Source organism: Benincasa hispida, unplaced genomic scaffold (genome assembly GCF_027475165.1).
Source record: "Benincasa hispida cultivar pf3 unplaced genomic scaffold, pf3_genome.v1.1 HicScf941, whole genome shotgun sequence".
Taxonomy (NCBI): Eukaryota; Viridiplantae; Streptophyta; class Magnoliopsida; order Cucurbitales; family Cucurbitaceae; genus Benincasa; species Benincasa hispida.
In genome coordinates this window covers 1-59,470 of record NW_028327088.1, presented here as the reverse complement: position 1 = coordinate 59,470, position 59,470 = coordinate 1, and the positions used below count along the sequence as shown (strand labels likewise).

General features: G+C 33.7%; 4 protein-coding genes and 1 pseudogene across 4 annotated transcripts; 2 read left to right on the top strand and 3 right to left on the bottom strand.

Moving 5' to 3' along the window:
- The first annotated feature begins 1,755 nt into the window (after window positions 1-1,755).
- Window positions 1,756-8,384, top strand: LOC150029763 (uncharacterized). The gene is made up of 10 exons (XM_090310386.1): window positions 1,756-1,911; window positions 2,343-2,414; window positions 2,597-2,946; window positions 3,189-3,257; window positions 3,763-3,851; window positions 4,587-6,701; window positions 6,790-6,867; window positions 7,045-7,156; window positions 7,728-7,778; window positions 7,878-8,384. Exons 1-10 carry the CDS (start codon window positions 1,782-1,784, stop codon window positions 7,926-7,928), a joined length of 3,117 nt encoding a protein of 1,038 aa, XP_090166512.1. The 5' UTR covers window positions 1,756-1,781; the 3' UTR covers window positions 7,929-8,384.
- A 6,852-nt stretch (window positions 8,385-15,236) lies between these two features.
- LOC150029762 (large ribosomal subunit protein eL28y-like) lies at window positions 15,237-17,239 on the bottom strand. The gene is made up of 4 exons (XM_090310385.1): window positions 16,944-17,239; window positions 16,638-16,800; window positions 15,656-15,819; window positions 15,237-15,571 (listed from the first exon to the last, which is right to left on the bottom strand). The coding sequence occupies exons 2-4, from the start codon at window positions 16,783-16,785 to the stop codon at window positions 15,431-15,433; spliced, it is 453 nt and encodes a 150-aa protein (XP_090166511.1). The 5' UTR covers window positions 16,786-16,800; window positions 16,944-17,239; the 3' UTR covers window positions 15,237-15,430.
- Window positions 17,240-19,678: 2,439 nt separating this feature from the next.
- On the bottom strand, window positions 19,679-24,480 carry LOC150029761 (uncharacterized protein At1g51745-like). The gene is made up of 4 exons (XM_090310388.1): window positions 24,128-24,480; window positions 23,717-23,981; window positions 21,412-22,445; window positions 19,679-21,037 (listed from the first exon to the last, which is right to left on the bottom strand). Exons 2-4 carry the CDS (start codon window positions 23,908-23,910, stop codon window positions 19,920-19,922), a joined length of 2,346 nt encoding a protein of 781 aa, XP_090166514.1. The 5' UTR covers window positions 23,911-23,981; window positions 24,128-24,480; the 3' UTR covers window positions 19,679-19,919.
- Window positions 24,481-29,952: 5,472 nt separating this feature from the next.
- On the bottom strand, window positions 29,953-31,232 carry LOC120079853 (F-box/LRR-repeat protein At3g26922-like). The gene is made up of 2 exons (XM_090310387.1): window positions 30,273-31,232; window positions 29,953-30,171 (listed from the first exon to the last, which is right to left on the bottom strand). Exons 1-2 carry the CDS (start codon window positions 31,230-31,232, stop codon window positions 29,953-29,955), a joined length of 1,179 nt encoding a protein of 392 aa, XP_090166513.1.
- A 3,743-nt stretch (window positions 31,233-34,975) lies between these two features.
- Window positions 34,976-36,533, top strand: LOC150029760 (uncharacterized; annotated as a pseudogene).
- The last annotated feature ends 22,937 nt before the right edge of the window (window positions 36,534-59,470 follow it).

Here is a 59,470-nt window from a genome sequence, read left to right as displayed (position 1 = left end):
TCTTAATTGGAACGCTATTGTCTCTTCTATGTAATCATGTACTCTTTATCTTTATCATGTACTGTTCAGTTTTTTATAGGTGAATTCCTTTGTATAAGGATATGGTGAAGGTGCTAAAGTTGTGTCAACGTAGTTGAGATAGTTGGGTGCACCTGCTGATCCTAGATCTGTTTGGTTTGTTGTATTTCTATTCTTCTGTTTGTTGAGCATTAGACTTTTTTTATTATATCAATGAAAGTTTTGTTTCCGTTTAAAAAAAAGGGGATTAAACGCCCGCATACTAAAAGAAATGGAGTGATCGTGATTTCTCCCAAGACCAGCAAGTCACGTTGAAATCCCCACCAATAATCCAGTTATCACCTCCCAAACCTGCCAAATCCTGTAATTCTTGCCAAAAATCAATTTGATATACATTGTCAGAGGGCCCATAAACCGAAGAGCACCAGAAGGCGAACCCATCAGCTAATTCTCTATGGATAGAGACAGTATATATTCTTTCTATAACCTCCTGTACCGTGAAAACAGGTGAATGTCATAAAATAAGAATGCCTCCCGAGGAGTCAATCGCATTGAGCGCCGCCCAACCAGTAAAGAACTCCAAATTGATTTGATTGTAAAAGTGTCAATTTCTGGTAATTGAGTTTCCTGTAAAAGAACAATGTCCGGGTTATGTTGTTGGATCAACCTCTTTACCGAGGCACACTTTTTCTAGGAATTCAACCCACGAATATTCCATGATATGAACTTCGTTGGTCACTGTCATCTCCCTCCATAATGGCTAGAGTTGCCGATTTGTCATAACGAACTGAGGAATGAAGGCTCTGTAGTTCTCTCTGTAATTTATTTCGTTTGCTGGTGGTGGAGAAGGATTTTTTTGGCCTTTGGTGGGGGTAGAGAGGGAATGGCCATGATGCACAGCCCATGTTGAGAGAGAACATAACCCAAATATCCCAACAAAGGGAACCATCATTCATCACAGAAACGGAGTTGTTCCACTAGGGATCTGCCAAACCTCACATAGGGGCTACATCAAGTAACTTAAAGGTGATATATTGCTTGAAAATAGGAGCTAACTTTGCAATATGGCTCCAATGATTTTTTCTTGGGGAGTAGGGGCAAGTGTTAGTGCTTATCTAAATAATACCTACTGTACTTGCCAACAATGAAATTCTGCCCAAGGGAATGCAGTTCGCTAGAAACTTACACTGCATCTCAAGGAAAGCTTTATTTTTCTGTTTTACATTTGCCGTGTTAAGCCTTCTCAAGAGAAACAACATAAAATCAATGGAGTAGTTGTCACACAGACTCATACATGAGTACTGACATTTTAATATAAATTAATTTATAAACATACACATGATATTATTAAAAAAAATTGTTCAGAATATAATTGCTTAATGTTCCTGTTTATAATATAACATAACTACAGATGACTTTCAAGCTATTTTTCTTTTTTATTAAATTTCGACATGAAACTATAGCGTATTCCTTTGTTTGTCAGTACTGGATGATCTTAAATTAAACTTTTATTTGGGTTGTGGATGTTTCACCGTTCTTCTAAGCCATGATTTAGTTTTATTTGTAAGTTTAATGATCATATTACAATCAACTTCTTTTCTAGTATTTGTCCTCCCTCTCAAACCTAATATAGAGAAAAAAAAAAAAAGGGCTTTCGATGATTGAGATGTCGCACTGAGTCTGTGAAACCTTTTACTTTCATGAGTATATGACTTCTGAACTATTGAGAAATTTTGGTTTTTGTTATAGAGCTATCCGTAATTATGTTTAGTACTGTCTTAAGCTCTTACACATGCATGCACATATTTTCTGTTTCTTGCTGCAGAGCTATTGTCTTAGAACCTGGTAATCCATCTATGAAGAATCAAATAAAGCAATTGGCTGCTGCCGAAGGTATGCATTTTTTAAGGATTTGTTTAGTGGATAATTTATATTAATTTATCATTGCCATGAATAGGAGATTGATTCTTGAGCAATGATAGGCTGCACCTATTCCCATGCTCCCCTTTCTTGTACACACAAAAAAGAAAAAAAATTAAAAAAAGGTTTTTTTTTTTTAATTGCCACAGCAATTTTTTATTGGACAATTGCCTAGGCTGCACAAAGATAGTTGCAGCCTAGGGAGCACCTAAGTAATTTTCTTGATTCATTCTTCTTATATCTGGTAAAGTTGTCTTATCAGCCTGCCTTAATCAGTATTCCTTTTTTTTTTCCCATCTTTTTTGTTGTTGTTGCTGCTGTTACTGTTATCTGATTGTAATACTGCAAAAACTGAGCCTTCTAAGTTGAGATCAAGCCTTTACTAATACCTTGCTTGCTTGCAGCTAATCCATGGAGGCATTTTAAGAATAAGAAAGAGCCTCCCTTTAAAAAGCAGAAGAACGAATTGTCTCAAGGTGATTACGTTTACACATATTGAGTTCTGCATTTTCTTTCTGCAAGTCTTTATTCTTCCTCTTTTGGCATACAAATTTTTCTCCCTCTTTGAGTGTTTCTTTCTGACATATACTGTTCTCCTGATGGACATTAATGTCAATTAACGCTAGTCGTGGGGTACTGATACAAGATGTCATTGCAGTTGGGCCTCCAAAATCTACATATAAACCTGGCATATCATCCTTACCTGCTTCTAAGGATAGACTATCATCTTCACCTATTCCATCGCCACCTGAGCAATCCGGTGCTCCAGTATCTCATTTTGGATCTGCAAACACCACTAAGACTCATGTGATTACAGAAGATATTAGACCTCGACTACCTGCTAAGGTTAATGCTGCTGCTAGCAGTGAGAAGGAAATCTCGACCAAAGCTGCAAAAGGAGTACTTGAAACACCAGGACAGGAAGGGAATAGTGGAGCTAAAACAACAGACTTGCAAGGAATGTTGTATAATTTACTTTTGGAGAACCCCAAGGGGATGAGTTTGAAGGTACCCAAGTAAATAGGTGACTTCTACAGCTAGGAATTTAGGATGATATTTTTCATCTATCTTAATTGAAATATCGATTCCTAATATAAAAATAGTGTTCGACATTTTCTGTTCATTGTATTTTTGTTTCCAAATTTATCTGTTCTGTTAAAAAATATGGGTTTTACTATTTTCTACTTCTTTCTAAATGTTAACTCTTCTGTTACTCCTTTTCCCTTCCTTCCCATCCCTCTCTCTTGTAGGCCTTGGAGAAAGCCGTTGGTGATAAAATCCCAAATGCTGTGAAAAAGATCGAGCCAATCATTAAAAAAGTAAGTGATATAAATGTTAAATTATTAGAAACAATGCGTAATCTGCTGAGTTAGTGTTTATTCAGTATTTTTTTGTTTATAGATAGATAGATAAGAAACAATGTATTCTTTCATTTATTCTCAATGAAAGTGAATAAAAAGAAAAAGAAAAAGATAAGAAATAATGTAGAATTAAACAAAAAGAGAAAGAACAGCCTAGGGGTCTGCTTTCTCGTTATTCACAATTGTGGAAAGGTTGTAGTTACAAAAGAATTTCCATTTCAGTGAATCTCTTAATACACCCTACATTTGTTGTCTTGAATATCACTTCAATTAAAAAGATTCAGCAAATGAACTATGAATTGAAACACGGAGAAAATGACAGGTGTGAATTGAACTCTGTTCTTTGACATAATAAATTGACTGCTCCTGAAATCTTCCTATATTGTTGGAATTCTGAATTCTGATATCTTCCATGCATGCTTTAGTTATTGTTCTTATGTTCTTGTTTGATCTTGACTATTAGATTGCAACCTACCAAGCTCCGGGGAGATATTGTTTGAAATCAGGAGTTGAGTTGGAAGGCTCTAAAAAACCTTCATCCGAAGGTGAAAGGTATTGTCAACATTTAAAGGGCTGAATCCATCTGGTGGACTTGAACAGTTATTTGCAAAATCTTAAGTCGGGTTGTTTGTTCCTGTTACAATTTCCGGTGTTGTTGGTCAGACAGCCTCAAGTGTCTCATTTTTTGAGAATATTACATTACATGTTGGATTCAAACTTATAATCTCTTAGAGGAAGTAGAAATGCTTAACACAACCTCAATTCTCATTTTTTTTTTTTAGAATACTACATTACATACTGGATTCAAACTTATTATCACTTAATGGAAGTAGAAATGCTTCAACAAAACCCCAAATGTCTTATTTTTTTTAGAATGTTGCATTACATGCTGGATTCAAATTTATAACCTCTTAGTGGAGGTAGAAATATCTCAACTGTCTTGTCTTAATAGTTTGGTTTTATCGATTACCAATAAACTAAGCTTTATGAGGAAAGAAAGCATTAACTAATTGATATGCAGAAAGCTTCACTGCAAGGGTTTATAATAGACAAAACTTCATGCGACTGTCATGTTCAATGGTTATGACATTCCTATCTCCTCCAAGAGATTGTAGGTTCAAGTCTCCACGTGTTGTATTTGATATATAAAGAAAAAATAGTCTATAGAAAAAATAAAGAAAAACAAAATAACTTCATGAGAACTCTAATTTACCAGCCAGTATATTTGATATATATGGATGGCTCAATTTTCATCTGGATTCTAATTCATGTCTTGTACTTTTACAGCTCTCCTTTGATCAGCCATCATCAAAACCCCCCTGTACATGAAGACCTCCCAGATCAAATAACTGCCCCAGAATTGCAGTTAGAAGCAAGATCTGGCATTGAATTGGAGGAAAAGGTAGAAACCTCTCAAGCTAACAAAAAATCCAATTTCTTGGAGAAAAATGGCATCCAACAGCATTCACCCGATCTTTTTGCTGAGAAAAAAGGTTCTGAAAATAGTGAACGCCAGGCAGCTAGCTCTTCTGACAACGAAAGTGACAGTGATTCTGAAAGCGATAGCAGTGATAGTGGAAGTGATAGTGGGAATCATAGTAGGAGTAGAAGCCGAAGCCCTGTGGGTAGTGGGAGTGGGAGTAGCAGTGATAGTGAAAGTGAAGTACCTTCCAACAGCAAGGAGGGTTCTGATGAGGATGTGGATATCATGACCAGTGATGATGACAAAGAATCCAAGCATAAATTGCAAGCTTCCGCACAGGGTTTCTCTACATCTCCTGCTGCTTGGAAAAGTCCAGATGGTGGCGCTGTGCAGATTATAGATGATGAGAAGGAAGATGGTCAAGAATCTGATGCAATTGATATTGAGAATGATTCTTCTGATGATGAGCCAGATGCTAAAATTGATGACCGCAGTTTCCTTCCTATTGAAGGTGGAAGGCTTGTGGAAGAACCAAGATCCTTTTCACCATACCCTGATGAATTCCAAGAGCGCCAAAATTTTATTGGGAGTTTGTTTGAGGATAGGGATAATACTGTTGTGGACAGTGGCAGGCACGAACAATCTGACAGCACAGGTCAGATATCTAAAGGCAAGTCTAAAAGGAGTTCTGATTTGGAGTGCTTAGAAGAGAAATCTGATCATACCAAGAGATTAAAATCAGAAAGCTTAGCTCAACAACCAGTTTCTAGTAAACACGGTAGAGATTCTGTTAGAAATCCTACCAGTCAAGTTACTAATAAAGGTGAAGTTAAAGGCAATTCTGATTTTAGACCAAAAAAGGGACACAAAGAAACAGTTTCAGAAAAAAATAGTTCAGATGTTTCTCAAGCAGGTTGGAGGCCCCATGACCAAAGTGGAGGAGTGAGAGCTGTAGATACTGCAGCCAGAACCGACAAGCATGGTGATATTGGACGTGGCACTAAACACACTGAAAAGAGTGGTCATGCTAATGAAAATTTTCATATGTTTAAAGATACATTTCATGGAAATGCTGAAAATGAAGGGACAAAGGAGAAAAAGGTGTCAAAAAATTCTAGATCAGGTGGTCCAGGGGACAAACAGATACAACCTTTTGACTCCCATCACAGTAAACCTGGTGAAATAGTTGGAAAATTCAAAGATGGCCAAACATTTTCAAGCTCGCAGATGGGGTATTCGCCAAGAGATAATAATAATAGAATTAGTGCCAACAGGTCCCCTGTTAATGGAAAAGGCCGAATTCTCCAAAGAGAGCTTTCAGACCTGGAGTTAGGTGAACTTCGTGACCCTTTCCCTGAGGAATCACGGGGTAAAAAGAAATTTGAAAGGAACAATTCATTGAAACAGTTGGAGAATAAAGAAAGCACTACAGATATCTGGGGTTCAGATTTAAGTAGAGGAAAATCTAATTTGAAGACTAGTTTAGAATATGGAAAGCGGTCCCCACCCCATGTAAGTACCAAGTTTCCCAGCAATCCGGAAGGCTCAAATAAAAAGAAAACTTCAGAACATATAGTTGAAGATTCGACCAGACTTAACCAGCGGTCTCTGCAGTCTCATCCACAATATAATTCAAGAGTAGATCACGTTGAAGTTGATAAGTCAATTGCTGCCAATGTAAAACCTAATCAAGGGATTGGTCCAGAAGGCTGTGGGGAAAGCAACAGAAAAGCATCTGTTGGCATTTCCCAGCTGAATGATATGAAAAGAGAACAGCTTCCCTCAAAAAAAGGAAGTAAAAGACTAGCACCTAATCCAATAACTGAAGTTACCGAAGCACTAAAGAATCCAGTATCAGCTGAGCGTGAAAATAGTGATCCAAAGAGGAGAGATTCTTCTTCAGACGAAAACAGTTGTTCATATTCCAAATATGAAAAGGATGAGCCAGAGTTGAAGGGAGCGATCAAGGATTTTTCTCAGTAAGTTTCATCTATAACTCATTCAAGTTCTTTTGCTTATGTTATTAATTTCTGTGATAACTGATGAAAAGCTATACTTAATTCTTAGGTACGAGGAATACGTACAGGAGTATCATGATAAATATGAATCATACCTCTCCTTGAACAAAATCCTAGAAAGCTACAGGTAATACAAATTTTTATTAATGTCCGATTCTTATCCATTTCTACTCATGTTGCAGTCTGCCTGCCTTAATGTCTGGTTATTATGTTTAAACAAGTTTGTTGATTTAATTGTGTTCTGGTACATTGTTCCTTCCTGTAAAGAAAACACAAGTTTTTTAGCATCGATTGATATATGCAGGGCTGAGTTCTGCAAACTCGGAAAGGAGCTTGATTCTGCTAGAGGACAAGATTCGGAAAAATACTTTAACGTCTTAGGACAGCTGAAAGAATCCTATCGGCTGTGTTCAGCGGTATGGTCTCTATCCTAGTATCTTTGCTATAAGTTTGCACTTGATGGTATTAGTAGTTTCTCACGTTCCAGTGATGTTGATCCATCTTTGGGACTTTGTGGCTTAATTCGACATTTGTAATTTCCCTTGCACAAAACCCCATTCTTTACTCTGTGGCAGAGCTCTGAATTCTGATATTTCATTCAGCTAGTGCTTGTAGTTTAGGTTTGTGAAATCTTTTGGTTTATATTAAAAAATTGGTATTCCAGAGGTGGGGCAGAGGGAGAGAGGGAACTTGTAATTGGAAGTAAAAGGTTTAGGATTGTATAGGATTAAGGTTGACAGTAAATTCAGAGGCAGCAAGGCATGGTTGGCGGAGTCGGTAGAGGCAATACTTTCTCTATCTCTGTTGATTGGATAACCTCATATGTTCGGGTTATTTGAATGTGGATTAGAGGGCTCACATGGCTTGAACCTGATGTAGGCATTAATATTGTATGCCTTGATCTTTATGCACTTCAAATCTTTTTCCCTTGGTATACACAAATTTTCTCATATAATGAAGTTGACTCAAACTAAGATTAATTTGCAGAGGCACAAGAGGTTGAAAAAAATATTCATTGTTCTCCACGAAGAGCTGAAGGTGATTAACATTAACTTACTAATCTACATTACCTTGCTTTTTTGTATTTCTAATTTTTATCTCTAGTTTGATTTTCTTAATTTGTGTTATATGTTGCAGCATATAAAGGACAGGATAAGAGATTTTGCACGAACTTCTGCAAAAGATTAAAACTAGACGTGCCTCATTTCGAGCAATCAAACGTCCTTTACACAACCATTTTCAACTCGAGGTAGGTTACTAAAAGATCAAGGTGGATGCAAGAACTTCATCAATGAATTCCCGTGTACAGAAAATTAGTCAAATTTCTTGCTACCTTCTTCCCAGCCCGAGTATAGGAACATGTAAATTTTTTTTGCTCTCTCCCACTCTTAAAATGCATTTTATTTTGTTTAGTTAAGTAGAGAGGTTGGACTTTTGTTTTAGTTTAGCCTGACCTCTTTCTGTATAGACTTGCGAGGCTTATTTTAAGTTGGGATATAATCTATTTTTATAGGTTGTACAAATTTTGAACATGTAAAAATGTTCCCTATAACTGTGAATATGCTAATGTTATTGGCAATCATGGGGAGTTTTCTTGGAGGGGATTCTATAGTGAAGCAATGAGAAGTTTCTTCTCTCGGACAATGCATGCCTCTGGTGAATTGGTTAAATTATTGTCCATATAAAAGTATGTATTATATCTCATTTAAAATGATAATAAAATGCGTAAATTGATTGGAAAGAAAAGTAAATGTTGATGAACTACAAACAAGTGACATAACTTGTTTTAGTGAAATATGTATGTGTACGTAGGTTTGCATCTGAACCCTCTTTGAAATGATAAATGGGTAACACAACTTGTAAGATAAAGAATAGATGACGTATTTATTAACTTGTACAATAAATACTTGTAGTTAAATATTACTATTTATTAGTATATGAAATTGATAGGGATTGATAGACATAAATGTCTATCACTATCGTGACAATTTTACAAAAAGGAATCTGACAAATCGAATATATGACACTCATACATTACCCTCTTTCTCTAGGGTACAATCGATTACAATTTTTTAAATGAAAAGTGCTCATGGAAAATAGGAGTGTACTGTCAAAATCATGTCCAAATCGAGAAATAGTTTTTTTTTTTTTTTTCCAACTTTTTGATAATTTTTTTTTAAAAAAAATAAATTTCGAAAGTGTTAAAAAAAAATTGTTGAGTGGTTGCCACAATTTTTTTTTTTCCTAAAGTGACTTATTCCAAAAGGTTAAAAAATATTTTGTCTCTAAACTTTTAAAGTACGAATTTAGTCCTTGAACTTTGATCTGTAAAAATTTAATCTTTGTACTTTTTAAATTTGTAATAATTTAGTTCTTGAATTTTAGTATCTAATAATTTAGTCTTTATATTTTCAAATATGTAACAATTTAGCCCCTAAAATAATCAAAATTAGATGTCAATTTTTATTATTTTATTATGTGGTCTTTGTATTTTGTAAAAATATTGAGTCTCTAATTAGTTTATCGATTTATTTATGCAATAATTTTCATTAAATCTTAACATAATTTTTACAATAGGGACTAAACTATAATAAATTTTAAAATACAAGAATTAAATTGTTACATAATAAAGTGCATGGATTAAATTGTTGCAAAATTGAAAATTCAAGGACTAAATCGTTATAAACCAAAGTCCAGGGACTAAATTGTTACTTCTATCAAAATTTAGAGAATAAAAATGATTTTAAATCTTCTCAAAATTAAATACTTGAAAAGACAAATCAAATCCATCAAATTGTTCGATTTTTTTTAAATAATGTTAGTTTAATATATATTGACAAAATAGGGTAGGATTGAAAATATTTTTAAAAATAGGTGTTTGCTGAAACTATTGACAAAACTAGGGTAGTGAAATCGTGTACGGGATACACGATTACCGTTTAATCTAGTTAGCACCACGTCGGCTAACTGGTTGATCGGTCGCATGGAAACTCGTGGACCGGATCCACGATTGTCATAATTGTGGACCCGGTCCACGATTTGTTTTGTTTTCTTTTTTTTTTTAAATAGATTGACCTTTTTTTTTTTAATTGGAGATGTACAACAATATTAAGACTTTAGGAACATGTCCATAAATTCCTTTATGGTTAAACTTAGTTTTATATTTAATGTACAATGAAATCATAATTATCTTGTACTCATATTAAAATAAATGTTATAATATTAAAGAAGATTTACAATTAGTTCTTTAATTTACAATTTGAAAATGAAAGTTTATATGAAATTTAAAAACGACCCCCTGGCCCTCGCCCTTACCCCTCATGGGAGTTGTCTTCGTGTCCATCTAAATTAGGTTCATCCTGTTGTCGTTGTCGTCTATGATGAATATGTCTTCAATCGGTGTCAACAACATTGAGTCGTCTTGTTTGTTGAATAATACCTTCTATGTTGACCAATGTATGCTGACACATTGAACCCAAGCCTGGTAAGTTGTTCTGCACTGAATATTGTTGTACATCTCCGATAAAATTATTCTGTACAATAAAAAAATTAAATATTAAACAATATTCATATCATATATATGGAAAATGTATGATTTTAAATCTCTTACCATGCAGTAATAGTAAGCGTCGTATAAATCACCTCGTGATTGAATTGTACCAGGAAAAGTAGTCATCTGATACAACTGGCTCATTTGTTAATTCTCTCTGTGCACAACGATCATTTCGTCCATGCCAATAGGATATATATTCCACATGGATTCAACGCCAGTCTTGGTTGTGCTTACCTCTTAAATCGATCTGGTGTAGTGCTGGGAGTGTATAGGACAACGAAAGTATTGTTTGTCGAAGACCGAACTGTCTCAACACACGATCTGGATGATGCCACTCTACTATATGGAAGCATATAAGAGGGCTAACAGTCAACCAGATGTCTTCACCATCACGACAATAATCAGGTAAAGATGACCAAATCTGTTGTGTGTCTAGCGTCCAAATAATTTGAAAAAAAAAAAATAATAAGTATACATCTAAAATGTTTTAAATATTCATTTATATATACATTTGTTACCTGATTGTGCATCAGTCTGTCAAATATTTTTCTGTACACGAGTAACATATTTGCTGACTGTTCAGAGGCAGCTAATACACCACTCCATCTAAAATTATAAAAAATACATTTAATTTATATTCTTACATAAAATGGTAACGAAATAAATATATAAATGAAATAATACTTGGCACTAAGTGGACGATGATCTGGGGCCTGTAACTAGATTTGTGGTGCTATAATTGGAAATCTGTCATAAGTCCATACTTGTAGTAGTATCAGTGTCATAAACCCATACAAACTGCAATTACATGAGAACATGGAATCTTGAATGACTACCACTTATTGCAAGAACATGTTCCTTCTTTCAAGCTCAAAACTTGAGTGTGTTGTTCTTTATAGGGAGAAATCATACTTATGTCAGATTGTACTTCAAAAGTTTGACTTTCCCTATCAATAGATGTCACCGTACGCGCAGATGCTCGTTTTTCCCACCTCTTAAGTTTCTTTAAGGCATATTTTGTATACATGTCTCCACGATCGAGTGCTTCATTGATTTCTTTTCTCCAACGTTCAAAATACAGTATCACACATAGAATGTTAGCCTAACCAAAGAAATAATTGGTAATATTCTAGCACCTTTGAAAACACCATTCATGCATTCAACTGCATTACTTGTCATCCACCCATAGCGGTACCCATCATCGTGTGATTGAGTCCATTTTTCCAAGTCAATATCTAAAAAATATTCAAGGCATTCAAGATGCAATTGTTTCAATTCTTTCATGCACCGAATGAGCTTACGCCTTTGGTGTTGATTTCCTGCTTTAAAAACCAAATTTTTTAGTTGCTTTGATTTATATTTTGTATTGAAATTACTGGCAACATGGCAAAGACAATATCGATGGTACACTCTAGGTTCACTCCAACCAATTTTCTTATTATTAATTGCAACAAGAATGCCATTATATCTATCAGAAATCAAGCAAATATCATCTCTTTAGGTAATATATTCACACATTGTCCACAAAAACCATGACCAACTAGAATTTTCACCTTCAACAATAGCAAAAGCAAGGGGAAATATATGTCCGTTTGCATCAATAGATAAGGCGGTCAATAATTTTCCTTTATACTTTCCGTAGAGATGAGTTACATCGATTTGGATTAATGGCCAACAATGTTTGAATCCTTCTCGACCAAAGGACCAAAAAACTCGACAAAAAATAGTCGTACCTAGCACTAGCACATCAGAGGAAAGGAAAAACCTATGGGCCTAGGGCTTCCTGTCTGTCTATTTATTTGAGCAGTCTTTCTGTATTTCAGTGTAACTTAATAATAAGATTTGATCGTGGTTTTTTCTCCCTGGCCTAGGATTTTCCACGTAAATTAATCTTTTCGTGTTCCTAGATTGTGATGAATAAGAGTTCTCCCAATCACCAAACACAGTAATCAATGCTTTTCTCTTGGCTTGTCACACCCGTCTATAATTAACATTATATCCATATTGTTTTTTAATTACTTCTTGAAATAGAGTCACAGTTACCCTAGGATCAGCTCTAACCAAATTTTGGATTTTGATACTCATAAAATTTGAATCAAGCTGTGAATGATCATGTGTCAATTCTGAAAATAAACATGAGTGTTCCCCTTGAAGTTTGGTGATTTCGAACATCACTCCATGATTTACATCTGACATACCAAAAATCTTGATTTGATTTCATTATAACAATTTCGTAGTATTCTGTTCCCCACTACTGTCGTTTCCAAATAATTCATCAACTTCAACATCAATGTCACTATCTCCATCATTTCCAGGTTCAAGAATAACTAAATATTCAGAACGCAATGACATATTTATTATGATTTTTTTTCAACGGTTATAGTTGACAAAAAAAAATATATATATGTTAATATGTCAAACCAACAAAATCCAATTTCTAAGTTGATCTAAATATTATACATTTAAATTAGCCTAAATCTAAGATTCATAAACTATACATTTAAATCAGCCCAAATAAAAATAAAATAATATATCCATGAATCATACATTTAATTCAGCCTAAATGCAAACAAAATAATATATATATGAACCAATTTTCATTTTTAAGTTCATAAACATAATCTAATTTCTAAGTTCATAAACTACATTAGACAAAATCAACCCAACAAATAGACAAACATATACATATATTTCTAGATGTAACCCAACAAATAAATCATGGATCCATAAACTGTAGATTAAGTTTAGCTCAAATGCAAGAAATATATATATATGTGAAGATTATGTATTCCAAAACAACGTAAGGAAATTTTTTTACCACAATCAAAGAGAGGAGAAGCTTTCGGATGAACGGTTGAACGGATGGTTCAAGGAGGCACACGACTTAAGGTAGGAAATTTTTGGATAATTTGTTCGGATAGACGAATAGAGAAGATTTTCGGACGGGGAAGACGGAAGAAAAGAGGAGGTAGAAGACTTTTGGATGGAGGAAGAAGAAGGGTCGCGGCAGTTTAATGGAGAAGGGAGTCGTATACCCAAGGTAATCATGTACCGGGTACACGATTGAGGGCTAATCGTGTATTGGATACATGATTTAAAAACTTATTTTTGACAATACTTTCAATCCTACCCTCTTTTTGTCAATATTATTTAAAAAAAAAAATCAAACTGTTCCCAATGATTTTACGGACGGTATATTTGAATTTTCGTATACTTTCTGTTTCCATATTTGATTTGAGAGTCATCTTTTCTGTAATTAAATTATAATTATTTGAATTTTTTTTTTTTTAGATTTGCCTCATTATGCTATTTTAGCCACACAAAAAAAAAAAAAAAAAAAAACGTATTTAAAATATTGATATTATTCTTTTAACTTCGAACATAATCGTTTTCATCGATTTGTCCAGTTCTAAAATTAATGTGATCAATTCCATCGTTCTTGGCTATCATTTCTCTCTTATTTTTGGGAGCTTGAGAACCTAGGCTGAGTCGTCGTTTTCCTACTGAATCTCATATATGTAAAAACTAGTATGCTACATTTTTCCATCTTTAAAATTTCAATTTCTAAATCAATTCTTTTGTTAACATTTAACTCATTTTCTTTGATAATTATTAGAAAATTAAGTCTATAGACTACTTTCACCCCAAAAAAATAACTTTCAAAAAGTCATTTTTGTTTTTGGAATTTGACTAAGAATTCATCGATTGTACTTAAAAAAAAAAAAGAAGCAAATCATAATTAAAAATGTGAATGATCTAAACTTAATTTTCAAAAATAAAAATAAAAAACTAAACAGGATCTTAGTGATATTTGTGTAAAAGAAAACCTAGTTTCATGAATCTCCCAAGTTGCCCAATCACTTAGGATGGAGTTTTATGATACATAAGGAAGTAACATTAAAGCACAAAGTCACTGTTTCAAGCCTAAACCTGCCAATATCTCCATTGACAAATAAAAATGGACAAGGGGTAAGTGCCTAAACCTGCCAATATCTCCATTGACAAATAAAAATGGACAAGGGGTAAGTAAGAGATGAGGATAACATAAGGGTAGCTCAGCTTTGAATATTTTATTGAGAAAATAGAACAAGTTGATTAATTTTAGCTGTACACACCAATAAGTTTAGAAAGGTTTAAGTATTAATGTATTATCACCAAAGACTTCTTAACAAAACAACAAAAGTAAGGTTTGAAATCGTTATGTGCCTGTGCAGTGTAAAGAGATCGTTTTGTTCAAAAAGTGTTCTCAACAAAACAAAACAAAAGGCAAATATCTAAGGAAGCAAATAAACCACGAAGGCATAAATAGGTAACAATCCAAATCTGTTATCCAAAGTAAGACTAAATCTAAACTAGAAAGTAGTAAAATAAAAGCGAAAGAAATATATATGAGATATATATATCTATATGCTAATGTAGTTTATCAATAAAATCTAACCTACAAATATATATACTTTCATAGTTTATCAGTGTCAATTGAGATCTACTTTTCGAATTACAACTGTGGCTTAATTTCAATTTAATCCTTAAATTTCAAATATTACAATTTTACCTTTGAAAATTCTATTTCAAAATTCATTTGAATCTTGGGGTCAATTTAAAGCCAACCGAGAAAAAGAATTTCAACAAGTTCAAGATGAAAACATTTTGGAGTTATTTTTGGCAATTTACCTTTTTCCTAGGACTGAAATATCCCCGCCCAAGTAGAAAATTAGACTCCTTGTCATAGTTTGCTACATTCTACTTCAAAGGTACCAACCAATCCAAATATCACAGAACAATAAAAAATCAAGTAAACCTGCCTAGCGGAAATCACCTCAAGATACATGGGGAGATCTAACATGAACGGCCAAAAGGTTGCTATTACTCATTTTCTAGGTTAAGTGGCCTAGTGAAAGGTTGGTGAATATCAAGTATTTTTCAACTACAATTAAAATAACACATAACCAAAACAAAGTCTTAAGATTACCTGCCAAAAGTTCACCACAGCAAGAAAATAATAATCATATAATAATGCAAAACACAGCAAAACATCTATCGCCAGACTACTCTTCAGATTCCAAACTGAACTAAAAAGTTGGCATTCCAACATAAAACACAATGGCAAACGACATCTCATTTCTCATTCCCTTAAATCTCACTTCCTGACATTTGATTTTAAGGCTTGCCTGTTCCTCTTCTTAACCCCAGACTTAGCAACCTTGAGGCTCCTGTTTACAGCACTCAATCTTGCTAGGGCAGCCTTCTTCAGATCTGGCCTGTAGTAGTTATCTGCCACCTGATATCATTCGAGTCGGGAGTTAATGCCACTGTTCCAGCTTAAGAAGGCAAGTACTCAAGATAATTAAGGTTTGCTGATTACCTGGTTTGTCACAGCTTTTGCCATCCTACGGAACTCCTTCTTCATCAAAGATTTATGAAGCAATGAAGAAGGTTTGTTCTGTTTCTTGCTCTTAGTTGTTGCAAGCAAAATGGATTGATCTTTGCCTCCAGGTTGAATTGTAACAGTTTTCTTGTTGGCCAAACCTATAAGTTAAAATACAAGAATCATATTAAATCTATAAATAAACTGAACACGGTATAGGCAAATAATAAAAATAATGAAAAGAAGAAAGGATCCCCTGAAACTCCTCTCACCAGTCACCACTATTAATAAAGTTCTGAAACAAAGTCATATGTTTCTCTAATTCAAATATATAAGACAGTAAACCAAACTATTCAACGAGGACAAAAACCAAGCATTCAAATACTCGAAACATATTATCTCATGCAAACAGATTAGCAATGGAAGGATTTAGTTTAGGAAACTGCAGAACTAATTGTCAAGCATGTAATCCCAAGCACTAAATAATGCCTTGATCACATCTAACAATAAAAGAACCAATGACATAACCATTAGTTGAACGAGCACAATGATCATTCAGTCTCCCCTGGCGGTTGCTGCAGAAACAAAACTTCACATGATTTACAACTTCGTATACATAACTTTGTTGGCTCCCACCAAATCCAGAATGCATGAAGCATCTACACATATATATCTAGATAAGCACCACTTGATCATAATATCAAGAATTCAGAAAATGGGCATAGCAGCGTTGAGGTCATTCGAAAATCTTCAGGGAATCAAAGAAGACAACACTCTAATATTTCAATTTCCTGTACTTAATCCCGTTGTTCCAGTACCCAAAAATCATACACAACCCTCCAAATAATGCATAATGTACTTATGATCCCGTCTCTAGGTTGTTTCGACATTCAAACAAAACCCTTCAAATTTGGTCCGCTAGGATTTCCCTTAAATTGAAGATAACACATCATTAATCAGAGGATTTAAAATGACTGACCAGAATGCTTGTAGGAGTTCAGATTGTATAAATTGTTGGACTCTTTGCTGAACTGAACGCCAGCTGTTCCCCTTCCAAACTCCTTCACCAAAAAAGAGTTGTTCCTCTTAACAATCTCCCAAATCAGTTGTCCTGGAACCGCCGCCATCTTCCTCTTGTGGACCTGCAACAACGATGAAAACAGATCAAAAAAGATATCTTCAAAGTGAATCTAGATTGAGAAAACACATACATACGCAAGGTATTACTTCGAAAACACAAAAAATGCAAAGAAACGAACGAAATCGTTGAGAGAGATCCAAATACCTGATTTGCGTTAGGGTTTTGTCTGACCGATGCTCCGATAGGCAAAATGGGGCGTGCAAAGGATCAAGGGAGTTTCTACTCTTTATACTAAACCCTAATTCTATGGGCCTTGGGGTTTTTTTTTTCAATAAAAACTTTTTTTTTTTAAGAAGATTAAAATACGAATATTGTGTCCACTTTAAAACAAGAAATATTAAACTTGGGGCATTGCACCAAAAAAATAAAATCATACCATTGTAAATATTAGCAATGGTTTATGTAAAGTTACAAATATACCAAAAAATATAATTAAATCTGATTTCTGTTTTTTTATTATTCCAATTTTATCCTCTTTCACATATGCACGCACATGCACGCGTGGGCATGCAAATATCCACATCCACGCGCACGCACAATATTTTGTTTTCATTTTTATGTTTGTAAGAACATACCCGCACACTCGAATTTTGGTAAATATTTAGTTTCAGTTTTATGTTTTCAAAATTTATGTTTGTTTTCTCCAAAATATATTATGATTTTCTGGCTTCTAGAAGATATGCTTAAATTTTTAGCTAAATGTTCAAAATAAAAGCAAATTTTTTAAAGCTGTTTTTTTAAGTTTCTTAAATTGACTTGATTTTTCAAAATATTGGTGAAAAGTGGGAAAAAACATATAAATGAGAACAGTGTTTATAATTTTAATTTCAAAATAAAAACCAAAAATCAAATAGTTTCTAAATAAGAAAAGTATTAAAAAACATATATATATATATATTTTTATATATATAGATTTCAACTAAAAAAGTCAAATACTTCTTTAGAAAAAGTTTAAAATGTGGCAAGAAAATTGAGGAAAAAACAAACCGAAAATTAAGATCTTGTTTGATAACCATTTCGTTTTTTGTCTTTTATTTTTTAAGATTAATACAACTTCCTCCTATTTTCTACCATAGTTTGCACATTTCTTTAGTATAAGAGTCAAATTCCAAAAACAAAAACAAGTTTATTTATTTATTATTTTTTTTTACGAAACAAGTTTTTAAAAACTAATTTTTTTAACCATAAAACAAAAACAAATTCTTAAAAATTACTTTTTTAGGTCTCATTTGATAATCATTTTGTTTTTATTTTCGAAAATTAAGTCTGTTTCATCTACATTCCTTACAATGATTTGCATCTTTATTGAGTACAATGGTTGAATTTTTAGCAAAATTCCAAAAACAAAAACAACTATTTGAGAGCTACTTTTTTCAATTCTCAAATTTGGCTTTATTTTTAAACCATTGATGAAAGATAGATAACAAAGATAGAAATATGGAGATGGAAGTAGTGTCTATAGGCTTAAATTTTAAAAATAAAAACAAAAACAAAAACAAAATGGTCATCAAACAGGGTCGTAACTTTTAAAATTTTGTTTTTATTTTTAGAATTCAATTAAGAATTCAACCATTGTAATTATGAAAGATGCAAACTTTTGTAAGAAATTGAGAATAAATAGGTTTAATTCTCGAAAACAAAAAATAAAAAACGAAATGGTTACGAAATGGGATTTTAGTTTTCAAAATTTGACTTGTTTTTGAAAACATGGATAAAAAGTAGATAAGAAAACAAAAAAGTTAGGTATGTGAGGGGTATTTATAGGCTTTAATTTTCAAAAACTAAAAACCAAATAGTTACCAAATCAGACCTAAAAAACAAAATGATTGTCAAATAAGGTTTTAATTTTTTTTTTCATGCTAATCATTGAAAATTTTGCATGTTTCCGTACCATTTATTTACAATGTACATTTAAATTATTAACCATTTTTTTAAAATTTTGAAAAACAACTTTTTTTTATTTTGAAGTTTTCTAAAACTCCAATCGAGTTTTAAAAACACTCCTTAAAAAGAGATCAAACAAAGAAACCAACCAATAAGTAGAAGTAGTACTTTTAATCTTGATATTTAAAATAAACTAATAGAATATCAACCTAAGGATCCATTTGATTTTTATCTCTAATTTTTTAAATTAAGCCCATGAACACTATTTTTTTGCTTTATTATCTGCTTTTTACTAATAATTTCAAAAACCAAATCAAAATTTGAAAATTAAAAAAAGTATTTGTTAAAAAATTGTTTTTTTTTTTATAATTTGACTGAAAATTCAAACTTTTTTTACTTAAGAAAGATATAAATAATAATAAGAAATTGAGATAAAATAAACTTAATTTTTTTAAAAAAAAAAAAAAAAACAAAAACAAAAAATGGTCTAATTAATTCAAACTTTTAAGAAAAATATACACAAACAGGGACATTGGAACACAATAAAGCGGATAAACACTACCTCTGCTATAACAGTAATTTTCACTGGCCAGTCTAACTAAGCCAAATCCAAATGTTGAACTCAAGCCAACACACCACATCATGTAAAATCTAGTATAATACCTTAATGTTCATATCACTATATAATCTAAACATTGAAAAGTTTATCCCCACATTGCCATAGGCACAAAATATCTCGAAGCATAAATAATTTGTATGCCCCAATGCACTTCATATCATATGTCTAATATCAGAAACCCACTGTTTTATCAAACATAGAAACGTTCTAAAAGGATAATATGAGAAACCAAAAACAAAAGTGTCACATTACAAGGGCGATTCAAGAACAAGCAAAGAAATCAGTCCAATAGAATAGCCGCTTGCTTCTTTTGTCTTTGCCATCTTGAGATCAGTCTCACATTTCCCTTAGAGCACAATCACAAATGGATCCCAAATTATTAGAAAAAGGAACATCTTAACATTAGGCATCATCTAATATAAGGTCAATGCCATCTTTATACCTCAGGTGACCATACATATATACAAAGCCAAAAGCATTCTCCTAGCCAGTTTTCTTCCTATAGTATGAAAATGCGATACAATTTTACATAAGAAGCCTCAAACTGAGTTGGGTCAAACAAGAAGTAGACTCTGCAATGGAAGGAGAAACAGGCAAATTCAGCAAAACAAAACTATTTATCGACTCACAGTCATTAAAGGGCGATGGGTTGGTTGTGCCAACCCATTCACGGCTTCATTTATCCTACTGAATACTACTTTGAGGGGGATACATGCTATAAAAGAACCCTTGGACTTCTCTACCACTGGTCTACTATCATCTACAAACTGCTTCTGAACAGTCAGTGAAGACAGTTTCCGGGTCTTTTTTGATAGTTGTCCAGATTTCTTTGTCTTTGATGCTTTCCCTGGTGAAGGACGCGGTTGACATACACGGGCACGTCGCTTGCCCACTGTTTTCCCTTTCCAAGAATTTGATTGTACCAAATGAGAACTTTCCACACCCTTCTGAGGATCAAGTTCAGATCTGCTCAACAGGTCATCACAATGACCATCATCCAATGCCTCAACAGTGAGCGGATGACCAACAACTGCCTTACAGTTTAATTTGCTCATTAATGAAACCAGTGGAACATGTTGTGGCTTATAGTTGGCTTTTACCACAAGCTCAACATCATATAGCGAAGCATTACAACCAAATTTTGTAGAAGAAAATTCTGACCACTGATATTTGGAGTGAACCATAAGGCGGGATTGGCGAAAAGGGAGCAACCTTGGAGTGGCCCAAGTGTAATCAGGCAATTGCTTCAGCTTATTTGTTTTTCCACTAATAGTATGAAGTTGGTCTTGAGATGAACATTTGATAGAATCCAACTCATTCGATCCTTCTTCAGCAAGTTTCTCAGGCTCTGCTTTAAAGTTATTCTTTGAGAGAGGAGGTTCCTGAATGCTACTAGAAACTTTCAGATCAGATTCTACATTGAATCCATCCAGATGCTCTATACCTGCCCCAGAAGTTTTTTGCCTATCGTCACTAAGTACAAAATGTATTGAGTCGTTTGTACGAGTTTTCTTTGTATGTCTTGAATTCCTCTTCCTCTTTAGCTGCCACTTTGAACTGCCCTTCTCTATTGTTTTACTGATATTGCTATCTGGATCAGCAACGGCAGAACTAGTAGAACCAGATTCATTATTTAGTTCATTGCTTACACATACAGGTTTGGCTTGACTACTTTGACTGGATTGTCTTTCCGATACACCAATGGGGCACCTAGGGAAAAATGTTGGGGAAAGACCTGACAGAAGTAGAAAATAGCCAGTAAGGGGAAATCGCACCATTGTGGAAAGAGCGTAACAAATTGAAAACAAAATGGGCAAGGCACAGAGATGGGAGATATACAGCCGAAGCAAGCAGTCAAGTTTGATTAGAATAAAGTTCAGAACCTAGGGAACCATACAACATATACAATCTTTGAGCAAGAATAAACCAAATATTTACAGGTGAAGGAACCGATCAATATACTTCTTATAAAGCATGACATCGATATTACTGTAAATCTACCGTCATCTCTGAAGAAAATAAAACATTGGTAAAAGGGACGTGAACAAAAAGAAAGAAAGAAAGAGATAATCCATAGATATTTGATGTTCATGTGCATTCTACACATACCTGCGGGATGTTTTCCCTCCCCAGAGAATGGCACGTGAAATAATCGATCAGGAATACCATTCTCAGCTCGATCGCAAATACTTGAAACTTCAGTATCCTTCACCTTGATATTAAAATGAGAAGTATCAAGAGCGTTTGTAGGGGCCATATACTCACAAGAAATTACAGTACTGTCCGAGTTATTGTTCACTGCTGCCGAGGAACGCTTCTTTGACTCGTTTGATTCTTGTTCAGAAAGCTTTCCATCTGACAAACCCCTGAGAGGTAAACCCCATGAATTGGGAAGTTCATTGCAAACAACTGGAACAGATAACATTGTTGTACTTTCTAAAACTTTTGTTAATGGTCTATGTCGATTTTTCCTTTTCGAGAATTCATTAACATTGGACACTTGAGACCTCTTTCTTTTAAATAGGGATGACCTGACTTGGCTATCATCTGGAGGATGTTCATTAGCCAAGCAATTGGGAGTATTTGAATTACAGTTTACATCACTAACTTCTTGAACCAGCTCAACTACACATCCAGTGTGAACTTTTCTTTTTGACACTACACCAATACCAAGGTCCTCAAGCCCTCTCATTCGCTTTACACCCTCTGTTCCATCATCCTCAGAGTCGTTTGGAGTTCTCCTCCTACTCTGACCAGATCGAGCCATTGAAGAACCAAAATTCTCTTCGAAAGAAATTCCAGACTGAGATAATTCTGGCATTGAATCAGATCTGTCTTCAGAATCACTCATATTATCGGTCAACTCTACTTCACTTGAATTAGCCATGAGTTTGGAGTTTCTGTTAGAGATATCATGCTTGCTGCCAGAAGTATTCATTCTACAACTCAAGGCCAGTTGACCCTGGCCAAGGTGAGCACTCTCGAGCTCAAGTGCTTGAAGAATTGCGTCTTCCCTTCGAGCATATTTTACTGCTTTCTTACTTGCAATGGCTACAGAAGCCTTGGCTTTCTCAATAAATTCATCATACTCCCCACATCGAAATGCCTTCACTCTTTTAGATCTTTCAAGATTATACCAGTCACTATATCAATAAAGAGGACTTTCTCAGCATAGTTGAAATTAGTAAATAAATGTAAGCCAGTATCTTGAACATAACAAAAGAATTAATATTTTTTTTCATGAATTTTGAAAGATTAAACAAGGAAAGCAAATTGTCTCCATCAACCATAATCCTGAAAGAGCAAAAAGCAAAAAGCAAAAAAAAAAAAAAAAAAAAAGTTTGAAGTTTCCCTTAGCAGCGGGGAAGGAGTCCATCTATCTGCCTAGCTTTGGTAAGTGATGCCTACTACTCCAAGCCTCATCACAATATCAGCCCCAATCATATGTTTAGAAGTTACATTCATATCTTCCAAGAGATAGTCAAGGTTTAAAATTTAAGAGATTTATATATATCTGAAGAACTAAAGCCTCCCAGGAAAAAATCTAGAGTAAAAGAAAGAACTACAAAAGGAGATGGGGAAGGAGAACGAAGGGGAAAGGATGGACAAGAGAAAGAAAATTCTAGAAAATCTATATCTTTCTTTCCTTATCATCAATTTTCCTGCTTGACTTTCAAGAGTCGATAATGACATATCCTACACGATGGAAGGCAAAACAACTTAAACATAATGCATAAAGTCTTGGAATTTTAGAACGGACAAGATCTACCCACACTAATGATCCTTCCCAAGTGCAAATTCTCCCCATTACCAATGTTTTTACTTAGGTACTGAACTCTAAATGAAGTGTTCAAAATAGTTTTCTTCTTTTTCATAATTTCCGCCCTTTCTTGCCACCCTTGTCCCTCTGCCATTGTATTACTTTCCTTATATTGCATTCTGTTAACAAAACATTATTTCATACAAAAGTAAATAAATAATTAAATCTCCAAGGACAACAAGAACCCTTGCTCAGCCCACCAGAGTTCTATGCAGTCATGCAACCAGATTTGCAAACAATGACGAAAAGCTTGAGTATCAACTGATTAGAGACCAATCCAAATCAAAAGGCGTACAAGGAGTTCTATCCATTCTTTTGTTCAGGGCATGGTGCGTTTCAAAGCACAACAACTCCTGATCAACTAAGGCTAATAAGGTTGAACATACACAAATCGTTAACACCAAATGAAAGCACAAAAACTCAAAGGAGGAAAAAAAGAAGAGCAAAACAAACATCATATGCCCCTGCCATACAGGGCATGAAGCTGAGCCAGTCTATTCCACAAATATTGAAAGTATTCAGTACACAGAAACTGAAAGTTTATACAACAATTCACTAAATCCAGTTCAAAAGAACTCAGAAAGAAGTACTCACATGCTTGCATCCTCACGACCAAGAAGCTTCACCGGAGTACCTGATTTTGGGGAAACCAAGCAGCTCTCAGACAGCTCCTCAAGACCCATAATCCGGCCAGGCCACCACGACCCATTACGGCGGCGGACCCAAACTAAACCACCCACCGACGCATCAATGGCCTTAGTGGTATTAGACCCATCAAAGCTGCCCATCTCAACAGCCCCCGGAAGACCAACCTTCCCAATACCTCGTTTTCAGAAACAAATGCATATATAACCCAAACCTAAAGCCGAAGAAAAGAAAAGTAAACAACAAATCTTGTACATGCAATCAATCAAAAACCCAGAAAAAGGCAAAACAATCAAAGGGGTTAAAAAAATAGTCAAGGCCCATTTGATTTCCCTAGCCTGGAAAGAGATAGAAAGAAACCTGGATTGAAGAGTAGTTGAAAGTGAAGAAGATCTACAGTATCTTCAGGAAGACGATCGAATACTCAAACACTGATGAACTATGTCTGTTGATTTTGTTGTTTTGAAGTGATTAGCAACCACGGAGATTCTAATTTGTATGCTGATCCTTTGATGATCAACTGTCCTGATGAGATATGGAGTTCAAAGGAAGCTGATAGAGAGGCCAGTGGAAGAGTATACTGAAATGGAATGCGAGAGTGAGACAGAGTGCTGTGGGTTTTGGATCAAAACAGAGCATTTTGGACTTGCTATCTTGGGAAATTTTCAGGGAGCTTGGAACCATGCTTGCACATTGTTAATTTATTATTTATTGTTTACTGAGATTAAAAATATATATATATATTAAGAAAAAAAAAACTAATAGCGTATTTAGTTAAAAAAAATTAAAAGAATATTGTCCTTTTAGAAACTATTTAGGAAAATATTGCTCTTTTCAAACTATTTGTAAAAAAGATTCAAAATTAACCCTCGACATTGTCCCTTCTTTTTTTTTCTTTTTTAATTATTACATATTCCACTTCTTTCTTTCTTTCTTTTTTTAATTTTCCATTTTATAAAAACAATTTCTAAAAATATTTTATTATTTTATTTAAACTCTAAAAAGAATAAATTAAAAAAAATAATATCTCATAAAAATAAAAAAAAAATGTAAATTAAATATCCCATTTATATAAAAATAATTACAAAAATCAATGTGTCCCACAAGGCGGACATCGTCGATTTCAAGCTGGTTGTCGCCGTCGACTTCAAACTTGAGGTTGCTCGGGTTCTTCTTAATCAGATGCCAGTCCAACGGAATAAATCCTAATCTGGCAACCCCATAGAATCCAGATGTGTGCAGCAGTAGTATTCGAGGGTGGAGCAGGATAGTGCGCGGGAGAACTGTCTCGACGCCTACAAGATATTTTTCCAGTAGTACGATCTCGCCATACAACAGCAACATATGATCGATGAATGGACTGGTCGTACAAAAAATAGGGATCAACAGGTCCTGGGTTTAAAGTCATGATTTGGAAAAAAAAAATTATTTCTCAATTAAAAAAATATTTATTTCTCAATTGGAAGAATAATGTATAACTTAATTAAAAGAATAATGCACAACTTTATTAGAAGAATAATGTACAACTTAATTAAAAGAATAATGTACAACTTAATTAAAAAACAATGTACAGCTTTATGATAAAAAAATTTAAATATACAATAAAAGATAAGTGGGTAAAGGATATCTCGCTAATTTTGTGATGAGGATCTCGCTCATGTACAACTTAACAAAATTCTGTTATGGTTGTTATTTTTTCATTAATGATTATTAGCTTTTTTTTTCCTCATTGGTCATGATACACATGACCAATGAGAAAAAAAGCTAATAATCATTAATGAAAAAATAACAACAATAACAGAATTTTGTTACAACTAATAACTATAATTGAGTAAGTTTAATGAAAGTGCATATATTAAAATTGACTATAATTGAATAAGTCTGAAAAAATATGGTTAACCTTGATTTTATTATCAAGTAAATTAAAAAAAGCTGAAATAAGTAAATAGAATAGTAGAGAAAAGTGAGGGTAAATTCATTCCGGATATGCAGTGTGAGGGTAAAGAATAATGTAAAACTTTGTTAATTACAATAAAAAAAAATTGAATATACAATAAATTATTATAAAAAAATTGAATAAACAATAAATTATAATAAAAAAAAAATAGAATATACAATAAAATGAATATATAATAAAAAAAATATTTATTTTTCAATCCCTAACTATTTGGAGTCCGTCTTAGTAATGAAGGACACTTCCTTCGATTATGTCCTAACTGATTACAACATCCACATCGTTGTCGAGTGACTGGTTCTGTCCAATCCATCTCGTTGTGATAACGTGAACTTTTTGGTCTACCAGATTTTCTCAACAACAATGGATCAGGATGTAAGACGGGCATATTAGGGTGCATGATCTAGTAATCTTGTACATGTTGAAATTGAGGAGAGTAACATTCAGCATACGTTGACAATTTGTAATAGTCATCCATAAAATCTTCGTAGTTCATGTTAAAATGTGAGCAAACGGCCATAAAATGCGAGCATGAATGCCGAATGCTTGCCACTTGTTACATGAACAGTACCGCTCGGACCTGTTTAGCCTTTGAACGTTTCCTCCTTTGGCATTGAGACTATGACGTCCGGTCTTCACATGAAACACACCTTCATACCGATCGTATGATTGTATTTCATGTTTACTAGATCGTGCAACCCATTTATTTATTTTCTCGTGTGCGTACCTGGATTTTTACTCCACTTAGTATTATAAAATATGTTTGAAATAAATTATTAATAATATATATATATATATATATATATATATATATATAAAATAATATTAACGGGGTGTATTTATCTTTTGGGGGGGGGGGGGGGGACGCTCATGCATCCCTTATTTCTCCTCTACTTTTCTCAAAATAGTTTCACGCATTTGAAGAATGTTATCTGAGCAAGAGCATTTATTAGGCAAACATTCGAGCTTCTTTGAGGACACCATTTACTTTGAGGACTTCATTTATGATAGATTTGTTGTCATCCACCCATATCTGAATCCCCCATCATGTGCTTGAGTCCATTGCTATAAACTAATGTTGTCAAAAAAACTCAGACAGCTCCGATTTATTTCTTTGATATCTTCAATTGCTTTGTTGAACTTTCGAATTTGAAACTGATACCTGACACGATAAACATAATATTTCAATGAAATAAATTTATACTTTTTTATTGAAGTTGCTGACGATATGTCGTAAGCAAAAACGATGGTGACATTTCGGTCCCGTCCAATCATTTGCTAGATTGTTCATTGCTGCGATTATACCAGCATGTCGATATGAAATTAAACACATCTCTTCGTGTGTTACAATTTCTCTTAGGTAGTTTAGGAACCATCCCCATGTGTCTTCGGACTCTTCATCAGCAACGACAAATGCAAGTGGAAGAAGATGGTCGTTCGAGTCAACTGATGTAGCAATCAACAGTTTTTCCTCTATATTTACTGTACAAGTGTGTACCATCTATCTGAATTATCGGCCGACATTTATTAAAAACTTCTATACAAAGACCAAATTCCCAAAATACAAAAGTTAGGATAACATGGCCTTTAATAAGCGTTTCTTTAACTCTCCACTCTACATGTGTTCCGGGATTGGTCTGCTTAACCATATATAACTACCTGGGCAACAATTTGTAAGACTCATCTCAATTACCGAACAATTTAGCCAACGCTTTTCTTTTTCCCTCCCATATCCTATGGTAAGGAACATGATATCCAAACTTTGATTTGATGTTGGATTGTAGTTGTGCCACACTGATAGATGGTTTTTCTCTCTTTCGGCGTCACAGAACTCTAGTACAATCATTGATGAATCCAATTGCACGTGATTTTGACTTAGTTTTAAATAAAAACATGTATGTTGCTTATCATACTTAGTGATTTCGAACAAGCCATGCGATTTTTTCTTTATTGCACGAAGTATCCACTTGCAACCTTCCTCCCACTTCTTACACCGAATTGTCCAAATCGTCGGTGTAGATTCAACAACCTCATATGGTGCGTGACACTTTATTGCAAAACATTTGACTGCGTGTTGTGCATTTCCTTGTCTTGACAAATCATCACTTTATACAATTGAGTATTGTCAATGTCCACAAGAGTTACAATTGGGTCATGTTCTCGAATGCTATCTGAAAGCATCTCATGTTCACGACCATCGAAATTCAACTCTTCAAATTCGTCATCTGTTTCTATTCTGAAGTCTCTGTACAGGTTGTTAGCCGCCATATTTTCATTATCACATGACAATGCAACTGACTCCGGATCAGGATCGATACATTGAGTTGGATCTTCAAACTGGTTAAATGATGTATCTAAGATCCACCCCTATCCTATTTACATTTACAACAAATGTATTAGATTTGGCACTGGCATTGCCATTGAGAACATCAAGTTCATAGCTTGTGCATTCGAAATAGGGAATGACATAAACCTTATTGATCCTGATGGTTTTAGATTATGATGTCTATATATATTATTTCTATCTGATTTGCTCCCATATCTACACTAAGTAACATCCCGACCATTTCAATGAATTGTTCAAATACAATTCCACTGTTGACATTTATGGTAAAACTCCCACTTGGTGGTTGGTCATACTCAACTCTATCAATACCATCAATTATATTACCATTTGTATACAACAAAAATCCTAAACATTTGCCTGCCATTTTCTAAAAAAAAAAGAAAAAAGACAAACATCAATTTTTTGTAAACATAAACTTTTTAAACATAACAATAAATTAAACTTTTTATAACTATTTTTAAAAATAACAACAAATTAAACTTTTCAAATTAAAATGAGGTAAACTTTTTAAAACTATTTTTTCAAATTTACTACAAAATAAAAAATTAAATTAAATTAAACTTTTTCAAACTATTTTAAACTATATTTTCAAAGTTAATACTAGAAAATATCAACTTATCACAATAAACATAACAACAATAATTTTTATCTGAATAAACTAAAATTTTCAAACTATATTAAACTTTTGAAAGTATACTAAACTTGTTAACTATCACAATAATTTTGTATTAAACTATAAATATCAACTTCTTAAACATAACAATAAACTAAACATTTTAACACTATAAACATCAAAGTCATACTAAATAAATTAAATATCATAAGTTCAACTCACAGATTCGAAAAAAATTCGAATTAATTACATGTCGCTATTATATTAATTTCTACATTAAATGAAATTTTAATGCAAGGTATGTATATACATACATATATATATATATATATATATATTTTCCTTTGAATGAAAAATTCTTGAGATGAAATTTTAGAATATACAAAAGATTCAATTTGTGTTCAAGTCCACGATTTATCTGCTGAATCGATACTCTGGAACCCCGTCAACGATTTTACAACCCTATTTTTGTCCATACTTTCAAACCAATCCTATTTTTACCAATAAATATTAAAATAACATTATTTAAAAAAAACTCACAAAAACCATCAATACCTTATTGCAAAAATATCTTAACTTTTAAAGGTTGCATTAGTACCCTTACCTTAAAAAAAAAAAATGAAAAGTTCTTTTCCAACTGAAAATAACTTTACATAAGTAGAATTTTCCCAGGTAGAAAAAATGTTAAATTATTTATAAAAATAACAAAAAAAAAAAAATCATAGATAGATATTGATAGATTTTTATCATCTTCTATCAGCCTCAATAAAAAATGTTGCTAATTTGTGTAAATAATTTTCTTCATTTGTCTAATTTTGAAAACCTCCATTAAAAAAACTAAATAACTATACTATCCATAAGTATATTTTAATTTTTTTTTGAAAGGTTAATAGTATCAATAAAAAAAAATTAGTTTAGAATTATTTTTGCAACAAGGTGCTAATGGTTTTTATCCCTATACCAATGGTAAGGATATTTTGAAGGATTTTGAAAAATAGAGAAATAAATAAAACTATTTAGACAAATCTATATTGTGGAAGGAGAGAAGATGAAGAGCATATCATGAACCAAAACTCCATATATGCTAAAATGGAAATATAAGAGTTAAATATACAACCAGAATAGATAGAACAAAAAAGGGGAAAATAGCTTTTATAACTAGTCAGAGTGTCCTTGAACTAGAATTGATATATATATATATATAAAGAGAAGTAAGATGATGAGTCCAAATATATATAAACTAGCATGCAGAAAATCAGGTGAATAAAGTACTAAAGCTTGTCCTCTAAACTCAGCTGACAACTTAAGGATGCAGATATTGTTTCTAATTGAACCCTGTAGGTTCGTAAATTGGGGCAGTCTATGAAATTGGAGAATGTGTTTGAAGAAACTGGTTCCTCTATCATCTCCTTGCTCCAATTTGTTCTGAATTCCAAATGTCTCAAATTATGAAAAGAACATCCATTTAAAGAAGGGCTTTTAAACATAACCTTCACAAAACAGAGACATTAAGTTAGAAAACGCTGAGCAAAGAGAGGCATAAAAAGGAAGAAAAACAAGTATAGTTTAAGATAGATAGATGCATAGATACCTGTTTTGCATTTGGAGGTAGAGTAAAAGAGGTAGCATTATGAAAGACTCTAAGCAACTGACTCAGATTTTCCTTGATCTTTTGTTGGTTTCGGCCTCGTCCAAAATAATTGTTATCGACTGTTATATATACTTTGTGTACGCATACAAACTCAGATGCAGACTTCAAACAAGGTATAACATTCCTAAACTCGACACTCCTAAGATTTGGCGTACACAACACAAGTTCAGGAAAATATAATTTGTTTGAGAAAGATAAAGTATCATTATCCAGCTCCAAATTCTTAAGTTTTGGAGCAAAAACATGAGCACTCTTCCGAAGACGAAATAAAATTAAACATTCCAAATTTGGACAACCTGAGAAAGTGCTTTCATTCAACGGCATGTCTTTGCAGTCATAGTCAGAATAATAGCAGTAGGAAGAAAAGTCACCAACACCATTACCCAGTGCCAACATTCTCAAAGAAGGTAACACCAAGGATTCTAAGTGAGATGAAACCCGACATGAAATCTGCAAGATAGTGAGGAATTTGCAAGCAGATAAAGATGACCACAGCAAATCATTTGCACAGTAGGTATTAATACAAAGCTTTTTAGCCCTGTGGATTGGGGCATAAGCTAAGGCTTTTGTAAGGAAATGTCGTGCATCATATGCGATGTAACTGTAAGACAATTTTTGAATATATTCACCACGACGTTGTGTTAAAACTCTCAACACGAAGCGCTTAAAGGATGTTTCTACATCCAACAAACATGATGATTTTGACATATCATATTGGTAGGCGTAGGAGAGGAAATCAAAGTTGAGTGTGGGAATATGAGTCCACAGGGTTTTCCATCGCTTTGAGAGAACACAAGTTTGAACAACTTGTTTTGTTTGTAAAAAGGATAGAACCTCATGAAGAATACAATCTGGTAAAGAGCTGATTCTGTCCACATCCTTGTTTTCCGATGTTAACATGATATTTGGAATTGTTTGGTGAACCGGGCATTGTTATATAGAGATATTGAACAAAGGGATTTTCGTTTTGCTTGGAAGATGTGAAGTCATTATTGCAAAATCATGGCAGTGGAAGACGAGAAGGCATCGTTGGGTTGGAAAACTAAATTCAAATAAATCAAGGTCCTTTAATTAACTTGCTTTTGTTATATCTATCATCTACTCCTCTTTCAATTTTTGGTTTTAACAACTTAAACTTAATATGTTTTCAACCTTTATTTACACTTTTAATTTCACATGAAGTGTTGGAAATTTTGTTAAACCCCCTTTGATGTAAAATATTTATTCATGAAGAACATTTTTTATCAGTGTTGTGTCGGTGTGTAATTAATTTGTAATCTCAAAACTAAGTGTTCAATAAAATTACCTTGGTGGTGATATGGACAACGACACTCCAACTATATCCACAATGGTCCAATATGGTCCACTTTAGGCACAAACCCTCGTGGTTTTGCTTTCAGTTTCACTCCAAAAGACCTCGTACCAATGGAGATAGTTATCCCCTTATATACCTATAATCCTCCCCTTATCCACTAGAAGAAATTTGGGCTTCAATGTCGGTTGAAAATAGTACTATCGGATGTATTATGTCGGTTGAAAAAAATACTATCGGATGTATTATGTCGGTTGAAAAAAATGGATCTTCAATGTCGGTTTTAAACCGACATTGAAGATGGCCTACAATGTCGGTTTAAAACCGACACTGAAAGCCTCCCTTTTTTTAAAAAAAAAAAATTTATCAAAATTTTCATTTCCCTCTCGCGCGCATGCGCCCTAAATTTCATCTCTCAGCTCTCTCACTTTACCAAAAGTACTGCAACCCTCGATCGGCCGTTTGCCTACCCAAACAAACTCTTTCCTCTCTCAGTAGCTGTTGGTCGGCCGTTTGCCTTCAGGTGGGGTTGTCTTCATCGGGCGGTCATCGAAAACGAGCTCATCATCTAAGCTTCTCCATCGTAGGTATATTTGAACAACATTTTCGTTTGCCTTCAAGTGGGTTTGTCTTCCTCTGTCATTTGATAGTTGAATATTTGAACAATATTTTCTTTTGTCATCGAACCTAATAACCACCAAAAGAGCAGCTTGTCTTGTTGTATCCATTTGAGAAATTTTGGGTTTATCTTCTTCAGAGCAGATTCATAAAGTTTGGGTTTATCTTCATCTAAAACTTCTTTGGCAAAAAATTCATCTGTTTAGCCATTCAATCTCAAACTTCATTAGACGGTGCATTGTTACACAAACAACAGTGTCATGAATCACGATGAATAAAAGAAAGGCTAGACAAATGTTCTAAAAATAGTCGAACCAAGAACACCAATGTGTTATCCATGTTTATGTTGCTTTCTTCAAGGCATTAGAGATTGGTTGAACTCTCTCCCTCCTTGAAGAGTCCTTTCATCCTCTAAATTTCATAAACGTCCTTGAATCTCAATGGCATATACAACCTAGTAGTTGTTCTGTTACTCATCCACTATATATTCTGGAAACTTTCATGTGTTTACATTTACTAATTTACAAATGGTTTAATAACTCTTTATATCTGACCAATCCATCTTTTGATCCTCTATCTTGTTGTTATTCAAGTTGAGCAATATGGTTCCTATATAAGAAAATAAGAAATTAAGGCACTGATTATCTTGCACTTTAGTAAGCAACATTATTTTCGTTAATCTTTTGTAGCTTCGTGCAGTAGGCCTTTTTTCTCTTCCGTCGATCTAATTTATACGTAACGTGGTTAATGGTTCATGCTTGTCATCTCCATATGTTACTGTTTAGAGTCCTTACCTCCCATTGGCTTTAGCTTAGAATTCACTGCCAGTTGTTGTGTGGTGTTGAGTGAAGTTTTTCATTTGTTAGGTTCAAGTTTGATGTGTAAGGCTAAATTTTGATTCTTGGAGATTTGGAAGGAAGATAGGAAGATTGCATTAGACGTGTTTTAAGAAGGTTGACAAGTGGAGAAGGTGCACCCAACACAAAAAGGACTTCATAACAACATTAATAATAAGGACAAGGTAATATCTATAAGATGCTTATCTTAAAAGTCTAGTTGTTCTAAATTTGTTGAAGTTGCATATTTTTCAATCATAATTTTATGCTTTTAAATTTTCCCTTGTTATTTTTTATTTTTTATTTTTTTGTAGATTAAGTTGCATATTTTATAATCATGGATAAGTCATGGATGAAAATGAATAGAATGTCAGCTGAGTATGGTTTAGGGGTCGAGGTGTTTATTAAAAATGGTCTACAACATTCAAATATACCGAATGTCATGAGTTGTCCATGTTTGAAGTGTGTTAATGCAAAGACTCTAGATGTGAACAAAATAAGAGAACATTTATTTTTTAATGGTATAGATCAAAGTTATTAGAAATGGATTTTTCATGGTGAATCATTATCGATTAAGAGGAACAATGTGTCTACTAATGAAAGAGACGAAGCTGATGAGGATGATGTTGATGTTGATGACACAATTGGAATGTTTGAGGCTGCATACAATAACTATTTTAGTGGAAAATCTGATAATTTTGAAGAATTATTAGATGATGCGAAGAAACCATTGTACCCAAATTGTAAAACATTTTCCAAAATATCTACATTGATAAAGTTATATAATTTAAAAGCTAAATTTGGATGGAGTGATAAGAGTTTCACTGAGTTGTTGGAATTAATTCATGACATATTACCTAGTCCTAATGAAAATCTAACTTCTACTTATGAAGCAAAAAATATGTTGGGTACTCTTGGAATGAAGTACGAGAAGATTCATGCATGCAGAAATGATTGTTACTTGTTTAGAAAAGAACTCTCTAATGCAAATGTATGCCCCATTTGTAGTACGTCAAGATGGAAGCTTCAAAAAAATTTAAACGAAAGGGCTAAGAATATCCCAACAAAACTCATGTGGTATTTCCCCCCAATTCTAAGATTTGAAAGAATGTTTCGAAGTAAAGAGACAACAAGTTTATTGACGTGGCATACTAAAAAAAAAAAGAAACATATGGTTTATTAAAACATCCCAAAGATGCCCTATTGTGAAAAAAATAGACAATTTGTGACCAAAGTTTGGGTCAGAACCTAGAACTCTTTGTCTTGCTCTTTCGACAGATGGGGTAAATCCACATGGAGATCTGAGTAGTGGATATAGTTGTTGGCCAGTGATGTTAGTGATGTACAATCTACCTCCATGGTTGTGCATGAAGCGAAAATTTTTTATGTTAACTGCACTAATATATGGTCCTAAACAACCAGAAAATGACATAGATGTTTATTTAGCTCCGTTAGTAGATGACTTAAAAAAACTTTGGAAAGATGGGGTAGAATGTTACGATGCATATAAAGAACAACGTTTCATGCTTAAAGCCATTTTATTATGGACCATTAATGATTTTCCTGCGTATGGTAACTTGTGTGGTTGTACGGTTAAAGGATATCATGTATGTCCAATTTGTGGAGAGAATACTTCATCCACTTATTTACCAAAAGGGAAGAGGATGGCATATCTCGGGCATCGCAAGTTTCTATCCCGCCATCATCCATATAGGAAACAAAAGAAAGCTTTTAATGGCGCATAAGAATTAGAATTTGGTACAGAACCATTGAGTGGGGAAGAAATTCTTGCAGAAACAAGTAAGTATCAATATTCATTTGGTAAGAAAAATATCAAAGAAAAGAACAGTGGAGATAACACTTCAACTTATTGGAAGAAAAAATCTATTCTTTTCGAGTTAGAATATTGGAAGTATCTTGACGTGCGACATTGTTTAGATGTGATGCACATTGAAAAGAATGTATGTGCAAATCTTATTGGCACATTGCTTGATATTCCTGGTAAAACAAAAGATGGAATAAAGACTCGATTAGATTTGGTGGAATTGAACATTAGATCAGAGTTAGCCCCTCAAGTAGGAGAGAAAAAAGTCCTTTTACCTCCCGCATGTTATACATTAACACGAACTGAGAAATTGAGTTTTTGTAAGGTACTATCAAAAATTAAAGTACCTGAAGGCTATTCATCGAACATTCAAAGTTTAGTGTTGCTCACAGATTTGAAACTTTACGGACTTAAGTCTCATGACCATCACGTTCTTATGCAACAATTATTACCGGTAGTCATTCGTGATATTTTACCCAAACATGTAAGACTTGCAATTACTTGCCTATGCTTCTTCTTTAATGCTATATGTTGCAAGGCGATCAATTCATCTCAGTTAAAGGCAAAAGGATATCGTTGTCACTTTATGCCTCTTAGAGAAGTATTTTCCTCCATCATTCTTCACAATAATGGTACACCTTGTAGTGCATCTCGTAAGAGAAGTTGAGTTTTGTGGACATGTTTATTTGAGGTGGATGTATCCTTTTGAACGATACATGAAAGCGTTGAAAACTTATGTACGAAATAGAAATCGACCAGAAGGATGTGTTGGAGAAAATTATATTGTTGAAGAGACTATAGAGTTTTGTTCTGAGTTCGTATATGGTGTTAATTCTATTGGGCTAAACTCATCAACAAAGAAAGCGAATTCAAACATTGATAGAGCATTGTCAGCTGCTTCTTTTATCAGATTGAGTAAGGATGAGTTGAATCAAGCTCATCTTTATGTCCTTCAAAATGTAAATGATGTGCTTTCTTACGTCGAGTATGTAGATCTTCATCTTATTCTTGTTTTAGGTTACTTGATTATTCAATAATCTACTAACTTTGTCATTTATAATAGGCAACATATGAATATTTTATCTAAGCTCAATTCTGTTAAAAATAAAAGTAGAAAGTGGCTTCAAGAAGAGTATAATCATACATTCAGTCGGTGGTTATGTACATGGATAATCTCTAGAGACCTACTATTTGATGTATAATTAAATGTTAACTACTAAAATTTATGAAATATATCGTAGGTTGCACTAGCTCTCGAAGTACCCAAAAATTCCATATTGCCTTCTTTGAGATGGGTAGCTAATGGACCTTGTCCAACTATAGCAAAATATTCTAGTTTTGTGGTTAGTGGTTACTACTATCACACAAAGAATCGCGATGATGTTAGGAGGGTTCAAAATAGTGGAGTTAGTATAATGGCTACCATAATGCAAGTCTCTAGTGCTAAGGATGAAAGATCCATCATGTCAGATATGACCTTTTATGGTGTAATACAAGAAATATGGGAGCTTGACTATCATGGATTATCATTTATTTTGTTCAAATGTAATTGGGTTGAGAATAGAACTGGAGTGAAAACAGACGAGTTTGGGTTTATTCAAACTTTTTGATTGTGTAGCGGTATGTTTTCTAAACTTTTAATTCATGTGCATAGTAGTTTATTAGTTTATTGTTTAACTACTTTTTCATTGTGCAGATGTCATTCAATGTGGACTATAAGTCCAAACATTGTATACTAATGTCTGCATCTAGGAAGCATTGGGTACGGATAAGTAAGAAAAAAAAGAAAAGTAATAAAAGAAAAGAGAATTGGTGGGGACGTGTTAGAGGAATGAGTGATTTTGTTTCCCATTCTCAATATTTCAAATTAGTAAAAACCAAAGTCTTTATGAGCCAAGAAATCGAAGGAGGCTCTAGTCCAAATCATCAGTCCAAATCTCATTCGTCCAAAAGAACTCATAGCAAACAATCTCATCAGTCCAAATCATCTGTTGGAAGTGTTGCACTAAGTGCATCTGAAGAAGATACTGAGAAGATGTCTAAAGAAGATTTGGAGGTTATTTATTTATTGTGACTTTTAAATTTTAATCATATTGTACGTGCTTAACCATGCATGACATAAGTTCTTTTAAATTTGTTAAGGGGACACCATGCCACTTGGCTATAGGAACTATAGATAATATTGTTGCAGTAGCCACAACATTTGATGATGATGTGTCATGCTTAACTGTTAAAGTTCTTATTGACATTGTCATTGGAGAAGATTTGCCTATACCAATTCCTGTAAAACATAAAATAGAGTCCTTAAATCAAGCAATGGGCAACTTCGTAAAATGGCCTCATGAACTTGTAGTTATGGTTGATGAGAAAAAAGTATGTCTCTTTTTCAGTATATGAGTTTGGTTATTTATTATTTTTCCTACTTTGAATTTTTGTAACTTTGGTTATGGTAGGACCATTCAACAATTAAGAGCTTCAGTCAGTCCTCCAAATATACTGACACCAATGGTACCATCAAATTATTGAACGGACATGTCATGCATAACATGAACGATGTAGACATGATCCGTATCACTTTGGACGAACATATATTTGGAAGAAGCAAATTTATTTATTTAGGCCGCGATGATCTGATCCAATATTGCAATATGGTTGAAATAGACTACATGTGTATTTTGACATACATTGCGTAAGTATTACTCATTTAGATTCACTCACATATACTTTGTTTCATGTTTAAATAATAACTTTTACTTTATTTAGGTATCTTTGGGATGAATGTGGTCATGATATTACGAAGAAGTTTTTTTATAATTGGTCAAGCAAGAATATCATCACATGTAAGTCTCAAGATATCCGATCCAGAAATTTAGCCAATCAACTAGAATTGACTAATTTAGACCAATAAGTTCTTAAGTTATTTTTAATTTGCATTATAAGCGTACTAATATTTCAAAATTGTTGCTTATTATAGTTATCATTGGATATTGATTGTAATCAATCTACAAGAAAATTGTGTTTATATTTTGGATTCTCTTCAAAGCAAGGTTCAAGAGGATTTTCATGGAGTTATAAATATGTAAGTGTAATTGAACTTTCTTAACTCTTAATTGAAGTATTTATGTTTAACTAATTTTTTTAAACTATTTAGTGGATTGAAAACATGGCAAGCCAAGCACGATCTCCAACACTATCGGTCTTCTCCAAAATGGAAATCTGTAAAGATAAATTTATATTCATTTTTTAACAATTATGTTCATTCGACTTCTTTATAACAATTTAACAATTGTTTTCAGCTTTATATGCAGTGCCCTCGTCAATTAGATTCTGTAGAATGTGAGTACTATGTACAAAAGTATATACACGAAATAGTGCATAATCCTACTACTCCCATTACTAGCCTCGTATGTAAATTATTTATTTTTTATATAGTGTTAGCTTTAATTTAATAAATGGATGTAAACTTATGTTGAGTTTATCTTTTTTTTTTTTCCTTTTTGTAGTTCAATACAAAAGATGCATATACGCAAGGAGAGATCGACGTCATTCAGACCCAATGGGCAAGTTTTATTGGCCGATTTGTGTAAGGATGTAATTCTTGTTTTTTTGTCTCAATAGAATTTAAATGCTAGCTTAGAATGAATTTGTGGATAAATTCATAGGTGGAAGACATGATCTGTTTATTATTGGAAGCTGTATTATGATATTATGATTCTTGTTTATTCATGGAATTAGTACTACTTGATATTTGTGAATGAGAGAAATGATGGCTTTGGTGTAAGTATTCTATGAAAGTCTGGTTCTTGTATTGTGATTTTTGTTTGTGGATAAATTCATAGGTGGAAGACATGATTTATTTATTATTGGAAGCTGTATTTATGGTATTGTGATTCTTGTTTATTCATGGAATTAGTACTAGATATTTGTGAATGAGAGAAATGATGGCTTGGTGTAAGTATTCTATGAAAATCTGGTTATGGTTGGCTTGGTGTAAGTATTCTATGAAAGTTTGGTTCTGGTATTGTGATTCTTGTTTGTGGATAAATTCATAGGTGGGAGACATGATCTATTTATCATTGAAAGCTGTATTTATGGTATTGTGATTCTGGTTTATTCATGGAACTAGTACTAGATATTTGTGAATGAGAGAAATGATGGCTTGGTGTAAGTATTCTGTGAAAGTCTGGTTCTAGTTGGCTTGGTGTAAGTATTCTATGAAAGTCTGCTTCTGGTATTGTGATTCTTGTTTGTGGATAAATTCATAGGTGGAAGACATGATCTGTTTATCATTGAAAGTTGTATTTATGGTATTGTGATTCTGGTTTATTCATGGAACTAGTACTAGATATTTGTGAATGAGAGAAATGATGGCTTGGTGTAAGTATTCTATGAAATTTTGGTTCTGGTTGGCTTGGTGTAAGTGTTCTATGAAAGTCTGGTTCTGGTTGGCTTGGTGTAAGTATTCTATGAAAGTCTGCTTCTGGTATTGTGATTCTTGTTTGTGGATAAATTCATAGGTGGAAGACATGATCTGTTTATCATTGAAAGCTGTATTTCTGGTATTGTGATTCTGGTTTATTCATGGAATTATACTAGATATTTGTGAATGAGAGAAATGATGGCTTGGTGTAAGTATTCTATGAAAGTCTGGTTCTTGTATTGTGATTCTTATTTGTAATTCATAGGTGTATCTGTTTATTATTGATAGTTGTATTCATGGTATTGTGATTCTGGTATTGTGATTCTTGTTTATTCATGAAATTAGTACTACTTGATATTTGTGAATGAGAGAAATGATGGCTTTGTTGTAAGTATTCTATGAAAGTCTGGTTTTGGTATTGTGATTCTTGTTTGTAGATAAATTCATAGGTGGAAGACAAATATTGATGAGTATATGTAATGGATTGGAAATATTGATTCTTGTTTGTGGATATATTCATAGGTGGAAGACAAATATTGATGGGCTCGCCATGCAATTTTTTTTATACTATTTAATATAAAACAATGACGGACATTTCCTGACCCAACACGAGACATATAATGTCGTTTTTAACTTATTTGACCAAAAAAATTTATTTGGCAACGAAATTTAAAAAAAAAAACGGATAGATTCGGGCTTCAATGTCGGTTAAGAATTAAAAAAAAAACAGGCTTTAATGTCGGTTGCAAGACTTTCAATATTGAGACTTTCAATCTCGGTTGCAACCAACATTGAAGGTTGTAATATTGGTGCTACTGAAGATCTTTAATGTCGGTTTAAAACCGACATTAAAGGCAATCGACATTAAAGACCTTTAATAACACTACCTTTAATGTCGGTTGCCAACCGACATTAAAGGCCGAATTTCTTCTAGTGATCTAACCAATATGAGACTTTGATTGCATTCCCAACAGATAGTGATGTCATTGTAGATGCATAGAATTTTGACAAAATATTGAAGGATAATTGTTCCACTTTGAAAAATGGAAAGACAGTGATCAACTTTGAATGAAGGGTGATCAACCACATAAAGCAACAGAACATATAATGAAAAGATAAAATAAGACATAAATCTGGTAACCTAATTGGTGTAAATACCCATTTGTGGGTTAGAGAGCGCAAGGAAAGATAATTTTATTAATAAATAGATTACAATGTGTATTTATAAACAGTACAACTTCTACAGTGATATTAGTATAAGAAAACTTAGATTCCCCCAAAGTGTGAGACTCCCTTAAAAGGATTTATTTATTCTTTCCTTATTTCAAATAAAACTACTTCATTCGGTATACTTAGGTTTCTCTTAAGTGTAAAAAATCTTTCTCAATAAAAGACAATGCTTCACAATGATCAAGAGAAACACAAGCATAGTTTATCAAACATGTAGTTGTTAATAGATATAAAAATGATATGATAAATAGTAAATATTTATAGGTGATAAAAATGGTCACAAATTCAAATAATATATATATGGGATCAAACTACAAACCTTATGGTCATTAACATATTCAAGGAGTTCACTAGCAAAAGACAATTTCAAAATACTTTTTGGTATTTCAATTGAACCATGTGAAAGTTGAATTTAATTTAGATATATAGATTTTAGAATGTTTGTGTTTCTAACCCAAAGAAAAAAGAAAAAGGAAAACAAATTAAAATTAAAACTAAAACTAATGCCACTATTCACCGATAACAAACATAATTTATAAAAGGCAATTTAATTCGAATTTAGTTTTACAACGACGTACACGTATGCATTTAGTTAGAAATGACTTCACATCTTCCAAACCCCTTTACTCATTTGTAGCTCCTCACTCTTTTCAATAGTAATGAATGGTGTGTACGTTCATAATATTCTCCTTCACATTGAGCTTTGAATAATTCTGATTTAATTCGAACGTGGAACTAGATGGATATGGATAGAATCAACCATCTACCAGATTATCTTCTTCATGAAATTCTGTCCTTGTTAGACACATAACAGGTTGTGCAAACTTGTGTTCTATCAAAGTGGTGGAAGACCCTTTGGACTCACATTCCTACACTCAACTTTGATTGCAACTCCTTACCATTTCAACGGCTGCCAACTATAAATCTGCTCCACAATTTTACTTTACCCTCGAAAGGAAGTTCGTTCAAATGTTTTATACTCCTAGTTTTTTATCAACATCGCAGTGAATCTATTAATGAGTTATTTTATAGGTTTTGAGCACATTCAGGATAGAACGAGACATTGGTGACAAAATGAAGTTAAAACAGACTAACACGAACTTCATTGCATCAACCGAGGAAGAGTGTCAAAATGATCAAAATGTCCTTGAAGGCGCAGTGCACAGTGCAACGGTGCTAGCACCAGACGCTTTTTCCAGTAGAACCGTATTTGGTGCAGTGTCGTGATGCTAGGGATATACATAGGTTGGGTTGGGTTGAGGGTGTTTCTTAGACCAATTCGAAATTTGGGTTGGTTGGGTTGGCAACCCAAAAAACTCAAATAAAGTCTCCCACCCAACCCAACCCAATCCTTAAACTCGGGTTGAATTGCAGGTTATAACTTATTTTTTCTTTTTAATTTAAAATATGTAAATTTATATACAACACATGACTAATAACTAATGTCTCATAAAATTCAAATGCTATATACCAAATATCTATGATATTTATTACAAATCTTAAACAAAGATAAATGTCATAACAATTTTAAATTAAAAATTCTCAAAGTAATCAATTCAAAGTAATCAAACTTTATTTATATATCTGTATATATGTATGTATATATATGTATGTATGTATGTATGTATATATATATGTATATATATATATGTATGTATATATATATATTAGGTTAGGTTTGGATCAACCAAAACTTTTTTTAGCCAACCTACTATCTAATCCAATAAAAAAAATAAAAAAAGCTTAATCCAATCCAACCCTTTATATTTTGGGTTGAGTAGTTCAAGTTATTCTGGTTAACAGGTTATTTGAACATGCAACGCGACGCTATCACAATTTTATCATGTCAATACTAGAAAACAATGATGTGGACAGAATCAACACTTTACCAGATTGTCTTCATCACGACATTCTGTCCTTCTTAGACACAAAACAGGTTGTTCAGACTTGTGTTCTATCAAAGCAGTGGAAAACCCTGTGGACTCATATTCCCACACTCAACTTTGGTGGAAAACCCTGTGGAAAGAAAGATCGTTTGAGCGTTTCATGTTGAGAGCTTTATCAAAACATTGTGGTGAATATATTGAAAAATTGACATTCTCTTACTTCGAATGTGATGAAGAGAGTTTCGTGACAAAAGTCTTAACCTATGCGCCATTCCACATGGCTCAACAACTTTACATTAAGACCTACTCTGTATATATTATATATGATCTAAGTGTAAGTAAAGCTAATTTATTTTTCATGTATCATATGTTATTGGCTAAATTATTTAAAAATAAAAGCCTTTAAACTTTGTACTTTCTATCAAAAATTCTTTCAAAGATACCCTTAGACAGCTTTCAAAAAGAGTTGAAAAGAATACACTCAGCCTTAACTTAGCTTATATAGATACCATCTTTTATTTTATATAAATACAACTTTTACTTTTTCTTTGTTTATTCAATTCTTATACTAATTTTCTCAACAATCAAATATAAACAGAAGTTTCAAGTTAAAACATAAAATTACGCAAAATCTCACTAAAGGACCAAATTATCTTTCATCACAATGAATCTTAATTTCTTTATCCCACAATAAATAATAAGTTAAATTGTAAAAAGAATCACTTCATTATTACAAATTTGGTAATGTATATATTTTTTTCTTCTCTCCTACTAGTTTTCTCAAAATTATTATCCAAATCTTAATGTGCCTAATTTTTAACGTGGCTCTTTTGTGTATTAAACTTAAATGATGTTTTAATACAAAGTCAACTACTAAAATATAACTTTGTTAAAATATTTAGGATGTGTTTAGGGAACTATAATGTAATTAGGATTACTGGAAATTAGAGGAGTGTTAGAAAACTTGAGTAATCGAAGACGGAATGAAAATTAGATTGTGAAGCATGAAAACAATGAGAAATAAGGTCATATTGAAAATTATCAGAATGGAATGACTTTTGTACTACAAATCAGACTCAAACCGCTCAATCCAAACATGGATTTTTTTTAATATTACATTACAATCCTATCCCATTACGGGCCACCAAACACACCTTAAGTCTTAAGGTCCCTTGATTTCATTATTCTCTTTCTTCTTACTATAGCCTATATATATACTTTAACTAAAGAGAACAGATTTTTTTTTTTTTTTTGTTAGAGATCAAACGAAGAAAGCGAGTAGAGGGTATCGAAAATGATGAGGAAGAAAAGAGGAAAATAGAAAAAAAAAAGTGTTAGATCATAAATTAAAGTATTGGAGAGAACGTTGATGAGAATAACGTTTACCACTGTTGTTTAAATATAGTTAATATGTGATATTTGGCTATATATATATGGTAAATTCATATGGTTTTCTCCTAGTATTTATAAATATATGGTTGGGGGAGAAAGATTACTAATGCATTTCAAATCTCTAGTTTAAGAAATTGAACTTTACGAATTTTGTTTGTTTTTTAAATAAATTGAGTTGATTTGTAGCATATAATATGAGATATATATTTGTAAAATAACTAAATATACATGTGTATATATTACAAAATATGTGGAATATATAACCTATTTTCAGTTCCACCTTTTTTTCAGTTTGAGATTTTGAAATATATTTTTCAAAAAGCTAAATTGAAAAGCTATAAACGCACATATTTTTCTTGTAGTGTAAAAAGTTCTCTCCTTGGTTTTATTTGCATGTATATTAATATGCGATTGCACTGACGAAAAAATTCTAAGGATTTAAATCTATATTTTATTGATGTAAGACCTATAACACCCAAAGCAGAACATGTTGAAAAAAGTCGACTTGGATATTCACCATGGGGGATGTTCAAGTTTGATGAATATGAACCTGTAATCTAACTAAAAACACATTATTCTGGAAGTTTTCTGCTTCAGCCATTGTTCGATCATTTTTAAAAGGGTGAGATTGGCAAATTTTCATCAGTTTGAAATGGTAGCATTGGCAATTTTCATGTGTAACACAGAAAAAGATACAAACAAAAACCCCACATCAAATAATTGATAGCATATGATGAAAAAAAACTGAGTTATCTGTCAATTTTTCACGATGGGGAATATGTTCAAGGTTGCTTAATAAGAACTCATGCTCAGACTAAAAAAACATATTCTAAAAGTTCTGTTACATCCCACCCCACATTACCCTATTTAACTTAGGACGAGCTATGACGACAATAGACCTCAAACATGCAATGGAGCTTATCGTGAAATCCTTTTTGAACTTGAATTATACATCACACACGTAGTACAAACACCACCCTTAGCATTGTATATGAGCACAAATATAGAGGACTCCAAAAGTGAAAACCAAGCATGAGGACTTTGCAGGAAGCTATAGAGAGCCTTGTGGAGCTAAACATGATATGACACAGGGATATCTTGTACTTTCAAAACCGTCTGGTTGATGCATATAATCATCTGAAAATTCTATTTGTGCTTAACAGAAACCAAAGGGAGAATAGTGGTTTGTAGCAATCCAGAGTTGTTATTGCAAGAAAATCAAATATAAAGAAATATAACAAAATGCAGCCCAAGTAGAAACTCAAAAAGTAATCACAAAATCACATAAATCATCACATCCTCAGATATATTCTCAACAACATCACTCACAAATGTTGATTTCTAAATTTCAAACATAACTTTCTAATATCAAACCCTTCACCTCAACCTCAAGGCAGTTGAAAAAAGTAGTATAGTTCGATTCAACTGAACGACCTGTTTGTAAATTGGGGCAGTACGTCTATGACATTGGAGATTGTGTCTGGACAACCTAGAACCCGTGTCGTCTCCTTACTCCGATTTTTTTTTAAGTCCTTCAAACATCTCAAATTAGGAAACGAAGATCCACTTAAAGAAGGAAGTTTAAAGACGAACTTGCTCAAGAAAATAAGCTCAAACATTCAACATATTCAATAACCATTCACATTTCTTTAACTTTTTACAGTTTGTTATTGTAATTATCTGTATCAGAAAATAGTATAAGTACTCATCATTTACAAATTTCGTAGCATATAATATACAATAGCTTCAAGAAAGCTTGAAATCTGTAAAAAGAAAAGTTGTGACTTAGCTCTCGAATAAAGATATCTTCTCCTTCTCGTGGATGTAGGCATCATTTGCCGAACCACATATATTGTTGTGTAGCGCTCTTCTTCCTTCTTTCTTCTACAAGATTGCATGCTTTTGATCATCGATCGTTTACTCAAGCAGTCGAACAAAACAAACAGAAAAATTAGGGTTAGAAGAAGCATCCCATCAGAATAATTTTTCTTTCACTTCCATCAGGCAAGGGTTAGTGGAGCAAACCACATGGAGCACATCAGCTGGAAGTTCGTGGACAAACGATAGCTAAGTATTCTACCAAACCAAATTATTTTGCGACAAAATATTTGGACTCACGAAATTGGATCAGCAAGAAGAGCCACATTATGCATCATTTGGGCTCGTTTTAATATTCATTCAACAAGAAGTAGGCCCAACAAAGTGGTATCAGAGCAAAAGACATACAAGATTGCAGTTCTTGAAGATTCCAGATTCAAGCTTTTCATCCAAAGATGTCAGTAGCAAGATTCGAAGTAGAGAAATTCGATGACAAAAGAGACTTTGGCCTGTGGAAGACCCAAATCAAGGCGATTTTCGGCCAGCAGAAAGCTCACAGAGCCCTCCTTGACCCATCAACACTCCCTACCACTGTGATAGCCCAAGAAAAAGAAGACTTGGAGCTGGCAGACTATGGTACGTTGGTTCTAAACCTTAGTGACAGTGTTCTTAGACAAGTTTTAGATCAAGAAACTGCCTATAGGATATGGACTAAACTAGAAGAGTTATATGCTACTAAAGATCTTCATAGTAAAATATATTTTAGGGAGAAAGTCTTTACATTTAAAATGGATTCATAACTTTAACTGATAACTTAAGATGATTTCAAGAAAATTGTTGTTGAATTTAAAACTCTAGGAGAAAAACTTGGTGATGAAAATGAGGCCTATGTACTTCTAAACTCTTTGCCTGAACCCTATAAAGAAATTAAAAATGTTAAAGTATGGAAGGGACAGTATAAGTACAGACACTATAATCTCAGCCCTAAAAATCAGAGAGCTAGAGTACAGACACTGAATCTCCTTCCTTCATCATTTGTTGTAATGGGTGTTCCCTTCCAAGATCATCATAGCAAGGAACTGCTGAACTTACTTTGTCTATGTACACAAAGTCTGAATTATAAGACGACTTATAATTCACAGAAGGTATTATATTGCGAAGCTCAACAGTTTTGAGATTTGGTGCATATAACTCAAGTTTCAGGAAAGTTAATCCAAAGAATGAAGCATCTAAATCTAGGTTCTCAAGTTTTGGAGCATAAATAACAATACCAGCATTTTCTAGAACACAATCAAATAAAACTAAACTTTCCAAATTTGGATAGCCTGAGAATGTGTTTTCATTCAATTTTACGTCGTTGTAGCATAGATATTCATCGTCCAAGTAGTAAGGATTATCCCAGTAATTCAGTTGCCTCTTAATCTCTAAAATTCTCAAACAGGGTAGCACCAAGGTTCTTAAGTCACTCACTGGCCGACATGTAATCTTCAGTATAGTGAGCAATTTGAAAGTGGATAAACATGACCACAACGATTCATATGCTTCGTAAGTTGTAATATGAAGTTGTTGAACATTGTGGCATTGTCCATACGATAAGAATGCTGTCACGAAATCCTTTTCTGCATCTATGGGGTAAGAGTAACTCAATTTTTTAATACATTCACTGCGATGTTGTTCTAAAACTCCGGATATAAAACGTTCAAACGAACATGCTTTCGAGGATAAAGTAAAATTGTTGAACAGATCTTTAATAGGCAGCCGTTGAAATGGGAAGGAGCTGTAATCAAAGTTGAGTGTGGGAATGTGAGTCCAAAGGCTCTTCCACCGCTTTGATAGAACACAAGTTTGCACAACCTGTCTTGTAATAAGGCCAGAATTTCATGAAGAAGATAATCCGGTAGATGGCTGATTCTGTCCATATCCATCTTGTTCCACGTTCAAATTAAATCAGAATTATTTAAAGCTCAATTTTAAGGAGAATATATATTATGAACGTACACATCATTGATCAGTATATATATATAGGAGGATACCAAAAGGCATATATAGGGAATTAAACATAATTCAATTGGCATATGAGGTGTGTGGTTTGAATCCTCTTACCTCAATAGACTATATATATATAAATAATTAAGCTTTTGTTTCAACCCTATCTTGTAGTCTATCCTCATTAGACTAGCTTTCCATGACGTTACTTTATTCTTCATGGATATATATATATATATATATATATATATATAATTGAACTTTTGTTTCAACCCTATCTTGTAGTCTATCCTCATTAGACTAGCTTTCTATGACATTACTTTATTCTTCATGGATCCCACATCATTCTTAAATACTACTTTTGTGGCAAGTAATAAATTGAGGTAGTATGGAAAAATTTTCCAACTAGCTAACATAGTAATTAGTAATTTTCTCCAAGTTCTTCAACACTTGGGAATGAAATTACGAATGCAAACAAAGTTGGAAACATATTAATTCTTAAGTTAATATAACCAAAAATTGAAAGACGAGTAGAGGATAGATATAACAAAACCAAGCTAATTGAAATACATGGGTTTAATTTGAATTTAGTTTTCCAACCCAACCACGCCTTCTCTTGTTCCGCTGCCATGTTTTCCCAAGCCAATTTGTAGTAATGAATGCACATCTTCCAAGCAAAACTACACCCTATTCAACATCTCTCTATATAACAATGCCCAGTGTTACAAAACTCTTCCACGACAACTCTGATATCATTACAATATCGGAAAACAATGATGTGGACAGAATCAGCCCTCTTCCGGATTGTATTCTTCATCACATTCTATCCTTTTTACACACAAAACAAGTTGTTCAAACTTGTGTTCTCTCAAAGCGATGGAAAACCCTGTGGACTCACACTTTTCCACACTCAATTTCGATTTTGGGTCCTACCAATTTGATAACTCAAACTCACTCTGCTCATGAAAAAAAGTATCCTTTGAGCGTTTCATGTTGTGTTAAAAATTTGATTTACTCTTACACATTTGATGACGGAATTCCGAGACAAAAGTATTTAACCTACCCCATTCTCCAATGTCATACACTGCCTCAATTTACAAACCACGGGTTCAAATAATCCGATAACCCAAACAATCCAAACTACCCAACCCAAAATATAAGAGTTGGGTTGGGCTAGTTTTGTTTTTGGGTTGAGTTGGGTGGTAGGTTGGTTAAAAAATAAAAAAATTGGGTTGACCCAACTCAACTCGAATATCTTAGATGCTTGGTATTTAGCATTTTGTATCGATTAATTTATGAATTTTAAATATTTTTCTTTTAAAATTGTTATGATATTTGTCTTTATTTGAAATTTGCAATAAATATCTTAGATGCTTGGTATTTAGCACTTAAATTTTATGAGATTTTAGTTATTAGTCATGTGTTATATATAAATTTACATATTTTTAATTAAAAAAAAAAATTATAACCCGACAACCCAATCCAACCTAACCCCGAATTTTAAGGGTTGGGTTAGAGACTTTATTTGAGTTCTTTGGATTGCCAATCCAACCAACCCAAATTTTTGGATTGGTCCAAAAAATACCCTCAACTTAGCCTATCCCAATCCATGTACACCTCTAATCACTTTAGAGGATAAACTTTAAAGCCCTCCTTCCCTTTTAGATTTATGTTATTTCTCTCTTCATATGGAGTTCTGATTCATGATAAACTCTTCATCTTCTCTCTTTCCACAATATATTTTAATATTTAGATTAATTTACCCTTTAGTATATACATTACGTAATTTGATCTTTATTATTAAATATATGAGAAAAGTTGTTATAGTCTAGACGCTACAAGAAACATATATGATTCCTAATGAATAAAGATATAATAGACTTTTTAAAACTTTTTTTTTTTTTTTTTTTTGAGATTTGATAACCAATTATTAAGAGTCTAACACGTTTTATAGTATTTTTGTAGATTTGTAATTGATTCTATAACAAAAGTATTAATATAGTTTAGATACGTTGCTATAAAAATGTTTTATAGCATTTTTTTAATAAAGATATATTCAACATATTATAACTATTACTTGAATGTTATCTTTACCATATAATAACCATTTCTTAATGATATCTTTCACATATAATAATCTTTTCTCAACGCTAGTATAATTATATAGCATAATCTTATGCCACAACAAACTTGCATTGATATGAAAACCTTAGGAATTGAAAATTAGGAACTCAATTATTGAACCTCTAATATCAAATTCTAAAAACCCCAAGTCAACTGATGTCAATTTAAAGGGAAAAACTAGAATTGGATTATTTTTCGATAAAGAGAGCTAATCCTCTACTCAAGGTTTGAACACTCCACAAGTAAGATGATCAGACTTACCTAAATGCTCAGACATGCAACCCTAGAGCAATAATTGTAAAAGTTTATGATTAATCTTCGTCCTCATCACGGAGAAAAATTATCATTCCAAATTCAGAAAACCAAAAATTGTGTCACACAACCTTATGGCAAGGCCTCTTATAACCTTCCAATGAAACCCTAACACCACATTATTAATCATAACAAAATTATAAAATTAAAAAAAAAAAAAAAAAAAAAAAAACCTACTTAAAATGTCACAAAAAAAAAGGATAAAAGTTGGAAAATACCAAAATTATTAAATAACATTTAATTAATAATTCATGTCTGGGTGGTTCATATCATCCTCTCTTTCTTTTGAATGATTCATCCCTGAATCCAAATCAAAGCTTTGTAAGGCAATTTTGAAGTCGTGAGAAGAAAATAATGTCAAATTCGAGCACTTCTCCTGGATGGTCTTCCTTGCAAAGCAACCTTCTCCTGGATGGTCTTCCTTGCAAAGCAATCCAAATCCATCCTTTGAGTTTTGCTTCAAAGTCATTTAACATCCTGCAAAAATTCAAAAGAAAAACTATGCAAACTTGGTTGAAGTTCACCTATTAGGAAACAAACTCTTTAGTTAACCTCACAAACTTTCAATTTCACTTTTTTTTTTTTTTTTTTTTTTTGCTTCTCTCATTTTATTCATAGAGCAAGTATTCTTCACATGCTTTTCTCCTTCATACGTTTCTATTGCTTTTGCCTCGGTTTTGTGCCTTTTGTTTTCTAACTCACACACATCAAATTTTTTCCTCTCTAGGAAGTAATGATACAATATTAGGATAAAATGTTACTTTGGGCTCTAGTGGACTAGAAATTTAGCATAAAATATTCTAGTTCCAAGGTTACTACCATCTACTTTCTACTTCTCTAGAAATAAACGGTACAGTAGTAGTAGTAAGATTTCAATCATGTGATTTTTTGCTACTTAATGACTTACTAGGCGAAACATCATTTATCATGCATAGGTACTATATTCGTAAGTTTCTCTTTACTACTTTCAACCTTATCAAAGTGCTCAAATTTGGTAGGTAAGTTAACATTTTTTACTAATGAGTTGAAATTGGTACTAGATTTAGATTTAGTGTACCTTTAAAGATCTCTTTTGGAGTTGCCCTTCTATCTTGATGGCAATGTGCACCATTTCTTCCAAATCCTCACAAGGTCAAATTTCTTCTCGATTGGCAAGCATCTCAATAATCTCCTCAATAAGTCGTTTATAGAATTGATCCATGGTAACTTCTTCATCCTCATATATGGTCATCTTCTTAAGCAATTGCAACATCTCTTCATAGTACTTTTCCACACTTTTGCTCCCTTATTTCAAAGTTTCCAATTTGTGGAAAGAGTTGGGAACAAAATGCTTCCTCATAAGATGCTTGACCTCTTTCCATGAATGTATTCCTTGATTTTTCTTTTTTTTTTTTTATAACATATTATTGCACCATGTTAGGGCATAATCATCAAATGTAGAAACAATAAATTTTACCTTTTCCTTTTAACTAAAGAAGTAGTCATCAAATATAACATCAATTTCCTCCACCCAAAGAAAATACTCATCCAGATTATAATTACTTCTAAAGAATAATGTTTTGATCAACATGACAACTGTTCCTCGAAGCTCTTCTTTGTGTATACATGACTCACGAAATTTAGCTCCTCATAACTTATGAAAATTTGCTAATTAATTGATGTAGTTGCTAGACATGCCTGCTTGACATGCTTGCTTGACATGCCTGCTTCCAATGTTTTCCTTTCGATTCACATTTTGTCAGCCCAACGATTTCTTTTTTTTACCTTCTGATTTTCTTCTTTTTTCCAATTTCACGCCTGTTCCTCTCTCAAGGACAAACGATTTTTTTCCCTTGTTTTTCAGCAGCCCAAATCGGAAAATTAATTTTTATTCCAAATTCACCTCTTTTTTTAATCGAAGTGCAGATCCAACAATCAATTGAAACTGAAATCGATGCAATTTTTTTTTTCAGAAGAACAATACAACAGGAACCTTTATCCAAATTAGAAAATAGATTCAATAAAGAAAGCAATCAAAGAAAACATATACCCAATCCAGAGTCTAAGCTTTGATACCAAATAATACAAAAACCCTGAGAATTAAAAACTACCTTATCATTGAACCTCTGATATCAAATTGTTGGGCTTTGTCAATAATCTTGGACTTTTCTATTTCCCATCGAGGCCCAAACAATGAAGAAAGCTAGTCCTGAAAGTTAAGTGAAACCACTGGCTTTGATTTCTATGTGCTAAAAGCACAATCTGTTTGAAGCTCAAATCTTGCCTTACACGTTGAGGGCTAAGATTTTATTGATCCATTTACCTCAATCAAAAGCTTTTTGAATGACTAATCTGATTTTATGTGTTTGTAGGTCAGTGTGAGCTCGAAAGAGAAAAGAAAGATTAGAGGGGAAATTCTATCTAATTTCTGATGAAATCTTGAAGAAGAAGATGAAGATTTAGCAATGCATGAAGAGTGAAGAGAGGAAAAAGAAGATGAACACCAGTTTTAACGTGGTTCGGCAACAAAATAGTCTACATCCACGGAGGAGTTGGAATGTTATTCGATCTTGCAGAGATCTTGAAGAATACAACAGATAAGTAGCTAGGAGTTTTTCTTTTTCAGTACTTTGATGATTCTACCTAGGTTTGTATTTATAGGACTTTAGAAAAAACTGTTGTAACCGAATGTAAAGTTTATTTCATACATGTTTTCTTAACAAATCTCCACCTTGAAATGAACCTTTACAAGTTCCAGCTCCTCTTTGCTAACCTTTCTTCTTCACCCTTTGTCTTTCAGCTCAAACTTGATGATGTCCAGACATTTTTTAAGTTTGAGCTGGGTCACGGCTTTGGTCAGCATGTCAGAAGCATTGTCTGAGGTATGTATCTTCAACACCTCTATCCTTTTTCCTTCAATTTGTTCACGTATAAAATGATACTTGACATCAATATGTTTTGTTCAATTATGATACTGTGGATGCTTAGATAAATGTATGGTACTTTGATTATCACAATAAATCTTTACTGTGTTCTGTTTAATAATGAAATCAAGTAGTATTCAATTAAGCCATAGCCATTCTTTAACAGCTTCTGATAGGGCAATAAATTCTGCCTCAATGGTAGAAAGGGCTACCACTGACTGCAATATAGCCTTCTAACTAAGAACACAACTTCCATATAGGAAGACATAACCTGATAGAGACCTCCTTCTATCTAGGTCCCCTACGTAGTCTGAGTCAACATAGCCAATTAGCTCAGGTGCAGTACCAAAAGTCTGTTGATATAGAAGTCTGGCACCCTTTAGGTACCTCATAATCCATTTTGTAGCCTCCCAATGCCTCTTTCCAGGGTTATTCATGTACCTACTAACCAAACTAGTAGCATATGCAATGTCTGGCCTTGTAGAAATCATAAGATACATAAGACTTCCCACTAGTTGAGAGTAGGGAACTGTAGACATTAGCTTTAAGTGCTCAATATTTGTTTCTTTAGGTGAATTCTTTGATGAAAGTTTGAAATGATGTGCTATTGGTGTGAAAACTGTTTTAGCTTATGTGCTATTGGTGTGAAAACTGTTTTAGCTTATGCCATATGATACTTCTTGATTAGTTTCTCACAATATTTTGTCTGATCTATGCATAACTTGTATGTTTCTCTTTTATTGTTTATGCTAAGAATTCTGTTTGCACTTCCCATATCTTTCATTTCAAATTTTGATTTCAATAAATCTTTGACTTGTTTCAAATCATTCATGGTAGTTCCTGATAACAACATATCATCTACATATAGGAGTAGATGGACAAGATTTGCATAAGTCTTAGTGTTTATATAAACACAGCTGTCATAGGAACTTTTAATAAACCCATTCTTCTATATGGATTCATTGAATCTTTTGTTCCAACACCTAGGAGATTGCTTAAATCCATAGATAGACTTCTTAAGTAGACAGTAATGATCTTCTTTTCCACTGACTATATAGCCTTTAGGTTGACACATGTAAATGGTTTCATCTAGAAAACCATGTAAGAAGGTTGTTTTAACATCAAGTTGTTCTAGCTCTAAGTCTTGTTGTGCCACTATAGATAGAAGTAGTCTGATTGAAGTTTGTTTGACTACAAGGGAAAATATCTCATTATAGTCAACTTCTTGTCTTTGAGTGAACCCCTTTGCAACCAACCTAGCCTTATACCTAGGTTCTAGAACATTAGGGATACCCTCTTTAAACTTGTACCCACTTGGATGCAATAGGTTTGCTCCCTTTAGGTAAAGGTACTAGGTCTCATGTGTCATTTCTCATCAAGGACTCAATCTTATCATTCATAGCTTCTATCTACTTCCTTTCTTTTGCACAACTTACTGCCTCTCCAAAAGTAGACTGTTCTGAATCATTATCCAGTTCTGAGGCATTTAGAGCTAAGTTGATGTAGTCATCATATCTTGAAGGTGGTACTATAGTTCTCCTTTGTCTATCTCTAGCTAAGGTATAATCCCTTAGATCTGGTCCCTCTTCCTCAGTGTCAGAAACTGCTTTTTCTTCTTCTTCTTCATGATTAGGGAACTGGCTACTGAAATTATTAGAATTTGAGCTTGAAGGATCTATTGTAGGCAATAATGAGTGCTTCACCTCAATTGTTTCTGTTTTCTCTTGAGGTGTTGAATCAGTAGGGTTACTTTTTTCCATAAACATTTATGTCTTTATGAAAATAACATATCTTCTTGTTACACACTTCTTCTCAGTTGGATGCCACAGTGTAAACCCTTTCACTCCTTCTGTGAACCCCAAAAACATACATTTAACTGCTCGAGCAGTTAGCTTTCTCTTATTCTGATGCACAAAACCAATAAATCCAAAAACCCTTAGATTACTTAGGTTAGGTGGATGATTGGTCAACTTTTCATCTGAAGTGAGCAAGTATAGAGAGGCATGAAGGCACCTGTTTAGTATGTAGATTGTATAGAAGGCTGCTTCAGCCCAAAATTTCTCTAGTAGGATAGCATCTGATAAAAGACTTCTAACCCTTTCCATAATAGTTCTGTTCAGCCTCTGTAGTACCCCATTTTGTTAATCCCTTATTGTCTACAAAAAACATTGAAAAGTTATGCACAAAATTCAAGTCCATTATCTGTTCTAAGGCATTTAATCTAACAATTAGTCTGTTTTTCAACCATAGCCTTCCATTCTTTGAATTTCTCAAACATCATATCTTTAGTTTTAAGAAAATATATCCAGCATGTCCTAGAGAAGTCATCAATAAAAGTTAGGAAATACCTGGCACCACTTAAGGATTGGAAAGGTGAAGGGCCCCATGGGTCTGAATGCACGTAGTCAAGGATAGCTTTAGTTGTGTGTTGAGCCTTAACAAAGCTCTATGTCACATCCCGTCCCAGACTATTCTCTGAGCCTAGGAAAGGACATGACTGCAGCAGTTATCAATCCTTTTGTTGACACTTACTGCCTAAAAACTCTTGCGGAAATAACTCTGATACCAATGAACAAATTCAACAATCAACTGATTAAGTCAATGAGGCAAACAAAAGCTGATTAAGTAGGCCCATTTTATTACAACAATGTAACATTTATACATCTCCAAGACTTAGCTACAAAGTTTACAAGAACAACCGTAAAACCCTCCAGAAGTGTAACTGTGGCTTGTGGCAGACCTTAACCTTAGCAGCACCCTGGAACTCCTCACCTTTCGTTACCTGGGAAGAAAAACATTTGAAAAATAGGATGAGCTTGTTAGCCCAGTGAGTGACCAGAAAACTGATTCTTATGAAATAGAAGTACCCCATGCTTGGGTACTTTTTCTCAGATACCTTCCCAAAACTGTGTCCTTCAGTATCGAGCTGCTCGGATACCTTCTCAACCATCCTTCAGTATCGAGTTTCAAGTAAAACTAGTCATACAATGACTTTCTTTAATGAAACATAGAAAACATGTCTTTATCTGAAAGATCTTGAAAACATGTCTTTATCTGAAAGATCTTTCTTTAGCACATGGTTTCTTAAAACATTGTAAATATTTTAGTCATTCACCTTCATCGTTTAGAAGCCTTTCTCTCTAAAAGTTCCTTGGTCACCTCGGGCTTCTTTTTGAACCCTACGATCCAAATTCAACATAAAGCTCAGGTTACTCATAGTTCTAGGCTTTATCACGAGTTACTTCCTTCTACAAAAAATCTACTCATGCCGGTGGAAGTATATCACACACTATCAACCAAGAGGCAGGACCCCAGAGATTTAGCAAGGGACGAGGTGCCAGGGATGGCAAGGTGGAGGAAGGGAAACAAACCTTAGGACAACTATACGGCCTAACCCCTGATGAGGACATGCCCGACGCTAGGAAAAACAAAGGCAAGGCCATAAAAGATTAGAGCCAAAGACTCTTTGTAAATTACAAGTATAATCTAAATAAAACCATACTTATCAAATTTCAAGGATGAAATTTTCTTAAGGGGGAAGTAAATGTGAAACCCGAAACTCCATTTCCCATTTCATGGCAGGAAATAAAAGAGATTAACTAAGAATGAGTTAGACCCTGAGATTAAGAATAGGAAATTTCTAAGTGATTAAAAGAATTTGTTAAATAAACTTTGGAAATAATATATAACTAGTGAAATTTGGCTAAGTATAACCATGCGTTGAAAGCCAGGAAGAAAAATGACTAAGTGTTGAAAAATGCATTGGTGTGGTGCCATGCGTTGGCCATGAAGTATTGAGAGGTTAATTGGGCATGGAGAGAGGCTGAAGTATGGCTAAGAACAACATATGCAGCAGCCACTGTCTTGAAAGGTTAAAATGACGTAAGCAGTATTCTCGCGTGATGGCAGCGATGGATATGATGGATGAGATGGTTGCGGTGGTACTACGATGCAGCCAAAGACATGCGGTGTTGCTACGCAAGAATATGCTATGAATAACTACTCAAGAAAAATCTACTCAACACTTAAAATTTCCTTCACTTCAACATAGGATTTAACTTCCACTTAGTTAATTTTTTTAACACCTGCTTAAGTGGGAATAATGGAAATCCGGGTTTCACATTTACTTCCCCCTTAAGAAAATTTCGTCCTCGAAATTTCTGGTTTAAGGTTCCACAACAACCACTGTTGTAACCTCTTATAACCTTATCTATTACCACGCTTCTACTGTGTTACTCTGATATCAACTCCTTAGTTTGTCCAACAATATCTCACCTAGCCATTTATAAGCTAGATGTTGAATCAACTATCTATAACATAATCATTTCTATCTCAAATACTAAATGAGAATAATTTAAATTCATACTTACCTTCCTCGGTAGATCTTCAGGTAGCGTTGTGAGTTCCAGCTCTGGTTGCCTGCTAGGTCATGCCACTTCCGTTATTCCTCTTAGTCCCACTTTGACTAATTTCTTAGGTTTCTCTTTAAACCTTTACTCTACCACACTTCGCTCTGGTTTTACTAAACTCAACCCTCAAGTTTTCTAACTCAAGCCTCTGGTTTCCAAGAACATATACTTTGATACCAAACTAGTATCAACTCACCCTTCAACCTTCCCAGAAACTTATACTTTGATCAGCGCATAGTGATTTGCCCTTGCATTTTAAGGCTTGCGGTAACAAGGTTAATGAGGTAGGTTGCGTTGGTCATAAGAGATGCGATGGTGAGCTATGCCTTGAGGTGGTGAGATGAGAACCAAGTTGTTCCAAAGGTTGCTATGCGTTGGTGATGTGACATATGCGTTGGATATCCGAGGGCATGTGGGCACATTTGTGGATTGGATGAATGCATATGAAGGATGAACGCATTCAAGGACGTCATCTGGACATGTGGTTTGGTTGTAAAGGAATCTTAGGCCTTAAGCATGTGAGGTGGATGCATAGAAATACATGCAAACTTAAGGACCATGCATTGGTGAAAGGAGAAGAAGACACCTCGAATTGTGGTGATGTAAAGGTTGAGGTAATTGTGTGGGGAAAGGACATCGAGACATGCGGCCAGACTTGAGGTGTCGCGCTTGGGGAGACTCTGGACGTCTATAAATAGAGAGGCTTGGGACATCGAACTCTCACATTTCCACTTGGAGGCCTATTGGAGTAAAGGAAAAGGGAGAAGCAGTGATAAGTTGAATGGTAGACTTGTCGTATGTTGCAGCCACCCCAAACGCGCACTCTGTAGGACGTCTTCATGTGGCAGACACACGCCCAGACGCCCACGGCCATCTGTGCAGGGAGCGACCGGCCAGAGCACCCTATTGCCCGCCAATACATACCTTTACCGCCCAGACGCCTCTCAAGTGCGGAATTAACCTCTAAAAAAGCTGTGGTAGTAGTCTAGCTTATCTGAGAATCAAACTTAAGAAGGTAAGTTGGTTGTTATGATTTTCTGTAGGATTAATTATATGATTAAATTAAGATATTGACTAAATAATGGATAAACTTGAAATCCTTAGTTAAGGGGAAAAATCCAAAGAACTAGGAAACAATCGGAGGAAACCTTACGGAAGAAAAAGGTGAGTGGTCTTTTCATTACATGGATGAATAAAACTATTATATGTATATATATATATATATATATATATATAAAGGTCATATGTGCTTAGCATGATTAGGGGAGGATAATTGCGGGGATTGGTTATTACAGTAAATGCTTCAAGCGGGTAGTTATAGGGGAAACTGGATTTCATATTAGAATGTTGTAAACATGTGTTGGAGTCGTTGACTGGGATTGCCAGAGCACCTGGATGAAATTGTCAGCATACTCAAACATGTCTAACAAGGGAGGTCAACATATGCACATTTGACGGGACACCAGGGTACTAGACTTGTTTTCCATGTCAAACAACACAGGTTATTCGGAAGGGATACCGAAGGGCTGGGAATGCGTGATCTTGCCAAAATATCTAGCTGTCAGGCTATGGAGGTTATATTTATTATATGTTGGTCTTCATTTGTTTGGCACTGTGCGTTAAAATTAAACATTTCTAGAATTAAAACTAAAATTCAAAGATACCACTCACTGGGCTTTTAGCTTACGATCTCTCTGTTTGTTTCCACCCTCCCCCCTCCCCCTCCCGCCCTCCCCCAGGTTGCGGCACAGATTGGTTAGGGAAGCCATCAGAGGTCTGAATAAACTTTATCGTTGGACGAGACTTGGATCATCATAATTGAAAGTCAATAGGATTTAAGGGTAACCTATAAATGGCGGGCCTAAAAAAAAGAAATAAAAAAAATTACAAGCATCATAGGTTGTAGAGGACTAACAGTCAGGCTAATAGAGATAGAACGTCCGATGACATTGAAAAACAGTATTGGTTGTTTCACTTCCTTTCCCAGATCTTGGGTAAAGTTAGGTTTTGGGAGAGGGTGTGACACTCTGCCTGGTTGTCTTCCCTATCATACAATGCTCACAGAAA

Excerpts from the sequence above, each read along its gene's own strand:
- LOC150029763 (XM_090310386.1), top strand. The coding sequence starts at position 1,782 with ATGTTTAGTACTGTCTTAAGCTCTTACACATGCATGCACATATTTTCT. Across the intron at positions 3,852-4,586 it reads CCTTCATCCGAAGGTGAAAG|CTCTCCTTTGATCAGCCATC; the intron begins GTATTGTCAACA and ends GTACTTTTACAG. Across the intron at positions 7,779-7,877 it reads TTCTCCACGAAGAGCTGAAG|CATATAAAGGACAGGATAAG; the intron begins GTGATTAACATT and ends TATATGTTGCAG.
- LOC150029762 (XM_090310385.1), bottom strand. The coding sequence starts at position 16,785 with ATGGCGGCGGTTCCAGGACAACTGATTTGGGAGATTGTTAAGAGGAAC. Across the intron at positions 15,820-16,637 it reads GAACTCCTACAAGCATTCTG|GTTTGGCCAACAAGAAAACT; the intron begins GTCAGTCATTTT and ends TTTAACTTATAG. Across the intron at positions 15,572-15,655 it reads CAAAAGCTGTGACAAACCAG|GTGGCAGATAACTACTACAG; the intron begins GTAATCAGCAAA and ends GAATGATATCAG.
- LOC150029761 (XM_090310388.1), bottom strand. The coding sequence starts at position 23,910 with ATGGGCAGCTTTGATGGGTCTAATACCACTAAGGCCATTGATGCGTCG. Across the intron at positions 22,446-23,716 it reads GGTCGTGAGGATGCAAGCAT|TGACTGGTATAATCTTGAAA; the intron begins GTGAGTACTTCT and ends TTATTGATATAG. Across the intron at positions 21,038-21,411 it reads GGAGGGAAAACATCCCGCAG|GTCTTTCCCCAACATTTTTC; the intron begins GTATGTGTAGAA and ends TACTTCTGTCAG.
- LOC120079853 (XM_090310387.1), bottom strand. The coding sequence starts at position 31,232 with ATGTTAACATCGGAAAACAAGGATGTGGACAGAATCAGCTCTTTACCA. Across the intron at positions 30,172-30,272 it reads TACCTCCAAATGCAAAACAG|GTTATGTTTAAAAGCCCTTC; the intron begins GTATCTATGCAT and ends TGTTTTGTGAAG.